Raw genomic sequence first — 72,089 nt, forward strand, 5'->3', positions numbered from 1 at the left:
TTTTTAAATTAACTATTCATATATATTGCATCAATTTTATATGTTGACAAAATTGAAGTACGTATATATCAACAATAAAAAATATTAAGCAAATATTTCAATTGAATTACGAAAACACTAATTGAATATTGCCAAATAAAAATTATTAGATTGAATGAATTTTTGTTCAAAACGAACAAAGCTTAACCGACTCTGAAATAAATGCTTTGTTAACTTTCCAAGGTTTGAAGGTCTTCGAGAGCGGAGTATCAGCGCCGTGAGTCAAATGTTTGAATCGTGCTAATATACCCGGTCAAGGTCGGATTTAAAATGGATTATTCACCTTTAATAGAATCAACTTAGGTTGCTGACAATGATCTGTCAATATTTATTAAGATTCAAATGAAAATTTATTTTGGTTTAAGTTATCTATACATACGTATAATAAAATGGTAGGAAAGTCAAAACTGTACATTGAATATTTTTTTTTAAAGAATAGTTGGGGTGTGATCTGCAGTCGATACCGAAGCCAAAAATACAGTTTTTAGAATTTTTGTCTATTTGTCTGTTTGTCTGTATGGTATAGTTCAGCTATATCAAGTCGAGAGCGAATGCGTTTACTACCTATGATTAATGCTTTAGTCTTTCCCGGGTTAACAGTAAGACCGAAACTATCAGCCCATTCAGTAATACGCCTTAGATCATCATTGATGGAGATAATAGCAGACGCGACATTATGTAACTTACAATGGCGATATATTTGCAGATCGTCGGCATATAAGTGGTATTTGGAAGATATGACCTTAATGATCGAGTCAATTATTATGTCAATAACCATGCTATAAGCTAGCTTCACACTAAAAATAAAGACATTCTGTAGTATATTTAGTAAAAGCATTGCACCCGTGCGAAGCCGGGGCGGGTCGCTAGTTAATGTCATAAAATTTGATTTTTTATTAATATTTTATAACGTAAACGTAGGCCATTCAGTCTCATTATATACTTCTTTGTATATACCTAACTGTTACAAAGCTTTCGTTTGATATTTCATTTTAATTAACGTTTTACCTTAAGGCAAACAATAAAATTGCAATTTATATTATATTGACATTAGTCACAAAACGCAATCAATGAAATAGTAAAGAAAAAAAAAATTAAAACAATTTTAATTTTCATATTGAACCTCAAATCACAATACTCATTTGCTCAAGACACTGACATGCATTGACATGCAGAAAACATTGCGTAGCCATCAGACTAACCACACAGCTGTTACCACATACAAAATGTTAATATTGTTTAATTAGCAAAACCTTATCCCAAAGACATCGATCACGAAACGCGACCCGTCGCTTGCATAATTCTAAGAATATTTTTAACTAGTAAAAGTAGTCCAAATGTTGCGAAGGAATACCGATGATTAAATAATTATTGATATCTTATTTAAATTACGACCTGAGACTGTCTAACATATAGCTACTGGTTCTTTTCCAGGCCGGGTAAAATTTAATTGCTACTAATTTTTAAAACCGGAAGTCAATGCAATCTTAAAAACTTTCTTATCAAATTTATATATCTTGTAGATCATTACGAATTTGACTTAATATATATTTTTTTAATTTAAAATTACGCAGATATAATATCCCTATTTTCATTGTGTAATCTTTTTAATTTATATTATTTAACAGAACTATCACAATTTGACCTAAAAATGTATCTATACTAATAAAGAGGAATTAATTAAGGAGGCTTAATTTTATAGAAATATGTATGTTAAAATATTTTGAATGTGAGAGTAATTATGACGTTAGTAAAATTGAGTTTATTGCGTAAAGAGTAATCAAAAATCAATCTCGATTTGCCTACAGTTACTGTAATGCAAAGGTTATGTTCGACAAGAATATACCATGAATAAAAAATAATAAGATATAAGCTAGAGATAGCTGAGTAATGCAAGGTTGTACAGAATATCTCGGCGCTAACATCAGTATAAACATCTCTCTCTGGGAAGACGAAGATAACAAAACAGTGAAGGGTGAGATTCATAAAAATAATATACATAGCTCTTATTTTTAGCTTTGCTCAATACATTTGTTTGTCCCTGATCCTGTCGATAAACAACATTTTGTCCATTTTAGTTTTGTAGTAAAATGACTATTCAAAAGTAATTTTATAGCGTGTAATTTTATTGTTTGTGTTCGTTATTGTCAGAATAAAGTTTGCGTAACATTCACGAAAAACAGTTGGTCCATAAATGTTATATCACGTAAATCAATGTGTACATTACGATAATTGTTATTAATATGCAAATGTAAGATGAGATCCTTACGATTCTGATTACACAACTCGACTGAAATACGTTCGTCATTACATTGGCAATTGTATTTCACTAATATACTTATATCAAAATTCAGTTGTAGACGACATGAGTGTTTTCCCAATTTTTATTAGCAACGTAATGTTTATTTGTTTTTAGTATCAATTGATTTAATATGTATAAATAACTATTTGACGGTTCCGTTACGTTTGCTCCGTACCAAAATGTAGAAAACTGAATGAAATGATTGTGGTAACAAATCCCTCAAAAATATTACTTAATGAATAGTAATACATATAAACAGTCATACTTGAAATCAAATTAAGGACCTATAAATGCTAATCGCTTAGCAAAGCCTTCCACTTGTTGGTGTTTTATCCGAAACGCTGCTTCATACTTACTGAAATTACAGACAATTTAGATTAACAAATTTTATTAGACATAATTATGTAGGCAGCTGGGACCAACTCCTTGTTTGATTGTTAGTTGCATAATCAGGAAACCTACAAGGATAAACTACACAAAAAATGTTTTTAAAAGTATATATACTCGTTCTGAACGGAAATCGAACCTGCGACCTAGTTAAACCGCATCGACTCTAATTTGGAGTATCAATTAATAAAATTAAATCACGTAACGTGTAATATTGTAGCATAAGCTATTAAGTTGCTTAGTACTTCTCTTAACAGAAATCTTTATTTAGAAGGGGGTGATTTACAAGCTGTTTCTTTATCAGTTGTAATAAAATAAAAAATATGAAAATTGTAAGAGAATGGAAAGATCATTGTCACCTTTAAACTTTTATATTATTATTCATTTATTACGTAGTAGTATACCTAGCCTTCTGAAATGTATTTTGTTTTGTACATATTTATTAGTATTATTTTGTAAGATTTTACTATTGTATTATATTATTTAATAAGTAGAAGTTTTCATAGCTACTACACTATGATATTGAAACAAAAAAAAAATAGAAATATTAGAATAAATTCGTTTAATAACAAAGTGATATAACTGAGTCTTAAGTACGGCGATGTCGTTGCTTTCTCTCAAGCAGTGGCGAGCAGTATCGTTTGATGCGCTCGTGATTATTTCCATTAGTGTCCATTAGCCATTTAACTAGATACGATTAGAGCATGTCACGACGCTGTGTGCCAACGCCATATATCATAACATCAGGTTTTTACCGGACAGATTCGCAAAACGGTTGCATAAGTCGCTAAAATTGCACGATTCGTAATACATTTGCTTATCTGCATTCTTTGAGTTTTACAAACAAACTAATGAAAGCTTTATTTATCATTTTTGACAAGCGATAACAGAGCCCACGCCTGAGATTAGCGTTTAGTAATATTTTAATATCTATTCAGTAGTTATTATAATATCATATAGTGACCGGTTCACTGAACCACACGTAATGCGGAATAAACAAATAATTTGGAGACAGATTATAAATAAATAAATAAATTTATAATATAATAATATAAATTATTCTTATAAATAGTAACACATTAGTCAATTAGTATCCTAAGACATAAGACGAGATAAGACATGACCAGAGCTCTTGGGGGGAATTGGAGATAGGGTATATAATATAAAAAAGGAAGATTCGTGTATACAATTTGTAAGAATTTCATGTCGTAAACTAGCTAAGCCTTAACAGATAGCTACGTCAGAAAATATTATAGGTAATCATAGATCGAAAAAAGCCTTTAAAAGCTCTTTAACACCGGAGATTCACAACAAATACAAATCAAAAACCTTATTTTCTTCTGATATTTATTAGTCCTAATCTTGATTTAATGTACTAAAAATATCATTTAAGCTATATCAAATAAATAATTAAGGATATGTCATAGTTTCAAAACAATTCATAATAAAAAATATTAAAAGTGAAACGAGTGATTAGCATGTCGACACGGCCTTATCTAGAGACATTAAATAAGTTCGCAACCATACAAAGCCGGTGTGGGTCACTTGTCTATGTCTTTTTTGGGTTATGTACAAATATCATATCTTTAAAACTTAAATATATTTCATTTCATAATAAAATTCTCAAATAAAATAATCTTATAAATTAGTACACGATCAAGATTCAGCCTGTAATATCCCTCTCCTCAAAAGCCTCTTTTTCCATGTTCCTACATAAAATATTAGAGCTTAATCTTAATATTAATAAATTTCATACAATTAGCATTTAATAATTTCATAAAATGAAGTTTTAAAATATAAATCTTAATATGTTTTTTTTTTTCAAATAATATTTTTATTTTTCAAAGACCATTGACATCTCTCCATGAGAGGGTACGACAGTAAATAGTTACTTATTGAAACAACTAAGTAAACGCCTTTATTTGAAAAGTATATCTTTATTCATAAGAACTCTTTAGCTATTTAAAAAGAATTATTTACAGTGAAATGGAACAACTCTCACTAGCAAATCTCTCATGTCCCTTGATTACAAACGGAACACATCCGTAATGTCAATGACACTAAACGGATGCGTTTACGTAACGTGCACCTTGACAGTATGCCGCTATACCAATGGCTAGTGATGTAATGTTTTACTCAAATATTTGACATCTACGTCTCATCTTTTGATGGACATCTATTGAGTATTACATTTCTTTTTGTCAATAAATCTATTGTACCAACTCAAAATTGATTGAAACACTCGAGGAAGTAAAACGTCCGTGCCGATTGAACGCCAGCGCGGCTTAGCGATGAAATAAGCGATGATATAATTGCACAATAAAACACATTGTTCGGTAAATAGTAAAGTTTGGGGATGTGAAGTATCACGTCCGGCCATCGAAAAGGGAGGATCCTCCGACCAGACGGGTGTTGTGTCTGGTGGGCTAACGCGCCCCGACGGTTGTTGTCGGGATCTTGTATATATACTTAATTACTTTGAAAACTCTGATAGCGCGATGTAGCATACGTCAGTAATTACGTCTCTAATTACGTAGTTTGTAGTCGTTCGTATTTCGCGCGATAGATGTCGCCACAAAGACGATTGATATTAATAAGCCAACACTGTTTTGATTTTATCGATATAAGTTTACTTCACATTGAAGGTAATAAACTAATGGCGAGTTGACTTTGAGAGTTGATATTGTATTATTATGTATTTTGAATGATTGTGAAAACTGCTTTATCCTTTCTAAGACTTTTATTATAATGAAACAATAATATAAATAATGACCATCACTTCCGTAATGTAATGAATTAATAATGCTAATTAGTCTAAACTGCGAAAATATTTAAATTATTTTGCTTAGTTAACCTAAATTTACTAATAATTCATTAGATAAAGTATTATAGAGTTAGCTAACATTTCATAGAAGCAAATAAATCTATAGAAGAATAAAAAAAAACTATATTAAAGAAGAGAAATGCTTAGATATCATGAATCAGGTGAGAATGAATTGTGTTTATAGTTATATCAGGTTAAGAAATATCTTAGACGATTTTATTATAACGCATAAAAGGTTTGACAAGCGAACAGGCATATTTTATAGTGATGTAAAGGCTTAGCGGTCTGGTGTAGGAAGGTGGCGCCATAGACAAGTGCGACGATAAGCATAACCGACTTCCATATACCTACTGTAACAATTTATTAGCATAATATCGACCGAGATATAAAATAATTTCATAACTTTTTTAAAAGTATAATAAGTAGATATTAATAATACAATTAGGCATTAAAATTTTAGTAATGACAATATTCATTAAATACATACAGGTCAAATACAACTAATTTGAATTTAAATCGACAAGGCTTATAACTAGGTAACTTACTGAATGAATAAATAAATATTTAAAGTCGTGTTTAAAGTGGATTATTTATGATGGTCCTTATTAAGTTGAGTATTTAAGGCAAACACTGGAATAGTCTCTTCAACGTTTCTTTTGAATTATCTCAAAAGGCTCGTGTGAGCCGACGCCTACGGACTGTAATATCTTTTACAAAGAAATAAAACCCACGCTTGGAGTAAAATGTTAACTTTTGAATTATTCTTATTTGTAGAAATACAACTAGAAATTATTATTATTTCTATTTACGTACAGTATTAAAAAAAAACTAAGTGATTGTGTTCTAAATTAATATTTATAATTTGACTTTCAAATGAGACGGTGAAAGTTTTATTTCCTTTACGAGATCAGGATCACGTACTAATTAATATTAATTGCCACATGGGCATTGAGGTGAATTTCAAGTATGTTACACCTTTACTTTCATACCTTAGAAACAGAAGCAAAGTAAGCATATTCCTTGGAACATACCTTTTTGAAATACACCAATTTATTTGACTTTTAGGTCTAGTAGTAATAGCATCAAGCATCTTTTTGACAAAAAGTTAAGTTTCCAGTGTCCACTGACCGGATACTCATATTTGTAGAAAATTAGAAATATTTTTTCATGGTCTAGATATTTGTCAGTACTAATCATGTGTCCTAATTCCTAATGTGTCCTGGAAAGCACGTAAGGCTGTCTATCAATATTGTTATCATCAAAAATTCATAACGATCACTCTTCGGAAATTGTTAGGCAAACTTCAGAGGAACAGAGTGAAATTATATGCTCTAACTCTAAAACTTGTCCTAAGAAATCTTTGTCCAACTGTTCTTTCGGTTCTGTAGCTATTAAACTACTATGAAAATAAGATATACTCGTATACAGGAAACATTATTTTGAAATGTTATTTTAGGATATATTGTGTTATTTATTATTTATTATTATTATTGTAGGTAATAGTGAGGCTAAAAGAGTTTATTATAATGTTTATATTGATAATCATATACCGATACGTCCTAGTTTCAAATTTTATTGTGTAGATATTGTATTCTGGTGATTAAAATATTATGCCAGTGGGTAATCTCTCGTAAAACAAATGATGACCTCTCAAATTACTTCGACCTAAATACCGGTAGCACGAATATTTGTTTGGGACACAAGTATTATTTTACTGTGTAATCTGCTTAAAATTCCAAAGACGATTATCACGAGATGACTTAATATGACCCAGATTTTAAGGTATTTGGTAGAACAGACTATTTTTTTAAATGATATACATAATTAACATGTGTGATTTTTTTTAACTTCCTACCCGTTTGTCCCACGGTTTGTCGTGATGACTATGCCTTACTTTTTAGGGTTCCGTACCTGGAAAGGAAAAATGGAACCCGTTGTCCGTCTGTCTGTCAAGACCCCTTTTCTCAGGAACGCGTGTAGATATCAAGCCTTAATTGATATCACATACTCAGGCCTACCGTCCGTCAGAGCTATGACAAAATTAAACTTCTAAAGCAACGCGATTAAAAGATACAGCGTTTATACTACAAATTTTCAACACTCACAAGGGAATCGAAACCTACAGGGTACTTCACTTGAACTCAGAATCTTGAAATTTGGTACTAATCAACGTAAGACGTTGTTTGGTACCAAATTTAGTACAGATTAAGGAAAAATATATAATATAATAATAAATAAGAGAACTACAATGGAAAATCTCTTTCAACCGTAACTGTTAAAATGTTAGTTGTAAATACTTGACAATTATTTCCTAAAAAGAATAGAAAAAAGAGTCTAAAAGTAAACAGTGATAAAAGCGAAAAAATGTTTGCTTGTAACGGAATTCCGGATCAAAAGTGACAGGATAGACATCGGAGTGACCGTCGCTTGATGATATAACAGCACTTAGTAACATACATTTTAATATGCGTAAAGTAAATGTCTTTGTACGTTAAATGTTTTTTGTAAGATAAATAGCTAAATGACCACTTAGTATTTGAGCGGAGATTTTTAGATTGGATTTAAAGATTTATAAAAAAAACTACGGCTTAAAAATGCATTCTATCACTTGATTAATTGAACATCAATATTCTTCTTAATTAGTTTGAATCCAGGTTGATCATCTAAATTTAACAAATAAGTTTTACCAATGCCTAAATATACTGTATATCTGTTATTTGTTTAAATAAGTTGAGTAACTAAACCAATTTAAGGTTTTTAAAACCAAGGGGTAAATTGTAACCAACAAAAACAAATAAAAGTAAGATAATAAAATAGGATATGTAACTTGTGGCATCGCATTAAGGCCTGTTTCATCAGTTGTCACTCACTCCATTCAGCCTAATACAGTGCACTGCTGGACATAGGCCTCCACAGGTTTGCTCCCACAATGGCGCGAACTCATGTGTTTTGCCCATAGTCACCATGCTGGGCAGGCGGCTTGGAGACCGCAGGGCTGGCTTTGTCGCACCGAATCCGCTGCTGCTCGTCTTCGGCCTGTGTATTTCAAAGCCAGCAGTTGGATGGTTATCTCGCCATCGGTCGGCTTCTTAAGTTCCAAGGTGGAAGTGGAAATGTGTCATCCCTTAATCGCCTCTTACGACACCCACGGGATGAGAGGGGGTGGCTATATTCTAACTACCGTAGCTACACAGCACGCTTCGGTAGTATAGTGGTCAGTATCCCCGCCTGTCATCAGTTGTGGATAACGTTATTTGACGGATGATAGTATCGGCCAGTAATTTTTTTTTAAATTCATATTCTTTTTTACCATCGAACTCTTACTATATTTATGACATCAGTAAGTTCTATTCGTATATATATAGTGGTTTATTAGTTGAGGAGAAACAGGTCCTACTGACCTATTCTACGAGTACCTCCCGCTGTATAAGTCTATTAGTATCGTCATCCGTCAACCGTAGCGTTATCCACAACTGGTGAAACAGGCCCTTGTTAGCTGTAAAGATATTATGATTGTATGTATCTATGTACTCGTAAAATCTATACAAATAAATAAAATTGGAGTGGCTGTTTGTAATATTAAAATAACCGCTTTTTACTAAATTTATAATTAAGGATGTATGGATGTATACACAGTACATATATCAAAATAACATTTTTTATAATTTTTGTCTGTCTGTCTTTCTGTCTGTCTGTCTGTTTGTTCCGGCTAATCTCTGAAGCGGCTGGACCGATGTTGACGGGACTTTCACTGGCAGGTAGCTGATGTAATAAGGAGTAACTTAGGCTATTATCATTTTAGAAATTATTTATTTTATAACTCTCGCAGAGTTGAACAATAACTTTTTCGTTAAATTCCACGCGGATGAAGACGCGGGCACATCTAGTAAATAAATAAAATAAAATGTATGTAAGTCAATGGATGTGTTAAGAATACATTGGACTGTTTGTAAAATTTTAATTATTTTAGTTGATGAAAACAAATGTATCACGAATATGTATACGAGAAGAGAGAAACTAAGTGAACGACAGACACCGCAGTATATGCCTGATTCAGAAAATTAATAGCAGCTTATGTAGTGTTGAGCCATGCAGCTAAAAAATAATAAATATATAAATTAAATAACAAACGTGGGGTGTCGTGGGACACCAGATATTAACGAAGTTCTCTATTATAAAATAATAATTTCAAGTTCTATTCGAGGTATAAGGAGATTATTATTCTGTTATACATTTTTTATTATGATTTTTTATCAATAAAAAAAACTACCTTAAAAATTATATTAACACCTTTATTTTATGTACAATGATTTATAAAAATATATAATAAATAATTATCGAATGATATAATAATAATAGCAAAATGCATTAATAATAACAGTCATCACGTAGACTATACATTTGACACTGTATAACCGTCACACATGACTATACATAAAAATCTTACGCTTTTTTTAACGTCAAGGACGTTTTTTCCGGGTAGTGTAAAATTATCTTTATCATCACATACACCATGTTCACACACACAAAGCGAGACGCAATTGAAATAGTACATGCATAATATGTTTTTTTTTTAATAAAAAAGTAATTAATCTGATGACTGATGGCCGTTGGAGCGGACGTGTCCTGGAGTGGAGACCACGTGTTGACAAACGCAGTGTGGGGCGTCTTCTAGCCCGCTGGACTGATGCACTGCGTAAGATTGCCGGTGTAGGCTGGATGAGGACTGCAATAGGTTGAACTGTTCTCAGATCTTAAACTCACTTATGTGTTGCCAAAAGCTGGATGGATAAAACTTAATTTCACCAGCTATTTCTAAACTATGTTCCAGGTCTGCTTTAAAGTCTGAAAAAATACGATTATCTTCGCCTTATTTTAAATATTTTTTATTAAGATCTTTAATATCTGCTACAGTCTACTTCACTTATTTCCTGGGAGTTTCTTCTAATTGTGCCTTTAAAATATTATAACTTCAATGTACAATTGGAAATAATAAAATGCAATACAACTAAATCCAGTTGGAACTTTTTATCGGGTTCAGTCATCGTTATACCACTGAGAAGACTCGCCGCTTGGGCTCGAGAGATACCTTATTCCTTTCTAAGTGTATCTTTCCTTTATCTTTGTGTGTTGTTTTAATATCTAATTGTGTCAAATATTGTTAAAAGTATTCGGTTTCGGAAAAGAAAGCTTAAGTTTCGGTAAGGTGATAATACCTTTTTGATTAAAACGGCTTACTCAGCTGCTTTGAATATATGCAATCGAAATGTTGCGCAGAGTTGATTTCATTTCTTTTGTTATGTAAATTTTGAAAAACAAGTGAAACTTTTGCAGGCCTCATAACACTTTCTTGATGACGCTCAATACAATCTATACAATACTTACGTTGAAGCGTTTTTCTCTGGACAATTTATTAATATGAGTAATAAGGAGTGTAGCTGAAAGAATTTATTATATCTATAAAATCTTTCACATCATCGTGGTAATACAGAATCAATAGAAAATCTGCCTATTGCGCTATAATTCTAAGATCTGAACTAGACGTGATCTTTACCCATATGCTTAATGGATAAAAATTGATTAATTATCTTCTTGAATATGGCAAAGATGTATAACGGAAGGGTTGGCTGGAAAATTACTGGCTAGGCTATTTTATATTCGGCAACCACCACTCAAACCGAACTTATACCCTTATGTCGTCCCATTCGCAATGAAACAGTGCCTATTTTGATGTGAGATTTATTTAGTAAAAATGTGGGTGAAAGTAACTAGAACAATATATCTTAATATACCTGATTAGACCTGACACCAAGGAGTTATGCCAAAAAAATAATAGACAACATAGCGTTTGCATTTTCTACAGGCTTATATCTCATATCGCCACACTGTCGGTATGTATTCAACTTATTTTTCAAATTTGTAGGTGCATTTTTAAATAAAAAATAAATTTCATCCATTAGGTCTTGCTTAAAGGGGCGAAGTTCGTCTATAGTTCGGATATCCTACTATAATTGTGACCTTCATGAAGTTCAAAGCTACATATAAATAATACGATTAATTTAGCAAGTTATAACTGGAATTCGTATATATATATATGTATATTTTTTTTTGTCGTTTGGTGTCGGCCGAGTAGAATTGCACCACTCCCTTTCTTTCCGTGGGGGTCGTAAAAGGCGACCGAGGGATAAACCTGGCTCAAAATCATCAGGGTCCTGGAGAATGAAAATTTCATTTGAAACCCGGAATGGGATCTCCGTCAAGCATTCGTGGTATAGCTATATAAAATGCGAAAGACTCTTGCAGCCAAACTGGCCACACGTATCGACTCGTCGTTTCTATGGGCTTAGTATATATATATATATATTAATCTTCATTATTTATGGAGGGTTTCGTCAGTATGACGATGCCGCCTTTATGGGTCTTACAAAAATATTCAATACTATCTACGCTTAACAGCTACTTTCACAATTTTATACAGCATTCTGGCTTCCTCAGATAGCGGGTAAGCCAGAATACAGTTACGCTTCCCAAACTCATACAAATCCACTTGCAAAACTGATCTTTCGACTTCGTTCCGAACACATTCTACCATAACGTGATATACTCTTCTTTTAAATTACATTCTGTGAAATTTGGTGAATTTGTTTTAATAATTAGATACAAAAATCCATTTAAAGGAATGTGTCCGGATCCAAGACGTAGGGCGGTTACAATGTCTGATCTGGACAATGTCTTAATAAATGTTTTATACCCGATACCCTTAGTCAAAGATCTCTGATCAAAATATACATTCCACATGCCTGAACACTCGCTTTTAACAATGTGCAAACATTCAGAATACAAAGGTATTAAAGTAAAAGGTTCGCCGTCGTTTATTGCACTCTTTGCAAATCTATTAGATTTTTATAATTTTATCACTATTACGTAGTTTATAAAGGTCTCTATCATATGCTACTGGGCTACATCGAAAAGTCGGGGTGCACAAAGCTAAATGATAAAGAGCACTTTTAGAATCTGTCTTATTTACGTATTTAATGTTTATTTTTCACGCTGTAGAAAATTGCCAACCATTTTTTATATAGTAGTACCCTGCCCACGTTGCTACCCTTTTATTTTTTTTGGTTTTTTATCGCAATTAAACAAACAGCATAAGTTCGCTAACAATGTCCGCTAGATACAACGAGATCATTAATTAACCGCTAATCCTTTAGATCACTAATCTATACAAATAAATAAAATTGGAGTGTTTGTTTGTAATATTAAAATAACCACTTTTTATTAAATGCACATGGATGTATACATGGTATATATACCAAAATAACATTGTTTACAATTTTTGTCCGTCTGTTTGTTCCGGCTAATCTCTGAAACGGCTGGACCGATTTTGACGGGACAATTACTGTATATAGCAGATAGCTGATGTAATAAGCAGTAACTTAGGCTACTTTTATTTTAGATTTTTTAAATAAGACTCAATAATAACTATTTCTTTAAAATTCCATGCGGACGAAGTCGCGGGCACAGCTAGTAAATAATGTAATATTTCGTAGTAAAGCGTAGAACACATGCACAATATCTCTTCTGTATAAATATCGACACGGCTATTCAGCAGTGACCTTAAACCTGCGCATAAATGAGTTTTGGACCTTTTGGTGGTAATAACAAATAAATTAATAGTTCAAAAATACTACCCAATAAATACAATATAGCTTTGCCTCAAAAGAAAAATGATAAATTAAAGTAAAGAGTGCAATAAAATTATTCTCGTTTAGAATTTTGATGACATAATTTGATAGTTGGCAAATGATTATGTAATATTTAATTGAAGGAAATTATGGAGTATTGGTCAAAACATAGGATAGGTTGTTAATCTTAATAGAAATAGATCGAATCAGTGGAAAACTGGGTAATTTGTCTTGTGTGTGTTGATAAATCGTTTCACTTCAAGTAACATTTAAGTGCTCTTTCTTAAATAACTAAAGGTCCACATATAAATCTGATAAAACCTCAGTTGGCCATTAATAATATCGAATTGAAAAAAAAAACTGTTCCCTATTGTGTTCAGTAGGCAACCAATCGATTAGCCGGCAAGATCAATATCTTAAGATGGTCGATAATGTTCATCGGAAGACACCTCGAAAGTAGGATAAATCGTGAGTTTGCTAATTATTATTTCTGTTACGTTAACTATTGCGAAAAGCATTTGTCTCCTTATTGCGAATCTAACAAGATTTATGGTTATTAATCAGGCTACAGTGGCTATCGTATTTGTTTTGTTACGTCACCCAGAGATAATGTGTTTATCTTGAGAAACGGTTGTGTCATTCCCTCTTAAGTGTTTTAAATGGTTTTAAATTAGCTAACTTTAATGTTATTACGGTACTGTCACTAGGTTCTGCAGAAACCCATTTATTTCTAGATGTTATATGACGTCTTAAACTAACATTTGTAAACTGTATATCACCACATTTTACTGGGGTACTAGTCGATGCGAAAAAGTTATTTCTCGTTGTAAAAGGGTCCAGTTTACTGCCGTACCGGGAACACGAGGGGAAAATAAAACATAATTGCCTCACGAGAAAGGCACGGGTGAGAAACATATAAGTTTTCATGAGAATCGATGGCATGGTTTTCTGCTGTTTAAGAATTATGAAATTATTACAAATATTTATATTATTTATAATCTTACATTACGCTGATACTTTAAAAAAGTGAGTAGTTAAAGTGTTTTGTGGTCGTAAATGTCGAGTGATAAAATTGCAATTGAATACAATTAGCATTAAATGTGATTGCAGTTGTCATAATATTAACATCAGTATCAAATAAAGTGTTTTCCACAATGACGAAAAAGTTATTGAACAATGTACACTATAACTCTAATATATTATATACATATATCTAATACCTATATTAATAAACTTGAGTGCACCTAGATTTTTTTATAACGATTCGTATTTGGACTTCGCAAATATAATCACATTTCTGAATTCCGTAAAAAACTCAAGTGGCTCTTAATTCGCTTTCGCAGGAATACGCATATTCTTAGCATACTTCACTCTATCCTATTTAATTCTTTTGCACCTCCTTATCTAAAGTAAGGATTTAAATTTTTTAACGATTCCCATGAACGTATGAATGTTCGTATATATTTGTATGTATCTTTATGTGTATTTGTAAGTATATTTACACGTTTTTATCCCGCTTTAAATGATAACATAACAAATTTGTACACCTACACCGACACGATACTATGTCCTTCTACCCCTCTTTCGCCTGGAAGAGGTCGCTTTTCAGCGATGAGGCCGCCTTTTGTACATTGTAATAACTTAAAAAATAAATTGTTATGTAATATTTCTGTTTTGGTGTACAATAAAGTTTATTGCTATTATTATGTTTTTAAATAATAAGGGTGATGTAATTGATTTTAAATTACCTACCAGAACAAAAAAATGAGTGCCTGTATTCATAGTCTTGTTGAGTTTTTTAAAAACAGTTTTTGTATTCAAAATATCTATTCATTCTGTGGTATAATTCCTTCTAATAGTGCTTCAGAATATGTCACTTATAATACTACATAAAATAGTAAATACGGAATTAAATATTAGCTTTAGTTCTTTCGAATAGTTGTAAAATACACTTTCTCTAGGTGATTTAGCGATAGGTCAAAGAGGCATGGAGAAAAACTTACCAACGCTAGAGCCTTTCATTTCCGTAAAGTCAATAAAACAATGCTATACAGATAATTCGTAGTATTGCATATTAATTATGGCATAGTCAAAGAATACCTACTATGCTACACTAGAAAAGTCATAAACAATTGACTCTGCTTTAAAGTGTTGTACTATTATACTATTCCTATAGTGCAACGGACAGCATCGAAGTCACATTGGCCTATTAGACTATATATATTATACATATACAAATTAGTTCAGTTTCTATAATTCTGACCTCTACGTCAGGTAAGTCAGGTATACTCGTACATCCAGGGTAGGTTAATATAACTATAATAACTATAATACGACAGAATAACTATTTTGAAAATAATTTTTGCAACTTATTTCTTATATGGTATTATTATTAATGAACCTATAAATGTTTGATAACGACAATATGCTTTTACGCAGCTAAGCAGTAAAGTACCTATTACTTAAAATTATAAATGAACATAAAAGTTAACTGAACATCACTTCTTTATTGGGACTTTTATACGTTAGAACCACTGATATTTCAAATAAAATATTTTTTTAAATTCGCTGGACGAACATTAGAAACACGTTAAAAAAAATCGGATACATCGTTCGAATCATTATATAGATAAATAATCATTATGAAGATAATTTTTCCTACATTCGGCAATATGTTTTTATTATTAAATACCGGTATAGCAGATAAGAATAATTAGCAAATAAAGCTGTTATAAATTTTGTCAATCCGTTACTAACGAAATTTATTTATTTAATTTACACACACACACACTTTGTAACAAAAACGTTAGCTTAATTATCGATTTTATGATTGAGGATATTTAAAAAAATATATTTATATATAGTAGTGGAGATTGGGAAATGTGCAAATATTGAACTTTATAAAAGTATTCTTCACCTACTGAACTAATACTGTGACTATAAAAATGTTAACTAATATGTCGCCCTCTTTAATTGATTACAAAATATATCGATACGTATAAAATTGAAAAGATTGTCGTTTATAATCTATTTATTTATCTTATGTAACGACTTACGTAATGAAGTGGAAATATAATTTTGATGATTGGTAGAAAATATGCTTTATATCATAAGAAGTAAAGTGTGTGCGAATACCTACCTATATTATGAAGTTTATTGCTGTTATATGAAGCTGTTCCACGGCACCTTACATCCTCTCATGCCCTATTTAAAGTATGATGCAGGTATTAATGCAGTCATCTTTAGGAAATACCTAGTCTCATCATCATCATTTCAGCCTATTGCAGTCCACTGTTAGACATATTCTAAAACATCGCGCCAAAAATGCCGTGAACTCATGTGTGTTGCCCATAGTCACCACGCTGGGCAGGCGGGTTGGTGATCTAGTTTGGTGTCTAGTCTACTGGGTGGTAAATTTTAGATCAGCGTAGTAAAAATATAACGTTTCCATTAACCATTTATTTTTAGCCTTCATCTCATATTCTATATTTAAAAGTACATTATTTATTACAAACAGTATAATTGTAGTCAATATATGGAAAATGCAATGATGTAAATGAATAAAAAAACAAAGCAAAAGATGTACTCGTATTTTTATTATTGTCGTGCTGATCATAGTTCTTAGATATAGGTTGATAAAATCCAGCGACGATAGAAGCCAGTTAATCTGCCCATCTTTTTGCTGCGTGTTTGCATTTCTTGGTCCAAGTCCACTCATTCAGTAACTTAGAACCTCAATGGTCATCGGTTCTCCATTAACGCCAGCTTCAATAGCTTTGTGTATATCTGTAACGGATCTCTTAATTTCTGATCCCATTGTAGAGATCCAATACTACACGCGTAGAGATAGAGAAACGGCAAGCTAAGTTCTTTAGTTGGTAAGGGATCCCGTGGCTTTATAATTACAACTATTCAAACTACTAAAAGTGTACTTTTTATTTAGTCAGAATTCAACATAGGAGATCACATATCTCGGTGTTTATGTTCAGCTGTATTAAATATAAAGTTATTGCTTTATTAAATTAAATGTTTTTTTTTTTAAAACCAGGTTGCTATTACAAGTTCAAAATTGAATAGCTCTTTAAGTTTTAAAAAATAATAAATATTTTATCAATTTAATCTAATCAGTTTCACATTAATTTTAATTTTTATCTAAGATGAAATGTCTGTTAAAAAAGGTTAGTAGTTTCATACCTATTACTTCAGCTATTTCTAGGAAAAAAATATCTTTAGACGTTTGCTTTCTCGAAGAAATTCTTGTGTTTCTTCTTTATTCATTTCCTATTCAGCTCTCTTGATTTTAACGCATGTCTCGTCAATAATGCCATTTAATCTAAAAATATAGTTGTAAGCATTTGCTAACTATTATATTGGGTCATTATTAAATACATTCGTTACATTAGTAAATTGTAAAGATTTACGTTAATAATTGTGTTTGCTCGGAAACAAAAAAAAAAACCGACTTCAATTATATCGACAAGTAATACAATGTAGGGACACGACAAAAATCTACTATTATTTCATTCAAAAAATAGTCATCAGATCTCAATCATATTTAAATGATACCATATAACAAACAGTACCTTTTGATTAAAGTAAAAATCATCAAAATCGGTAAACCCAGTGAAAAGTTATATGGTATAATACAACTTTGGTCGACGAAAAAATAGCCAAGTAAATACGCATAATAGATATACCTCGAAAAGTGCTTGTCCGATCTCAAATAAATTGAAATGGAACCACATCATGATACGCAAAACTTTTCGAGAAAAAAAATCATCGAATTCGGTTCACCTAGTTAAAATTAACTTGCTTATTTTTGCTTAAGAAATTTTTACAGGCACTAATTGCAAGAAGTATTAAAAATGGAAATAAGTGTACTATTACAAGCTAGATTGGAACTATCTAATATATAAAATTCTCGTGTCGCGGTGTTTGTAGTTAAACTCCTCCCACGGCTTGACCGATTCTCATGAAATTTTCTGTGCATATTGGGTAGGTCTGAGAATCGAACAACATCTATTTTTCATCCCTCAAAATGTTAATATAATAGTCCACCCCTAATTTTTTTTTCTTTTTTATTTTATTATGATTTAGTGTTGAAAAATACATACAACCCTATATTTTCACCCTTCTACCACCAACCCCTATTTTTAAATAGCGTTTAACGGCAGGACAACGTTTGCCGAGTCAGCTAGTAAATATATATATAAAAAACATTGTTATTATTACAATTATATATTATTATATTGTTACTTTTTTTTAAAAACGAGTGCCTACGAAATTCCTTTGGGCAAAAAACTGTGTTAGTAATAGTAACCATATTATACTATTGTGCTTATACGGTCTTTTAGTTTTTTTTCTCTAATGTTTTGAAGATCTCTTTTCTTTGACGTTTAAAAATAATTATGACCTTAACGATTCTTTGGTTGAAGAATTTAAACAAAAACTCTTAATTGCCAGTATTAAATTCAAAATAATTAATTTTATTTTATTAATTACTCAATAATATTTAAATTACTCCAAAAAAGGTTAAACTACATATATGTGGTAATAAAAATGAGACCGGATTTGAAGCAATATCTGCGCTTGAAAAACAATGTTTTCAACGACAGAACGGCGCCGGCGCCAACTAAACTGACATTTACACGGGACCTTGCGTTTAACAATTTGCGAACAATACATGCGCTTGTCACACGCATTCCCGGAACCCGCCGCTCGAACCCGGAGTGACCTCAACTCGTCGGCCTCCACTGCACAAACAATCTCCATCAAATAAAAGAGTAAGTAACTGAAACTGTACACCGACACCTCCAACCACATGTATTTCGCACAAATTAATCAGTGTCATGCGAAATTACTTCTTTCTTTAATAAATACGTCACTATGATACGTACATTTCGATATTATTTAAAACTTGATATGCTGATCGAAGTGTATGGCCTTTTTATTAGCTCACTCTGCGTTTATTGCAAATAATCGTGGAACTGTCAGCTAACGATTGATTGAATATTGCAATAATGAAAGTTAAAACTTGCTTTAGTCAACCGTAGTTGAAGGATTATACATAGTTCGCCGAAATTGCTTCACGCAGAGTTCTCACAAGTGCGTTACCATTAGATAACCAACCGGATCCGCTCATTAAGTAAAAATGATTGTATCGTAAACAGAAGACTACTTTATGACCGAAAGTAATAGTCTTACAGATATCAAACAAATCGATGACTTTTGCATTAGCAGCGATGTGTCTAGTCGTTCCTAAATGATTCTGTTTAAAAGTAACATTTAATAACGGGAAGAATAAAGAGAAATATGTTTTCTTAAAATAACATTATTTTAAAATCTTATTAGGATTTTGTTTTTTTTTCTTAAAAATAGTGAAAAGAAAATAACCTAATTTTATATTTTTTGGCACAAATCATATTTTTTATTAAATATTTATATACATACTCGTATATATTTATTTCTTCACTATCAAAGGTGGCACTAATTCAAAATTACAATCATTCAAATTATGAATCGTTAGTAGCAAATAGCAATGCGACTTAGTGCCAAATGTCAAGCTAATATTAGCCATAACTAATCTTTTGAGTTATATGCTGAGTTTGTCGTTTCGTATTACTTAATTTAAAACCTGGTAGCGTATTAATTTTAATTTTTGTGTATTCTACAAAAACTCAGTTATAATTCTTATTGAGATGTTTTTTATTCGATGAAAATGTTGTTTATTCTAATGATTGAAAACTTGTAGGCGATATGCCAACTAATGTAATAGCTAAAGAATTCCATATTAAAATATAAATAATTAGGTGATCGTACGGTTAAAAATTGGAAAAGTGTGTGAGTGTTTTGTTCCTGTGGTGAGTAAGGTGGCCAGAGCTCTTGGGGAAAGTTGAGGAGTGTAGGGCCACCGGCAAAACACTTGCGAGTTGTGATGCTTCTGGTGTTGCAGGTGTCTATAGGCTACGGTAACCACTTACCATAAAATGGGCCGGGCCGTAAGTTTGTTTGCTGGCCCAGTTTTATAAAAAAAAGTTGTTTTCAATTTTTTGTGTTGTTTTAGTTTATGGGTCTCCATACAATCTGAACCACTCTTGTTTAACCGATTGCAAGTTGAATTTTTAAGATTTTCCCTTGTCCTGAGTCTTCTGTTTTTCAGAGAAAAAATTTGGTATTTAAAATTAATATCGTAATTATTAGTATTAGTTTTGGCTGTATGATGATGAGTCTTTTTCATTTTATGATATTTATGTAGTGTTAATCTTGTTTTATGAAGTATGAAATTTAAGCAAACGAGATTTATTGCGTTTGTTGAGTTTGATGCTTACTTACTCTTTATTATTATTACTAATGTTCACTAACAATAAATAAAAATAATTATATGATGTTTCAATGTCCAGATTTAGTCGCAGAATACTTCTGTAGAAGGTTTTGTATTTGTAATTAATATTAATTACGAAAATAAGTGGAAGACATCTGTTGTAAGCTGTTAATGAAAATCTTGTGCATCCTATTTGCAGTTATTGTACAAAATAATATTAGGTTCATAGCCTGTCTGTCTTTAGTATCGATTCCTAAAAAAAAAACAACAACCCGATAATTTACTAAAGTCGCTTATGTTGAAATGAGGCAAATAAGCCATCAACACACATCCATCACTTACCGCAAAAACAAAAGGAAGGAATGGAAAAGCTGTAGACCGGGATGTAAATGGCAAATGGAACGCGAATGTCAAAATTGCAGCTATTTACAATACATCAAGCTGCGCTGGCGGCTGACTTGCGGTTCTTTGACAAATGAAGCTGTAGGTACTCTTCCTCACCGCGTAATGTATGGCGACATAGCTCGGTGCTACTGTGTGACCCGGAACGTCAAGTGAATGCATCATGCACTTGAGCTATTGCTTTGAAATTGGAATTTTCAATTTCGAAGTAAAGTCGTTAAGATATTTATGTATTGTAATGAGGTTTAGTTCTCTAGTTTTTGATTTGTAACAATGTTTATTTCTTTGCTCCTTGTGATAAATGATAAAATTCGAGTTATACATTTTTTGTGATTTTAACATGGGCATTATCAGAAAAATTACGATTTTTTGGTTTAATTCCTGTTCATCATAGTTACAAAAATAATTTTTGTACAAGTGGTATAGCTATTTTTATAATAATGTTTGCTTGCAAAAGAAAGAAACAACAGCAATTATTACATAGTACGCAATAAAATAAAAAAAGGAATACAACGTAGGTAGACGTAAAAATAGTCACGTAAATACACATTATTAAAGATAACCCAAAAAGTTCTTCACAGATGTACCATATGATAAGCACTACTTTTCGATTCATCATAAAAGAATCATCGAAATCGGTCCAACCCATAAACACAAAAAAAAAACTGTCGAATTGAGAACCTCCTCCTTTTTTGAAGTCAATTAAAAATTCGTCTTGATGGATATTTGTCAAGTTGAACATGTTTGTCAGTTATCAAGTAAGTATTTAACAGTATTTTTCGTGATTACCGTTGTGTCTAGAGCATAGGTTTCTAACCTTTCATGAGCTACTGTCGTGGGTTCGATTCCCGCTAGGGATAGATATTTGTACAAATATTTCTTTTCGGTTTAGATGTCTGCCCTTGAGGGTCTCTTCATCGTACCCTGGCGAGCACGTAAAGCCATCGGTCCAGACTGGTATCATAAATACCTGATAGCGATCGTTGATCCTAGTAGGAAATATATCCGCCGTAAAACACAATGTAATAAAAATACAATATTCAATAAGTAACTTAAATATCAATGAGACGTTTGAGGTTGGTAAAGTTTTAACAATTTATTAATTTCGGGTTTCAATTTAGTTATCATCAGTCGCAAATCACCATGATTAGTGATCGGCAGTTTATTCCTTTTCTTAGACAGTAAATTAGCTACTATACTAAACTATAATGCACTAAAATATAAACATTTCTCTACTATTTCTCACAATCCGGGGTGAAGAGCTGATATTGATTTTTGCAGCCAGAACTTTTGGTATCCATTTCTGAATTTTACTTTTAATTCTTCATTACTTGTGATTTTTTTGAGTTATTCTTCTAATATTGATTATTCTGCGTTGTTGCCAACCCTACCCCCTCCAGCAGAAGCTCTCGCCACATTACTTACCAAAGGAACATAACACTATTTAAGAGCAGTGTTATTTAGCTCTGATCTTCTGTACGGTTAAGGCACTTTCCCAGACCGGCTACTCAAGATTTTGAACAGGATATATCCTGCTGTATCCTATATATATATTAATACGCTAAGACTAAGATGTTTGCCTCCCTTTTAAAAGAAAAACAAAACCTCACAATTACTTCACATAAATTATATATCATTTTATAGATAATTGTTTGCTTTAACGGCATCCACAACTAAAAAATTTAAAATATTTAAAAAGGAAAGTTAGGTATGCTTTAAGAAGAAGGAAGACTATTTTTTTTCTCAAATCTACGCAGGTAAAACTGCGGAGTCTAGCTAGTCTCAATTTATCACTACTACTATATTTTTGTTGCGATTCACAAATCTCTGTGTAGTCATAATGAATTATGATAAATATTAAAACCTTTTCAGAAAACCTAAAGCTTACCACTTCTTTAATAGGTATATACAAGTCTGGAATGGTATCCGGACAAAGTTAATTTTAAAGTTTTTCTTGAATAAATTTGGTATAGCTATGTTAAGTTTTATCTCGGAAACATGATAATAAGATTCGGACCCAGTTCGAGTCGTCTTATTTCTATATTTAGAATTTAAAAGAACGAAAAAGGAGCAGTAAAGGCTCCTGGAAAGAAACTTTACCAGCTTCAAAGAAGAAGAGGTTTTTCAGTCTATTCTGCAACGTCAAAGCTTAAAAATATAGTCACTAATTATAAGATTATTTTTAAACGCATCATAAAAAAAACACATTACTATAATTTTTTAGGTGAATTTAAATATTTATTTATAAAATTATGTAAAGTTTAGGCAACATATTAATATACCTTACAATTCTTGTTATTTCTTTCGATAACATATTATATAAATAAAAATAAACTTTTTTGTTTCGAGAATCTTTAGTAATATTATATAAAACCAATTTTTAATTTCTCTTTATTCGCTATATATAACCACACGTTATATATAGTCTATAAAAAGAAACAATTTTTTAAATATTATTGTCTTTGTTGTGCTATGTTGTAGTCTTTCACGATTGTACCATTCTTAATACCATTCCACGCTTAATAACATTCAACCACATACCTACGACCAGGGATATTCCGGTATGGGTTATTTACCTTTATAAAACGGTACTTATCGAATCAAAATATCGGTAAGAGAATCATTCGGTAACCGAATCATATCGGTAATACAGTATCGAAATAAACCGGTAGTAGGCATAACGTTCGCGTCGTAAGTTTAAGCGGGCAATTCCCGTTCTTGTAGCTGCGCTGCGCTAGCTCGGATTGCGGTCCGAACGTACACCATATCTCTATCTCATTCGCTCCCGTGTGTTGCGTGATTTTACTTAAATCTTATTTATTTGTGATAGACGACAGGCCCCGGGCGTGGCGCGAGCAAGTTTTCATCTCTTTTTCGCGTTAATGTTTACATTGCATATAACGAATAATTCAAAACAAAAAACTTAATTACTTTCATAGTTAAAGAAGCCAGTCTTATGAAAAACCAAGCATTATCAATAAAAGCAAAGGAACATTACAGATTCTTCATTTTAAACGATGGCTCACAGATTTTGTCACCCTCTGTTACTCCGAATCATTTAAAACCGAAATACATAACGTTATATTTCGGTATTACAGTTTAATCGGTAACCGTTTTATTAAGGTTTTGGAACCGAAATAAAACGGTAACCTTTTCAATCGGTATCCGATTCATACGGTAACCGTTTCAAACGGTTACCTTTATGAATCGGTTTGGCGAACCCTGCCTACGACATTAAATTAAAAACTTATTTCAGCTGATTTTCGTTAGACTGTGTATTTTGATAGAGCTTATTATGTATATATTTTAAAAGGCCTGAATATTAACCTCTTAATAATGACTAATGAAAACTAAGTTCAATTTTATTTGTCAATTATTAAAGTAAAAATTGTTTCAATAAAGTTCAATATCATGTAGCCTATAAAGACTGAACAATTATATTTAGCCCTGAACTCTAAAAATAATACAATAATACCGACAGTGGCCAACAAAGACTGATAACTGATCTTCAATTCAGCCAAGTGGGCGCATTAATACAGAACATAAGCTATTTACATAGTACAGGGGCCACCGAGATGCAGCAGTCAGATATGCAAGGGATTTAAATGAAATAAATGGAACTCTTAATGTAGCTACAACACCCACCATACCCGGAAGGTTCACGCTCAGTCGGTGATATACAATCTAGGCAGGGAAATGCTAATTATTTCTGGGCTTTATTGTACCCTCATAAAAAAATCTTATCTTGTCAGGGTAAGGATTTAATTACGGAAACATATTTAAGTAGTTTTTTTTTTATTAGGTACTTATATATTAAAAATAAACGTAGGAGTCAACAATAACGATCAGATAATTATATTAAACAGGTGGAAATTAGTAAATTACTGAAATATTAAATAAAATATAAATGATAACAATGGTGTATCACACGTGGCACAATACAAATATTTAATTATATTGTGTACGTATGCGTTATAATAAGAGAATTTCAAAAGTAATTTCGATACACTTCGCTAACAAAGAGAAGCAACGTCTAAAACGGTAATATTATTAGAATGGAACACAAAAAAGTTATATTAGCGAGGTCGTTCGATACGCTGTCTGCACCGTCATAGTAGGTATAGACGGTTGCAAGGAAACCCAGGTCTCTGGGGGCATTATCTTATATCAGTTACTGTTTTAAGACAAGGGTGATCCTGCACATGCGCTCTAGTCGTCATTGATTTTTCTCACTTTGACAGTTCTGTCGATGTTTTGAGCTACCACCCGCGTATTGAAAACAAAGTAAACAAAAAATATGGCTTTAGACTTTTCTGCTACGTATAAGTTATTAGTTCTGGGTGATTCGAATGTTGGAAAAACTTGTATTGTGCACAGATATTGTGATGAAAGATATTACGATATATACATATCTACAATAGGTAAGTCAAATATTTTACAGTTATTTTTATGAGTATTTGTCATCAGCTGAGGCTGTTTTATTTATATTTCTGATTTAAAATTTTAAATTAAAGTCTTGTGTAAACAAAGGTGTGCGATTGTCTGAATAGTTTTATGTTTATTTTACCGAACAAAAGAGGAAATGAAACTTATTTACAGAACAAATATTGAACCAGTTCTAAAATTAACTGTAAAGCATTTCTTTTTATAATAAATACATACATATAATTCATACATAGTCTTTTTGTTTATATTATATATATTATATACTTATATGATATTTTATTTTATATTATTCGATAAAATATTTTTCAAATATGTGATGAGATAATTTAAATATGGTGGATAATATGATGGATAGAACGAATTATTGAAGAAATAAAACCATTATTTCAATTCTAGATCCAAACAAATTAAATGAATACAAAAAATAAATTGTATATGCTATTTGTTTTATTTATTTACCTAATATTCAATAATAATATTAAATAATATGTATACAATATTTTACAGGCATAGACTTCAAACAAAAAATAATAAATCTGGATGGAGTTCCCATCAAACTTCAAATATGGGATACAGCTGGCCAAGAAAGATTTCGAACTTTAACTACAGCTTACTATAGAGGCGCCATGGGAATTATACTCATGTATGATATTACTAATTTGGAATCATTTAACCATTTGTCATACTGGTTAAGAAACATTCAAGAAGTGAGTATAGAATTTACCATTGTCCAAAAACAATTAAATCCAAAAAAAATTTTGCAAAGATTTTACTTTTGATGTTTATAAGAAAATTACTTAATTCTTTCTTCTTGTTTCTTATATAAGCAACAGTAACACTAAAATATTCAACATTTTTTTCTTACAGTATGCTTCTCCAGATGTTATCAAAGTTCTAGTTGGCAATAAATGTGACGTGCACGAAAACCATCGCGCCGTGCCCAAGGAAAGGGGTCAAAAGGTATTTTCGTTTTAATTATTATTATTATCAAACTGCTTCTACATACTTCGTACGGGAACAATAAAAATACATAGAAAAATAAAAACAAGAGAGAAAAAGAAATGAATATAAGAACGAGAGGATTGATGTTTACTATTGGTAGTTAAAAAAATAGTAACATAAAAAGATTTATATTTTTGTTGTTAATCGAAATTTATTGTGTTTAAATTGTAATTTTAGTAATGTAAACGTTATCATATAAAATTCTGGAATTTTCAGATTGCTGATGATTTCGAAATGCCATTCTTCGAAGTATCTTGTAAAAGCAATATTAACATCGAGGAAGCATTTGTGACTTTAGCCAGAAAAATACGAGAGTACCGAGAAACTAAGGTAGGTATAATTATTACGATATATATTAAAAATACTAAGATGGCTCACGACCAGAGATGACTCTTTGGTTTTGTAAAATCTAAAAAAAAGGTTCTTTAATAGAAAATAAAATAAATCCCGATTAAATTGTTTGTCCAGATAGGATATTTTATGTGTGGTCGATTAAAATTTCTCAAGCACGATATTATGTTACCGGATGGTATTGTCCTTCGGTGGGTAGGTACATCCTAAGCGCCGCCGTTTGGGTACAAAAACGTGTAATTCGATACAGAGTAGCGGAACATGGGTACTTTTATGAAGTCTTTGTTTTTTAATTTGTCGGTAATTAAAATAATAAGTCCAAGGTTTTAAATTTTTATCGATCAAGGCGCTAATTATTCAAAACTTATAGATATTATTTAAACCTTTTTGATTCTTTGTGGTTATTTTATCCAATATTTTAGAGGAATATACCTAATACCTAGGAATAAACCGTGTCATAAGAAGTTTTAAATTAAAATTGTTATTATACATTTCTTAAAATTACATTTTTGTTAAATTACAGGCTGACGCATTCGAGCTGAAGGAAAGAGACAACGTGATAAAACCATCTGAATCCGAAACAGACGTGTCAAAATGTAGTTGTTAGCCTAATATATTTCTTACAATTTGATAAATTAATTCATATAGCAACAGACTTCAACGTTTTATACCGAAGAAAACCAGTCTGTTGCAACTTTAACTTGGATCAAAAAAAAAGTATTCATGTCGAAAATAGTTGAGAGATAGATTTTCTAGTATAAAAATTTGCTAATAACATATTATATTAACGTAAAAAGGGTTTTTATAGTGAAATATTAAAAGTAGATTAATTTCAATATTGTAGATGTGATAATTAATTGTGAGCCAGAATTTCAAAACAAATTGAGAACTTTAGTAAATGTCAATTTCTCATAAATTTTTAGTATTATAAAAACGTGAGATTGTTATAAATTTGCTTCTTGGATGCGGTGCATTTTATATAATATGTATATATTATAAGTAAATACTCAAATAATATAATTTCAAATACTTTGTGATATTTGCCTGTGTTGCTTACCGCACAAATTGTTTTCCTACTAATAAAACATGGAAACGTTAGATTTACCACATATAAGCTGGACATTAATATCGAGAAATCACTAATTAGAACTCGACATCTTCGATATAGGTACAAGAATATGTAGGATTTTTTGAAATTTCATCCGAATTGTGAAGAAAATTAGAAGATCTCAAATTTTTTATTAGTAATAGTAGGTAGTTTAGCGGTTTGCAGTTTGTAGCGGTAGTTTTTTCTAATAACATTTTTTTTTAAACTAGACCTCTTGTTGTTCTGCATTCAAGCATCTGACCGGAAAAATTATACACGTATATTACGAGCATATTTATATTAATTTTTACTATACATATTATATTGTAGGGAACTGTTTACTGTGAAGTTTGTTTGTCGTCTTTTGTAAAATATTCAGTTATGTAAATTAAGTAGGTACCCACTTCCACAAAGTTACTAACATAACGATGAAGTACATTTATTATCCTTATAAAAATACGTCAAATAAAAAATATATATATGTATACTTCAAAATGTTTCAGATATTCAATAATATTAAGTAATTAGTTTTGCAATTTTGGCTCTAAATAGACTGTTTGCACGCTTTATGCATAATATCTTTGTGCTCTTTGCGTGTATAACCTGTCGCAATTTAATACTCTTGGTTAGTAATCAATTAATATTTAGAAAGTATTATTAGTGGTAAAGATATTTGATCGACGTATATTTCTCAATTTTGAAGAAAAAAAAGACGAAAAATTTTTAACTTTCGACGATACAAAAAAAAATCTTTTCTTGACTAAATGCAGTTAAGTTGCGATTTGGAATATTAATTAAAAATACTCTTTAAATTGAAAATATAGGTAGATTATTCATATAAGTAAAAGAAAAAAAATTTTGAAAATCTCATATCGGGGAAAAAGCCTTAAATGTATGGGCTTAAATACTTATAAATATTATATAGGTACCACTCATGCAGCTTACGCGACAATGTTTACCGAATTAAGGACTCAAAAATAAGCACACTTTACGAATTTAATTATCTTACTAAAAAAGTTTTAAACTTCTAAAAGTAGAACGAAATGTTACAGTATTGTATGGGCAAAGTTATACATAATGTGATAGCATTGCGGATGAATTTGTGCATTTAGATTTATGAAAGAATAAATCATTCATTCATAAACGGATTTTGTTCATTTTCCAACCATTATGGGTTATTTCAATAAGTACAGATTATCCATAAAATTAATTTATATATAAAAAAAATTGTTTAAAAAATATATTAATTTAAGGACATCGTGTATGTAACTTTTGTAGATTTTTTTTTGTGATTCAAATTATAAACTTAATAAATACAACACATTTTGACATTCAGTTTCCTTTCAGTCTTCCATGCATTATTTTCAAAAAATAAAACTATAAAAATGTTTTTATATCAAGCCACAAATAAGAAACAAGACATTTAGTCATATTCATATCATCTTACACACCCACATATATATATATATATATATATATATATATATATATATATATATATATATATATATATATATATATATATATATATATATATACACACAATAGATAAATGTATAAGATCCTTATCGATACACCAGTTAGGGGTCGTCAATTAATCACGTGTTGTTTTTTCAACTTTTACTCCCCATCCCCCTGGTAATGTTTGGTGAGGTTCTACCAATATTCAAAAATCACGTGTGTTTTCAGCAAAGTAAATTGAAAGAATAATAATTTCAGAATATTATCTATACACTAGTTGACTCGGCAAACGTTGTCTTGCCGCTAAACGCTATTTAAAAATAGGGGTTGGTGGTAGAAGGGTGAAAATTTAGGGTTGTATGTATTTTTCAACGCCCAATCATAATAAAATAAAAAATAAATAATTTATCTAAAAATTAAAAAATATATATTTAGGTGTGGACTACCCTTAACATTTAGGGGGATGAAAAATAGATGTTGTTCGATTCTCAGACCTACTCGATATGCACACAAAATTTCATGAGAATCGGTCAAGCCGTTTCGGAGGAGTTCAACTACAAACACCGCGACACGAGAATTTTATATATTAGACTAGCGACCCGCCCTGGCCTAGCACGGGTGCAATGCTGTTACTAAATATACCCGGACTTGCGTTGAGGAAATAAAGGTTCACTTTTCGTTCCAAAAAGCCAAAAATATAGTTTTTAGAATTTTTGTCTGTTTGTCTGTATGTATGTCCGGGATAAAATCAATAAGTACTGCATGGATTTACTTCAAATTTGGCACAAATATTATTAAGAAGTCGGGTCAACATATAGGATACATATTATCACACTATCATCTACGGGGAACGAGCAATGCACCTTTATTTCTTCAACGCATTCTGTAACAACGTGTAATCTAACGACGCATATTTGAATGTTGTTGTTATTATGTTATTAACCATGCTATAAGCTAGCTTCACACTATAAATAAAGACATTCTGTAGTAGTTTTAAATACAGGTATTATTTGATTAATCTTTGAAAAATTAAGCATCGCGGTACAAATAACTGTATAATAACTAACATATAATAAATACTAGAAATCAGGCATCAATATTGTAGGATGTTTGTTAGATGTTACTTTGGTGTAGAAATCGCGCGTTCGACGAAAATAAGTACACTCTTTAATTTTTTAATTCTTTTTCTTTCCCTTTTTAAAGCCTCACACGATTAATGGATGAGCCCTTATAATTTAATCATAAGCATAATGGTATACCTTGTTCTAATTTAGGTATTATTTTATTATTAAATGGAGAGGCCTATGCCTAGAAGTGGAACGTTACAGGCTGAATACGATGCGAACTATATTAAACCCCACTAAAACGTCCGAAGAAAAATAAACAGCATTCGCATGGACGCAGTAACGCAGTAAAACATTTCGATACGTCATAATATACATATACAATTACACGTCCAAATGTATGGATATAGATATTTCTTTTCAGCGAGAGGACAGTCCTTTAATTGCTGTTCGATTCAACTAATGTTCTAGCTTTAGTGTATAATAAAATCTGCTAAATGTGTCATCTTTATCAAAAAAATAGTGGACAAAGTACTGAAAACGGCTTGATATACCTTAGTTGAGGTTTTTCTGGTAATGTTACATTATTTGTATGTAATAAAATTGTGTTTGTTACGTATAGATGAGGAGTATTTAAACATGTGAAAAAAATTGCAAGTTTTATTTACACATGAATAAACTGAGTATGTTTTTTGTTGAATTTCAATCCATTGTTTCAAAAAGAAACGAAACTCATGTACGACAAGAAAGAACAGCAAGCGAAAAATTGATACCATAAGTATTTTCCGCACCCTTTTACTTATACGAGAAATAACAAATATAGGCATAATTTAAATACAAAACTTTATATTCATTCATAGCAATTATGAAAAAAATGTTTAATTTCAGGTCTAAAATGAACCAAAAATAAAAAATGTGTAGTGGTTATGCTTCTTTGATACCCATAATTCTTTAAGGTTAAACATATAAAAAAAAAAGTAAAGCATTTACAATATCAGCGAAGTAAATCAGATTACATCATATTAGTATACATTCAAAATAATAGGTATGTTTCATTACATCTCTGAAAATACACATTATAACAAGTGTTATAATTATTTTTTTACCTATATATAACAAGAAAAGTGTTTTCTACATAAAATTAAATCAATTTATTATAAATTTCATCTTATATAAGGCTCTTAAAAATATTACGATACACTACAACATTGTTAAATTATTCCTGTTTATCGGGTAGTCATGAAAAATTCATTGCTTAAAATTAATAAACACCACTTATCAAATAAATAAAATAAACAATATAATTTGACTAATAAACCCAAATTTAAAAATTTATTTCACATTACAGCCTTCCTAATTAGCTTTCAGTTTTTTTTTTTTATAATAAAATTGTTTAATAATTTCATTTTCCATTAAAGATTCAACATTTTTTTCCTTTTAGATCGTATCGGAATTATTGATTGTGGTTCAGTTTTGATAGGTTCTTGTTTAATTTCGTTCAATCGATTTATAGTTATTTCATTAGAAATTATTTCTTGGGAAACTGGTTCTTGTTTTATAACTTTCTTACAATCAGTATTTGCTTCCCTGGAATAATTAAAATTATTTATATTATATCATCACTAGTCTAGATTGTTTACTACAATCTTATAGCTTGTTTACTCATAGAACTAGCAAGAGGCCCAAGTTGAATCGTTTCCAAAAATATTTTTTTTGGATATAAGTTTTAATATTTAATTTATTATATATATATTTAAAATTATATGCGCTATAAAAGTTCTATGGTATTATGAAATAGTAATTTAAAGCATACTTTTAAAATTAAACAAAACAAAGAAGACGTTAAAAAAAAAAACTTACAAGACATTTCTTGAAACATTTACTGTTCTTTCCAAAACACTATTTGGAATCATCATGTCACCAAAATTACTGTTATATGTTGAATGCTTTTCCATATGAATCTCATCTTTATAGGGTGGCAGAGAAGCTGTAATTATAAAACATTACATTTATTATTCTATTGATAAATAATAAGTAATCAAACTCTACTTTTAACATTGACAAGTGTGTTATTTGAAGAGTTTCAAGTTTATTCTTTCAGATATGTAAGAATAGAATGAATTATACAATAATAGTAGTTTATGCAAAAGTCATATAATGGAGGGTATTAAAACACGAGTGTGAGTTTATGAAACGAGCGCAGCGAGTTTCATAATAGTAACGAGTGTTTTAATACCCGTGTTATATGCAGTTGCATACACTACTTTATCTTCACTAATGCAATTAATCAAACAACAAGAGTAAAAGCTGACAATAGTTTATTTATAATAATTGTTCAAATTTTGGATGGTACAATTCTGAAAGTTAATGTTAATTTTCATATAATTTTCTAGATTTTTCTGGCAAAAGATTGTGAGTTAATTTTGTTGCCAATTCTAGAATATCCAGAGGCGTACAAATATCATCGTCGCTATCCATTTTTAACTTTTAATTTATTAAATTAAATTCACGCGTACGTGTATTGTCACAGTGATTTTGCCGCCATTAAAATCTAACCAATGAGAGCGCAGCTGCGCGCATGCGCGCGATGTTATAATGAGATTTTACGATATCGATGTGGATATTATACCATCATGTGAAATTGCTTAAATTGAGTGTTTTGTTGTCTGCGCTATAACAGTAGTAATTATAAGTCAAGTATTGGAAACATAAGTAGAATGTTACAACATTAGTGTAGATAAATTTATTTATTTTATTATAAACACTGTTTCTTTAGTTATAGTGGAACAAAATTTCTTTTAGATGCTTTATCAAAATTCATTAAATAGTAAAGTAATTATTTAACGAATTTTGATAAAATTATATTTTAACAAGTATATTGATTGCATCTAAAACGATTTTTGAATGATACTATGGTTGATTTTAAAAGCTAACACACCTAGTTGCAATTGTCTCAAATAAAATACATTAAAGTACAGGTTATTTATTTTAATGAATTTTTTTATTACTTTTTAAGTATTTTTTTTTATAGAACAATCAACGCTTCTATACTTACTGTAACGTATTTTGCCTCCGAGTGATTTGTATTGACCAATTTCTTTCTCTTTCTTTTTTAATACTTCACGTAACTCTTGTTCGCTGCATCTTAAATCCTTGATAGTTTTGAGAAGTTTAAGAGTAACTTCTTGGAAAAACTGTGAAACAAAAATATACAAGGAGGTAAGTTTTAAACCTTGACAAGTCAAGTTTTTTATTGTATGTATTTTTTTATTGCAAAGTTTGAAAGTAACCTTTGTTATATGGGCTATTTTTTATAATAGGAACTAACTTAAAAAAAATTGTTGAGAAAAAGATTGTAAACATATCATCTCTTTTGCCCTAAGGTAGAGATTGCTCTTAAGCAATAAGGCCGCCTTTTGTACATTTTTTTTTCTCCAAATTATTGTTAATGTTGCTTACTTATTTTATTTGTTTGGTGTACAATAAAGTGTAAAATAAATAATAAATAAATCTCAGAAGACATTTGAAAAATTTTGTTAAACAAATTTAGGAATTGTAGTCACAGTTGAAAATTATCTTATTAGAGACTGCAATCCGGAAAAAAGGATCCCATAATCGGCGGATCCGGGATTATTATACATATTCATAATTAGTTGCAAATTTGCCGGATCCAATGACTGGATCTAGTAAATCCGGAGTTTAGCATGATGCCGCATAATACGCTTTAGTGCTGTAATTGCAAAACTACCTAAGCCACAGTGACTATGGCAAGGGAAAAAAGTTGGGAAGTTAATCAATTTGACCAGCTCTGGCCGTATGAGACTGGATTGCAATCTCAAATAGCTAAATTGTAATTTATTTATATTAAAAAAAAATATACTATATATCTAAAAAAACGAATGATTAAGACGACACGACTGAAGTGAAACTTATGAAATGTAACTCTCTCTTTCTATCTTCACTAACTTATATCTCCCTCTCATTTTCCGTTCGCCTCGAATGAGCACACTTTTTGTAACGGTCTTGTCACCTATTCACCAGCTTACTCCGTAAGTCAAGTATATGTAAAGAAGTTTTAATTCAAAAAGTAAACAACTTACCAACTCCGCGGACCCTTCTTTTAGTTTTATTTGTAGATGTAATGGGTAAATATAGACTCTAATCATATGTACATTCAGAAGTGAGTCCTTGTGTGATACATGCAAAGTTTTAAGGTCATTTGGACTTAAAAGCATTTGTGTTCCCTTTTCGATGAGCTCATTGGCATTTATTTCTAAGCCAAAATTACTTTCCTGAAATGGTATAAAATTTTATATTAGCGATTTTATTGCAGACCAGATGCTAGGTTTGTGTAAAATATGTTAACTTAACTGAGTATATTTCTTAAAATTTTAATTTTTGTACATTTTTATTTTTGCAATATGAAAAATAAAATTTTATGTTTTTATAATACAAATAACAACATTTAATAGGGAAGAATTGAACATTAATATAAATGTAGCTTCAATTGTTTCTTATGTTGTTGTAATTATTTACTGTAGTTAATTGCTTCTGTTAGAACACATATAACAAGAAAGCGTTTTTATACATATCGACACCTGATATGGAGAACATTGTAACAAATGAAACAAATGTTTTCTAACTATACCTTCAAAATACTGACTGGAAAAAAGGATGTCTTTAAATCTGGGAACCATATTTATACTACTACTGTAATGATTTTTAAATACAAAAAAACTTTGTACTTCAAGATAATACAGATTTCTGGTAAAAAATTTTTTGTATCACTAGGTCGGCAAACAAGCGTATGGCTCACCTGATGGTAAGAGATTACCGTAGCCTATAGACGCCTGCAACACCAGAAGCATCGCAAGCGCGTTGCCAACCCAATCCCCAATCCAGAAGAAGCTCTGGTCACCTTACTCACCAACAGAAACACAATACTGCTTGAAAGCAGTATTATTTAGCTGTGATCTTCTGTAAGGTCGAGGTACGAAATAAGGACGCTCCGAGAAGCCTGTGAACGCCCCAGGAGGCTTCTGAGCTTCTGGAAGGAGCTGGGCTGGCTGAATTAGCCAGCCCTCTTTTCACGCATAACAGACCACCTTTGTGTCTAAATGCAGAAAACCGAGCCCACAACAATACAATACAATACAAGGTCGAGGTACTACCCCAGTCGGGCTCCTCCGTATTTTGAGCAGGAAATTCCTGCTGTGCCCTACCTCAATTAAGTAATTGTTCTTCATTTCAGGTGTCGATATGTTTATTCAAACTAGAAATATAGCCAAAATATTAAAAATATTAAGTAAGTAGTTATTGAAAATTATATATCTTATGTCTTGACTATTATTGATATTCATGGCATGAGTGTTATTGTGTATTAAAACTGTTCTCTTAAAAGCCTTTATCCAGTTTTTTAATTGAGAGCAACTCTCAATACTTTAAAAATAAATGTTAGAAACAGGCAGATGTTAACATTAAATGTTTTGTTATAGCCACGGTTTGATAGAAGTGGGTTGGTTAATTAGACATATAATTACCTTAAGACAATTAAGAAACTCGTCTTCACCATAAGAAGCTTCCCATATTTTTATGAAGTCGGTGATTAGAATACGATAACTACATTTTTTAGAAAATTGTAGGACATATGATGGCAAATTAGGTAATTCTTTCCACATTAGTTTATCTGCCAATTGTTTCCTTATAAAAAATACAAAAGCATGTGTTGTATTCTGTATAAGTTAATATTTTTAGTTTAATAATTTCATTAATTACTTCATAATATACATTTAAAAAAAATAATTACTATTGGTCTATTGCACAGAGTATTAATACTATTACAATGTATTCTGTTGTATTAATGTAAACAAGATGTAACTAGTAACAAAATAATAATGTTATTTTTTCCACAGATACATAATTTACATCAAATGAGACAAATGACAATTGACAATAACCACTAGGAATGTCAAAAATAATCGTTATTTTTTTTATAGAAGCTTTTTTTTTTTTTGGCGCGAATTGATGGTTGACACACGTATTAGAGAGATTGTTGTCGCTTAATTTATTTTTATTAGGATTTATTGTAAATTTTTTAGTTAAAATAGTGGGTAATTAGTTGTATTAGTTTCTAGTAACATTTGTAAGTCCTGGTAAGTGCTTTTTTTTTGTATTTTAACTAGAATAATCAAATTATTTTTTTCTAACTAATTTTTTTTTTCTTTCTTTTAATTATAATGGACCTAGACAGACCTCCGGATCCACCGGACCCTGGTGATCCTCAGAGTTCTCGAAAACGTCTAGCAGCCAATGATCTGTCCACTAATCCCTCTCCAAAAATAACTATAAGCGATCCTACAGCCGCTATTCCCTCTATACAGACCGTTTATGTTCACCCCTCTTTTTCCGAAGCTCCTAAGAGCTACGCAGAGGACGACAAAGGTCCTTTCATAGTCCATGTCTCACGAGAAGTCTCAGACCCAGCCTCAGGAACTACGATCCGAGCCATTAAATTTGGTCAGTTCTTACATACAAATAAAATTAAATCCGTTGTTAATGACGGCGTTAAGAACGTTGGACGAAATAAAATTTCTGTACAATTTACTTCTGCAGAAGCAGCCAACTCTTTTTTATCTAATCCGGTTCTCGACTTGTGTAAATATAAAACTACTGTACCGACATACAACATCACTAGAATCGGCTTGGTTAAAGGCGTACCAGTAGACTGGTCTATGCAGGAACTAGTTGAGTCCTTGGAGCTTCCCTCCGGTTGTGGACATGTCATGAAGGCCCGACGTCTAAATAGAAAAACAATAAGCGAAGGTACTGTTACTTGGGTACCTACTCAATCTGTTGTCCTGACTTTCAGGGGGCAAATGCTCCCAGAAAAAATATATTCCTACCATACATCCCTCCCCGTGGAAATTTATAAGTTCCCGACAATCCAATGTCTCAGCTGCTGTCGTTATGGTCACATAAAAACTCAGTGTAGGTCAAAGCCTAGATGCTATAAATGTGCGCAGCCTCATACTGGTGAGTCATGTGAGGTTTCTGAAGATAATGCGACATGTTTACACTGTTCAGGCAAACATTTTACTATCAATAAGTCCTGTCCAGAGTTTTCTCGTCAGCAATCCATCAAGGTCATCATGGCACAGGAGAGCATTTCATACTTGGAAGCATCCTCCCGTATCCCCCCTTCCACTAGATCCTATGCAGAAGTAGCCAAAGAAATGTTTTCTCAAATCAAATACTCCCCCTCTATCCCCCAAAGGACCAGTCCTACTCCACCTATTGTACCTACCTCTTCACCTTACCATTCATATAAAAAAACAGATTCCCGAACTCCTCGTCCCCGACCTGCTTTGGGAAAAGGGTTCAACAAACAGGCTCATGATTCTATTATTTCTAATTGCCCCACTTCCCAACCCAACGGCTGCGCCCTTATCTCAAATAAGGATCCCTCCTCTCCTACTCTTAATCTCAATCTTTTACAAAGTCTCACCCAAATTTTCATTTCCATTGCCACTAAGTATACTGACTCGACAATACCGACCAACGTTGCCTCTCATTTATCCTATATTTTAGATTCCCTTACCAATGGCTCAAATCAACTTTCTTCAATGGAATAGCCAAAGCCTACGTCCTAAACTACATGAACTCCTTTTATTAATTAATCTTCATAAACCCATCATTATTGCCATCGCTGAAACATGGTTGGTTCCAGGTTCCCGGTTCCGGGTTCCAGGTTTCACCTGTTTGAGGGATGACAGAAATGATGGGTATGCGGGTAGTGCCATTCTTGTCCGGCACTCCACTCCCTTCTTCCAAATCCCTCTTCCCTCCCTCAGTCCTAATTTAAATGCCGTTGCCATTAGAGCCTTCAACATTTCTTTCCTATCTCTGTATATCCCTCATCCTCGCTGTTCTCTTGGCCCGGAATTACGATCCATATTCTCTTCCCTCCCTAGTCCTATCATTATCATGGGAGATTTCAACACTCACCACACTTTGTGGGGTTGCCATTCTTGTGATGGGTTTGCCCAGGTGTTACTGGACATTGTTGACGATGTAAACCTTTGCATACTCAATGATGGATCGCCGACACGCAGGGTTTGCCCTAATCAGAATGCCATGTCTGCTGTTGATCTGTCCCTATCCTCTAATGCTCTTTCTTCCCGAATTTCCTGGAAGACTCTATCATCTACCTACGGCAGCGATCATTATCCTATCCTTCTCTCTCTCATTCTAAGTTCCCCACCACTTTCCACTACAGTCCCTTCCCTTAAAAAGTATAAACTCCACAATCCAGACTGGCATTCTTATGCCGCATCTGTTGATAGCATGTTAGATTGTCTTCCGGATTTTGTAGATGATAAAAATATCTTTTTTTATTACAACCATTTCTATAATGCTCTCATTTCTTCAGCTGACAAATATTTTAACAAAATTAATTTTAATAAAAAAATTTACTACCCTTCCACTCCCTGGTGGGATGAGGAATGTAGCTTTTTGATAAGGGAAAGAACAGAAGCAGAACAAGCGTACACACTATCTATGACTGTTGAAAATTTCATCAAATATCGTCATATCGAGGCAAAGTGTAAAAAGCTTTTCCGTAAGAAGAAAAAAAGTAGCTGGATTAAGTTCTGTGAGTCCCTTTCCCCCAGATCTCCCGCACATATAGTTTGGTTGAATCTTAAGAAATTTCGTCGATCCATTAATTGCGCTAATCCCACATCCAATGATCCAGTGGCATGGCTTAACGATTTCACAGACAAACTCGCCCCTCCTTATGTTCCTTTCAAGGACAGCTTTCCAACTCCCATAATTCCGTCTGTTTCTAATACTATGGACGCACCATTTTCTTTCGCTGAATTAGAATGCGCATTGAACGGCCTTAAAGACTCTACTCCCGGGGAAGATGGTGTTCCCTATTCATTCGTATTAAATTTAAATGATAAAGCTAAACAAAATTTTCTGAATATCATTAATGCTTGTTTCACGACAGGAATCGTCCCGCAACCTTGGAAGTCACAAATAATTATTCCAATTCTGAAACCAGGCAAAGACCCACTAAATTCTAATTCATATAGACCCATTGCTTTATCATCCACTTTGTGCAAAATTACTGAACATCTTATCAAAAATCGACTGGAATGGATAGTGGAAAGCAGAAAAATTCTCTCGCCCTTTCAATTTGGCTTTAGAAAGGGTTTGAGTACCATAGATAGTTTGAGTATTCTATCAACAGACATTCGAACTGCTTTTGCAAAAGGTGAGTTCCTGGTAGGTATTTTTCTTGACATCACTTCTGCATATGACAATGTACTTCTTCCGGTGCTCAGGCAGAAAATGCTACAACTGAGTATTCCTCCGAGGATAGTGCATTTCATTTACAACCTGTTGTCTTGCAGAACCATAGTGGTTAAACACCAAAACCACTCTTTTCTCCCCAGACTTGTCTGGAAAGGTCTACCCCAGGGCTCAGTCCTTAGTCCTCTGCTGTACAGCATTTACACTCACGATCTTGAACTGTCTGTTAATAGCTTTTGTAATATCCTTCAATACGCGGACGATATTGTCCTGTATCGTAGATCAAATTCCCAGGATGATACTACTTTTCGGCTTAATTCTGCTTTGCACTATCTTGACCAGTGGCTTTCAAACCATGGCTTATCCCTTTCCGTCCCTAAAAGCCACGGAGTTGTGTTCACAAAAAAGAGGAATATCCCGTCCTTTAATTTGTATATTAGGGGTCAAAGCATTCACTTCACGGATAAGGTCAAATTCTTAGGCATTGTTCTCGATTTCAGACTGAGCGGATTTTCTCATGTAGACTACATTATTAAAAAATGCGAAAGAAATATTAATACCCTTAGAGCAGTATCAGGTGTTTGGTGGGGTGCCCACCCTTACACTTTAAAATTAATTTACAATGCAATAGTACGAAGTCATCTAGATTATGGAACATTTATCTTAGACCCCTTTAACAAGAGTGACTCAGAAAAGTTAAATAGAATTCAATATAAATGTCTAAGAATTATTGTTGGTGCAATGAAATCTACACCAACACATGCCTTACAAGTAGAGTGCGTTGACCCTCCTTTACATCTCAGAAGGAAATATCTGTGCGATCGTTATGTCATTAAAACTCTCCAAATTTCTTCCCATCCCTTATGGTCTCGACTAAACGAGCTTTCCCTTCTTTGCTCCAATAGTATGAGAATCCTCCCATCTTGCCTATTAGACAGCTTTCTTAAATTCACCAGATTACCCCATCCTCTAGCATCATATCCCTCTAACCCTATTTTTAATACTCCCTATCAAGCTTTAGTATATCCCCCTCCCGTCATCACAGATCTTGGTCTAGTTAAAGGTGCATCCGATACAAAAACAAAGTTTCAAGAAAAGACTTATCAAAATTGGTCAGACTATCTTCACATCTATACAGATGCATCCAAGCTCTCCCCAGATAGTTGTGTTGGTGCTGCCTGCTGGATTCCTAAATATAAAATTGTCCTACAATTCAAATGTCCTCCTCATTCGTCAGTATTCACAGGAGAAGCTGTGGCACTGTTGGAGGCAATTTTATTTACACTTTCTCATAATATTCCAAAATCTGTAATTTTTAGTGACTCACTAAGTTGCCTGTTAGCGATTAAAGCTAACCCGTTTCGTAGTAAATTAAGAATTTCTATCGTTTTAAAGATAAGGGAGGCTTTACTCTCATGCTATCATAAAGGCTTAGAAGTTTTACTGGTATGGATCCCTGGCCATTCTGGTATTCCAGGTAATGAGACTGCAGACTCTTGTGCCAAGTCAGCGGTTCAACTTGGCTCATTAGAACATTTTTGTAACTCAAGTCAAGACCTGCGATCGTTGGCGAAAACTCATCTGGACAAATCCTGGACTTCATCATGGGTTGAGTCAACATCGGTTAAGGGAAAACACTACTCTGTCATTCAGCCTAATATTCCAAGGCGCCCTTGGTTTTTTCTTCATAGACATGCCGACCGCTGGGTAACATCAACAATTTGTCGCTTGCGCCTTGGTCACTCATGTACTCCAGTGCATTTAGCAAAAATTAGGGTGCGTGATCACTCACTGTGCGAATGTGGCCTCGACGAAGGTTCAGCATCCCATATCCTTTTCAACTGTCCCAAACTCCTTTACCCTATTTATGATGTCCTTCCCCCTGAAATCCCCCGTCCTGTAAATATTGTTTGCTTATTGATGCTTGTATTTAGTCCCCATTGTACATTCTTGTGTAGATATATCAAACGTAATAGAATTAAATTGTAAATAAATTAGGTGATTGTTCTATTATTTAATTGTTTATAGTGTAGATGTAAATAAATTATTAATAATATTCTTGTTTATGTATATAGTATATTTAGTGCTTGTGTTGTTTTAGGTTCATAGTTTGATATATAATACCTACTATTTTGGCAGTCTTCAAAATTCTACTGAGGTTGCTACCTCTAATTCACCGACCAATCTCCGTCGTGTCTTCTCCATCTTACGTGACATTGGCGAAATCATCTGTGCTATTCGGCACTAGTGAAAGCCATTAATTCTAAATTCATTCATTTTTTTATAGAATCTGGAATCGATTTTTAATAATCAGTTATCGAAATCTTAAGAATCGACTTCGAACATCTCGTTTATATTAAATACCGTTTATTTTCAACCGTAAATTGTAATTCTTTTATGGAGAGCAGAGGTAAGGAGAATTATCTCATATGGGGAAATAGTTGAAAAAATTTTCAGCTGTATGGCTCAAAAATCTTCCACAATCGCGCTGGTACAAAGGGTATGTATGATATGAATGTAGCAATTATAGTTCAAAATTGGACCGAAGCAGCCCTTATATCACCAAAAGTGAAAAATACCTATGAAGTGAGGAATTATAGAGGACGTGAAGTATGCCGAGTTCGAAAAATATTTGATATATACATACATAATTTGGTATATCCATAATATAGTTACTGTGAGATAACTTTGAAAGTCAATAAAATTATAAAAAGCTTTTGCCAGTGAATACGAAGTGACAATTGTAATAAAAGTTGTAAACGCAAAAGTATTAACCATATGTATCTACCTCTCCTTATTCTTTAATTTTAGCGGTTTATTTGAAAATTACCCTCGTGCTACAGTGGCGTCTCCTAAATAAAGCAATTGGACGAACAGTTTCTGATATACAAAGACGGTGCTTTCTTCTACACTCCATAAATTAATTTTTAAGTAGAAATTATTTTGCCAATGTCACATCGCATGGAAAAGACATGAAGGAGATTTATTAACAGACTTCAAAAAAAAAAAAAAAAAAAACAATTTTCTCAATTCAATTGTATTTTTTTTTGTGTATGTTACCTCAGAACTTTTGACTGGATGTACATATTTTGATAATTTTTGTTTTAATCGAATGTTAGCGTGTGTCATGTAGTTTTATTTAAATTTGATTGGAATCAAACAAGTAATTTTCAAGTTATATCTAACATATTATTTACTTGACTATTTTTTCATCGACCTACGTTGTATTATATCGCATAATTTTTCAATGGATATTCCGATTTTGATGATTCTTGTTTTGATCGAAAGCTGATGCTTGTTTCGTAGTTCGATTTAAATTTGTTTGAGATCTGATGACTAGTTTTTGAGTAATCTTTGATAACACGCATTTACTTGACCATTTTCTCGTCTACTTACCTTGTATTATTTGTCGATGTAACTGAAATCGGTTTTTTTATTGTTTGTGAGCAAACACAATAACTGTAAAAAAGATAAAATAGATACTCGATGCTTTTGACATTTATTTGAATTCGCAAACAGTGCCATCTGTGTAACAAATAAAAAGACCAATTTAACTAAAAAATAAATAAATTTCTCATTGTTAAAAAAAAGTCATATTGAAAATTGCGAAAAATTTTCCTTTACACATTGTTTCACATTTTAAAAACTTTTAACACGTTTGAAGGCGTATTAACTTTTATATTTGCATTGAAATCATACATCACAGATGACGGAAAACAGAACAGACACACATTTTCTTACTGCTTACGTTATCACTCTCACATTTTTTCAACATGGACTTGATTTGATCCTTTTCAGTTGTGACAGTGTTTATCCTATATATATGAAAATAGCGCGGACGAAGAAGTATGAAATTTCATACACTTATAGTTTATATAGAGAAGCAGTGCAGAATACAAATATTTTTTAAAATGATGCTTAAAAATATATTAAATAGATAATAATAATAATAAAAAAACATTACACATACTACCGTGTATTTGACACACTCACGTATTTTATTTTTCTTTTGATTGCCAGTATGTAGTCAAATTGAAAATTAAAAAAAGGGTTCTTGATTTTCATTTTTTTAATTAATTTTTTTAATTATGGTCGAATTTCGACCACTGGGCTATTTTATATATCACTAATTTAATATAAATACAACAAGGAATAAATGACCACTCTTTGTGCACTGTTTTTATTGTCAGCGACCACGAGCTGTATATTTTTATTTCATATATGTATTTGTTTCTAGGTATAGGTATTTTTCTACCAAATATAATATTATAACGGTCACCGATATCATTATATATAATTATTATTATATGTGATGATAATCGTTATACAGAATCATAAATTATTAGAATTCAAAACCTTCTCAATGTTTTAATATCAAACGGCTATATAAAATTTAAGGAATTTATAAACATTTTTCTAGACGACCGCTAAAAATTATAGAATGTTGGAAGATGAAATATATTAGGTACATCATTCACCAAGTCCTATTTACCGGCGGTAGGCAACAAACTGCTTCGATGTAGACTTGTACAAAAGTGGGTTGAATTTTGTTAAAAATTTCCCAAGGATTTTGAGCAAGTGTTATTATAGCTGTGCTTTCTACAACATTACACAGAGTATTTTATGAAAAACTATCGACCTATGTTTTTTTATATATAAATATATCTATACATTATACATACCTATACAAAATTATTGTATAGCGATTATTAAAAATTGATCTAAATTTAGATCTAAATGAAGTTTTTTATTTCACTGTAATATAAAATTTTGACAAAAAGAAAAAAAAAATATGTTTAGGAATAGTGACAGGCTTTTATATATTTAATTTATACGAGTTACGTTAACTCTTCCCTAGACTTCTCTCATCCATATGTACGGGAGTTTGTACAATGATAGCTTCTGTGACTGGTTATAATTTTGAATACGAAATATAAAAAAAAAATCTACGAATCATACAAGTAGAAGAGGATCACAAAAACACATTTTAGGTAGGTAGTTAGTTAGTGCTTAAAATCAATTGTAACTATTTCATTCCTTACCTTATCTAATTTTTTGTCTTAACAATTTTATTTATGATTTCCTCATCATGCTAGTGTTCAGTGATGCCCAAAGATCAGTGATGCCTCGCTAATAAAACCTTTACGCTTTAACGGATTGTTTAGTCACAAGAGAATCACAATCTTTTATTGATAAAACATTGCATATGATAAAAAAATAATGTAATTTCACATCAGATTTTTGAGTACAATCTAGAAAGTTTTAACGGGACTTTTCTCTGGTTGTAAAACTAGTTAAACGTTATATTAACTACAATAAAACACAATAGATAAATCAAATGCCATTTGTTACTTATAAAACTTCTATCAGTTATTGTTTCGGACTTTGAATATATATTTTTTTTGTAGTTAATAATAGACGTAGGGGAGAGCAGGTAGGATTCGTACAGTGGGAGCATTCATACAGTAGCCATATCTATATTACCCTAAATTTTGGACCAATTTTGTTTGTGTCTGTGTAAGAGCTAATTATGCTTCTACGCTAACAGCTAACAGCGGCGGTAGTGTAATGGCAGTCTTGGAACGACTCAATATGTGTTTTTACATCTTTTAAGGAATTTTTTGACTCATTTTTAAAGCATTCGTCCAAGATTTTGTTCAAATTGCTTACGTTATTTATAATAAGCGTTAAATAAGTTCCAAGTTTTATTTTTATTTTTAACTGAGACTGCACAACAAGGACCAAATTTGGAATGTAAAAATTATCATTACAATTAGTACACCTTTTTTTTTAAATTGGTTACAAATAAGGACACCTTTTATGTAGTTTTAGTGATAAGCTCTCATTGGTAGATCATACTGACAGAAGTTTGAGCGGGAAATTTAAACAACCAGCAGTTTTAAAGGCACCATACGGTTTCCCGGTATATGGTTTTGTACGGGCCTCCTCATACTATTTATATATATGTTGTTACCTATATATATAATTATGTTCTGTTACTATATGTTGTATCCTATTTATATATATGCTATTTAATATTTGTGTGTTGCCCCCGGTGTTTTATACACCATATATAGTCTCCTATCTCAAAATCACAGTACGAGGAATACTCTATGTATCACGACTGACATCGCAATGCAGAGCTTCACAATTTCTTCACCTTTACGAGCGCAATGCGACATGAATACTGGGTTCAGTAATCGACAGTGATCGGAATTAGCCATAGAGTCTTGTCTCTCAATATCAATTCCCTAATAAATCGCTAGAGTGAAGTTAGTATAAAATTTATAGATTCTGTTCTTAGATTATTATGGTCACCGTTCGATAAAGTAATTATTAAAGATAGAAATAGTCCGAAAATATAAATCTATTTAGTAGTTTAAATAAGAAAAATCTCTTTCTTGTTTATAAACATTATTATAAAAATATACGACTAAAATTTTGCTCCATTTCTTTATTTTTTAACATTAAATTACACTCGTCTATATGCTCGTCTAAAAGAAAAACTGAACTGTTACTGTCACAACACCCATTAGAGTACCCTAATAGGAAACCTAGAATAATAATTTTCAGGGATTTTCAACTAAATTAATATAAAGTCAATACGACAAATAGAATGGCGTTTACAAGGACACTTCAATAATAAAACCGTGTGCCAATTAGTTACATATTCTATATAACTGTTGTAATTTAGAATCAGATATTTATATTTACTAAAGTATAAATAATGATAAAGTTGTATTGATTGTTGGTTATTATATATATTTGTAGTTTCTGTAGCGCCCTAGATAGACTTAAATTTTTTAAGTAAATATAATTAACAAAAGTACAAAGCAATGTTCATCTCAATGAGAAATTATTAAATGTAAATTGACATTAATTGATCAAAGTTATTCAAATTGTAAATTCGTCGCTTCAGTCTGTAATATCCCACTATTGGGCATAGGCCTCTTTCTCCATGTAGGAGAAGGATCAAAGCTCAATCCATCACGCTGCTCCAATGTGTGTTGGCGGATATATTCCCTACTACGAGTAACGATCGCTGTCAGGTGTACATAATAACAACCGGGACCGACGGCTTAACGTGCTCTCCGAGGCACGGTGGGAAGACCCACAAGGACTGCACAAACACCTAGACCACTGCAAACACCTGTATGGCCAATACAAATGTTTGTCATGTGCGGGGATCAAACCCACAACCGCCAGCGCAACAGGTACAATCCATGGCTGTGACCGTTGCACCAACGCGGCGTCACTACCTGGAACTTTGTTATTCTTTAACTGTTTGAGAATCAAACTAATTTCTCAGAAACATCCATGGATGTATGACTGGGATATTTTCGGGTGTAAGTTGGGTGTTAGTTAGTTTAGATTAGTTCTGAAATCATTAGTATCTTGTATCTCTAAGTAAAGATGTTCTCAAACCTAGTTCTTTGCTGTTTCCTGGTTTGTCAATTATCTTAGAATCTTCCAATTCGATTACAAAATAATATTGTATTACCTATTTGTTTATGAAATACAATATATTAATAATAAGATATTGTGCTACGAATCGTAGAAGAAAAGCAGAAACTATATTTATTGCTTAGCCAGTTGACGTAATTTGCAGTGATCCTTTCTGCTCCGGGAGTTGTAGTTTCGATGTCCATACCGGGTCTGGGTATAATATAAATATGTATTATTTATATGTATATTCACTGAAAAAATAAAAAACTATATCAGTCCGCTGTTATAATAATAATCAAGCTGCTAATATCATAGGCATTAAGTTGCAAGAAATAGGAACATTCGACCATGTGTGTGCGAAACTGTGTGTTGTTTCTTCTAGCTATGTATAAAATACGTGAGATACAAAATGACCGTGCATCGCATGCTTAAGATGAAAATAAAATAAAAAGTTTATTATATTTTTTTTAATATAATCTGTATTAAACATTATACATATTTACAATTCACAACTTTAGAACTAAATATTTACAGATAGTTTTGGTATAAATCATGTCCGCGTGGAATTGTGCCAAGAATGCTGGCAGCATTTCCCCGTTGAATCGGTATGCCGATTCTCTAGGCAATAAATGCTCCAGCCCTCTTGTCACAAGTGGAGGCAATAAGGCGAGGAGTTATCTCATTTTAAATTTTTTTAGCACTGCTACTCCAAGGTCCAGTTTTTTAGTTTCGGGGTTTATGTTGTTATGTATTTAATGCGGTGTCAGTAACTGTAAGTATTTAGCATGTGCGCCATTAACGTAAAATATTACCAGTGTTGTTTAGATTGACAGGTACTTAAGTCAAAGTGACCACCGAAGCGACAAGGGAATGGGACGACACGAATTCCAATGCCATTATTGCGGTGTCCTTACTTTGACGAAGGTAGCGTCCCGGTTAGCTATATCAAAGCTGATTATACCTCTAAATCGTCTCACTGTTTATTCAAATATGACATTTCCGACAAATGACATTTTCGCAAAATTTCCAGTGTCGCTTTACCAGCCTTCCTATCTTCTGTCCATAGTTCAGCAAAACTCAGAAGTAAAATTTTAAGGGCATCCCCTTCAAACTTTTAGATTGCTGGTTTGGAAGAAGCTAGAAACACTTTTTTAATTGCATACCTAGGTCAAAATTTTCCAGTTTCTCCAAATTCACAGAGGAGCTGGGACGACATAAAATGCAAATTGACTTATGACAATCTTTTGAGCTGTAGTACAGGTTCAGCGCGTGCTAGGCTTTTGGCCGTGGCTACGCATGAGGCCGGCTACTTGCTTCACGCGTACCCTTCGTCAAATACAGGAACGTTTCTTAAGCCTGAAACGCTCCGAATCACATCCTGTCTACGGCTTGGGGTTCCGGTCGGCGCTCCTCATAAATGTCCCTGTGGCAGTGATGTCGACAAGCTAGGACGTCACGGTCTGTCATGTCAAAAAAGTGCAGGCCGCTTCTCGAGACATGCTGCACTTAACGATATCATACACCGGTCCCTTGCCACCGTCAACGTGCCAAGTCTACTTGAGCCGACTGGTATTGCAAGAGACGATGGTAAGAGACCGGACGGTATGAGTTTGATTCCATGGAAGATGGGTCGGCTGTTGGTATGGGATGCAACCTGTTCAGACACGCTGGCCCCTTCCCATCTACATGGACCCAACAACAGAGCTGTTGCGGCTTGTGAAGCGGCATACAGATACAGGGGTCTAGGCTCCGAATATGATTTTGTCCCATTCAGTGTCGAGACCCTTGGTCCGTCGGGTCCTAGCGCTATAAGACTTTTTAAGGAAATAGAAAAATGGTTATTCGACGTCACAGGAGACTGAAGAGCTGGAAGCTACCTCGGACAAAAAATTAGTCTAGCTATTCAAAGGGGGAACGCTGCCATTATCTTCGGAACCTTGCCTAAAGGGACTCCTTTTAATAATATTTTTTAGTTATTGTATTATATTTAAGGTTTTTAGCTTTAGGTTCATTGTTATAACTCTGATAATAAATAAATAAATTTATTATTAAACAATAAAATTATTAACATAAAAAAATGACATGTATATATAAAACTGATTTACATAATTCGCGTTAAAAATGTTTCAAAAGGAAATTATTATTCTACGTATATGTCACATGTGAAGGCGAACTTTAATTCTTTCATTAAGGTGAAGAGTATATAGATTAATCTTTAGCGCTATTAAAAACGTAAAATAAAATTGTGAACTTTCGAACCCGAAAGGACGAATTACACGTACGAAGTATTTTTGTAAAATTATACCAGCAAGGTTTGCTCAAATAATATGTGGTAAACGACTACATCGTTGAAAAAGTATTTTACTTCAATTCAATTTGGATAAAAGCCAAGCGCTCATTTCGTAAAGAATATTTACTTTTAATATTGACACATTTCTTTGTCTAAGCTGGAAAAAGAACAAAACGATTTTTCGAATGTAATATAGAAAAGTGAATTATGGAATGGGAATTTATTCTTTGGCTATTAAAATGTTGTAAGATATTTTCTCAGCAATAATGGTAATACTAAATTTGTTTTGTATATTATAACAAATTTACTCTAGTAGTTTATAACGATAAAGCATTAGTACAGATAATCTTAATATACATTCTATCAATTAATAACTTGATTCGTTACAGATGTAGCTGACCGAATATCTGAACCACGTTGTAACCCATAATGCTATAGATTTTAATGATAACATATATCTCTTTTTTTTTAGAAACAACTTTACCGCCAAAAATATTGCATTCTGAACATAGACTTGAAATGCATTCAACCCTCCTGAATTTTAATAGTAGACATCAACTATGATAAATGTAGGCAAATGTTAAATGTTGAGAAATGTCAATCTTTTTCTGCTTTCAACACGAAATTAACTTTAATCTAATCCATCTCGCCGATTTCCAGTAGTGAGCTGGATTCCCTATCAAGAATAAAATTAAATATTCATACAAAAATAAATATCTACTTAATGCGAATAACGAACCTGTGCTGAACCTGAACATCGTCAATGTTGATAGTACTCTACTATATTATTACGCCAGAACAACTTGTCTACCTATATATATATAAAAATATGAAGATATACCTTGGTATAAATATTTATAAAAAAAACTATAGCAGCTAATTGGCATACTTACTAAATTATCCTTACAGAAGATGAACTAAACAGCACCTAAATTAAATTTTCGTCTTAATAATGGTCTGATCGATGTGATGACATTAGTAATTTAAAATAAATAAACAAGTGTGTATTGAAACCTAAAACTGATTTTTGAAAATTCCTTTGGGCCTTACATCAAGCAAAGTTTGAATCCATTTGTCTTGTCAACGGAATGACTGATGAGTTACTGACGAGACCACGGTATTTTGAGGTAAAATCGAAGCACACATCTGTTTGTGTATGTGCGATACCAGCACAAACTCACTATCATATTATATATTTAGATTTTGTAGACACACATATTTTTCATCTATAAAAACAAAGATTTAAACAGCGCATTTCTTTGATTTCTCTCTCTCCCTTCTATCTACGGTTCCAACCATATCATAAGCCTAATGTTCCCGCAAAATATTAATTGAAAAAATTATACGGATTGTACGTTTTGATTTTAAAATTATTGTGCAATACTTTATAGTCTAATAATGAGTACCTGTACTCTGTTTTTGTAAAAATGGAGTACGGAAACGATTTTTTTTCTAGAACCTATGACAGCGAATACCGTCTTCACCATAAGCGCACGTGGCCCGTGCCCAGGACCCCAATTCTCAGAGGGCCCCGAAGGACCGACAATTACTATCACACATTTATTCTCAAAACATTTTGTCGGCTACATTACAAATCAGTAATCTTATCAGAAGGTGTTTAAAAGGAAAATACTACGCCATTATATCGATGACTGCGCCTATTCCTACTGTACTAATTAATAATATTTCCGAACGCATCCTACCTAATTTATTAAGTACACCATCTAGCGATCAGTCATGCAATCACTCTGATTCCAAAGTCAAGCTGCACCGTATAAACAAGGCCTTACATAAATGTCGACATTGTCTATGGTTGGAGGAATCCCCGAATGATATATTAAACTTTTAGTCTGATAGGAGTGAGTGGCGTTATTGTGTTTCGTTTGATATTTAAAATTGAGTAAGATAAACAGAAGTTTTGATTTAGGTATGTCGAAGACGCGGGTTCGAATCCCGCTGGAGCGGTCAATTTTTGATATGATATTCAAAAAATGTTTAGAATTCCTAATTGTGGGTAACACAAAAATAAAAATCGTACATATTAAAAATAGCATGGTGTCGTCTCCTGTCAAAGATTTTCATTGTAATATGAAACTTTGAATAGTTACGAGTCTCTGTAAAGAACTCACTATAGACGGCGCCACGGTTCGCTTAAACCGAAAGTAAAAATCATCATATCAAAAGTTTCGCTCTAGCGGGTATATCGTTCCATAGCTTAATTGGCTAGAGCGTCGACACGGTATGTCGAAGACGCGGGTTCGAATCCCGCTGGAGCGGTCAATTTTTGATATGATATTCAAAAAAGTTTTGATTTGTTCGTTCTAACATTATTTCGTTATGTAGAAAATAACATATTTTAGTGGTTCACACAAAAGAAAAAAGTCATAGCTCAAAAAGAAATAACGGAAAAACTTCCAAAGCTCACTTCGTTTTTTTTTTCGGTTAAAGAAACAAATAAGCCGAGGGATTATTCATTCTCATCACCGTAAGACAAAACTACCTCAAAATGTCACCAGAAAAAAGAAGTTTACGTGTGACGGAAATGACAAAAACACATTAGATGTTGAACCATCGACTTCAAGCTACTGTGAATTAATAACTGCAAGCTTAGAGAATGTATCTGTGTCTCCTGACCCTGGTGCTTACTGTGACGAAATTTTACCGGAAGAAGTCCGTGATAGTTAGATTCGAAAAGGACCAGAGTTTTTCTAAAATATAAATATTGACTTCTCCGAAACTTCCACAAGTTTTCCAGATTCAAATGGTAAAATAAAAACTAGATACTTGACTAAAAATATTTTTATTCGCAATATGACGAATGAATAAAGAAACCATTTTCTTTCTAAAAACTCATCTTTAGAAATAAAATGGCTCCTTTATTCACCAGGCAAAGAAATTTTTATACTGTTATTGCTGCCATCTATTTAATACCACTACTGGTACTGGACATAATTTAAGTTCTCCTAATGGATATAATGATTGGAAGCATATAAGTAACTTATTAATAGAGCATGAGAACAGCTTACAGCACAGAGAATTTATGATGAATTATGTTGCAAGAATGAAAACTACTGGACGAATTGATATTGAGTTGCTGTCGCAATATAATACAGAAATTAACTATTGGAAGAATGTGCTTAGGAGGATTGTTGCAGTAGTGAAATTTTTGCCTTCAAGAGGTCTTGCTTTTCGTGGTGATAATGAGACTTGGATTGATAATGAGAATGGATTGAAAAATAATGGGAATTATTTGGGTTGCTTAGAACTGATTATTGAATTTGATTCTTTTTATTCCTATAAAAGATTGTTGTGGGCAGAACTACGACAATGCATCAAATATGTCTGCAAAGTACTCTGGTGCTCAGTCAAGAATAAAAGACATACACATTTCGCTGAATTTAGTGTTCAGGCTGTTGATTGTGTTACTGAAGCAGTAAGAGTCTTACAATTAATACAAAAATTGTTAAATTTTTTCTTGGCTTCGACAAAACGATGGAAAATTTTGACAGAGCATTTAGGTGCAAATAGAGTCCTAAAGTCTCCTTCGGAAACTAGATGGTCTGCACACGCCAATGCTATTAATTCTTTGCAACATCGTAATTTAAATATGCTTAAGAGAATAAAAAATAAATTGCGAACAATAATTTTCCAAGAACGACTGAAATAATTTGTCAATTATGTCCACAGAATAGAACAGATCCTTCGTAAATTGGCTTTAAGGATATAATAGAAGATTTTGCTCAACAAAACTCCCGAAACAACAGAAATCACGAAAAAAAAACTAACCAAAAAACCAGCAGCTTTCTAATATCATTAATGACATTATATCATACTGTATTTGATTACCTATAATAAGTGGTCATACTTCGTAAAAAAATGTTATTATAATTCTATTCTTTTACTTTCTAAAAGGGCCCCAAATTCTTGTGTACCCAAGGGCCCCAGCCTAGCTTAAGACAGCCCTGATGACAGCTGATATTTATTATTCACGTCAATAGATGGAGTCTGGTAAATCACTGACGGCTAAGCTCTTTACTGCGTGGGATAAAAAATTTTCGTGAAAATACAATACCTAGTTGCGTCTATTTTCGCCTTTTTAAATATTTGAATTGTAATTTTCAAGGAAAATTGTTAGAGCGGTTTTCGACGACAACAGTTAAATACGTATACTTAAATTAACCAACCTACTCAGTAGTGTAAATTAACTGAACTTATTTACACACAATAACACGTTCAGTTATCGTTTATGTTATTCAAATCTTATTACGTTATCTTTCGAATGTAAAGCCTAAAAGTTCCGAAGGCGAGCGATGAATGTATCCGGCTTGTTGTAAAAATCTTGATATTGAATTTCTACGCCTGATATCGAATTTATTGCGATGCAGTTATAGCTTTTGTAGTACGTAGATCAAAGTTTGTATTCCAGTAGAATGTAACATGTTCACAATTTTTTATTACTGTACTATTCTTTTAATAAATATAATATTCACCCAAAATAGGTTTTTATTAATATTTATTAGATAGAAATCTAAAAAATAAAATAAAATAAATACCTAAAACATACACACACGGTCGTTTGATCGTACGGTAGCAAGTTAATGCTTGTGTTATAGATAACAGCCCACTGATATAGGTACATTTTTTTTTTCGATAAATATATAGAAATAATACTTATATATAAATAAATATATATATCACTCCCAGACTCGATGCGTAAATGAAACCACTGCAAACTGCGTCAGCGGGCTAGTCTACTAAACTACCTAATTAAAAATATGAAAAGCTAATTCTAATAATATTATATCCGCCACCCAAGCAACGTGATGGATTAAGCTCCAATCCTTCTCCTACGTGGAAAAATAGCCCTATGCCCAGCAGTGCGATGATACAGGCTGAATGCAAGAAATAATAAATAAATTTCGTTATAATATAACATTAAAAATTTAGATTAGTTTCCCCTTTTGATAAACATCAAATAAAATTCAATAAAAATCATTTTATTTTCGTATTGCGGTCTGAGCTGTAAAGATAGGTTCAAGCCTTAATGACCAAAATTAAATTTCTAATGATAAATTTATTTTTAAAATTACTAAATCATCTTGTCGGGCTCAGCAGTTTAGAAAAACTTTGTGAAGCAGTTTTATCTGCTAATCCACAGTTAAGCGATTCGATACCATGATTCATGATTCGATTCGATGTCATCATAAATTAATAAAACGACTGAAAACATCGGTGCCAGAGCCAACCTTTTTTTTTACGTGGGGAATATCCATCATGGCGTTCATCCATCATCCAGCGCGGGGGCGCCAGAGGGTTATGTCAGACTCCTACTGACTAAAAACCACCACGTGTGAGCAGTCATCCGCCTGGGTGGGGTGAGATGGGGTCGCGCTAGCATTCGCCACCTCGCCTCAGCGGTAGGCCCGGACAAAGCCTCCGAGCCAGCATTTGGCGCTCGGACCACCCACGTTTGGCAGCAGCCTTCCCAGTGAGGCGGCGGCTTTCAAGACTCTTGGGGCTAAATTGGCAAAATAAACCCCAAAAGCCCACCTCCCGTCTAGGGTGAGACCCGGGTACCTCATCTGGGTCCCCACCCGGACCGAAATCCCATCCAAAGTCACCCGCGTACCTGGACGGGGTCCCCCCGAGGCCCATGGAACAGTGGGGCCTCGGTCTTCGTCAGGGCGACTTCCAGCCCCAGAGCTCGTATACGGCTGACCACAAGTGTTGTGCCGGCCGTGCGCAAGAGACAACCTAACCTAACCTTATTCAAAAAGTACCTCTGAGAGATGAGAGAGCAGCGAGCTCTTGTCAATAATGTTATCAGCAATTACCTATTACTAAAACGAAATGTATGCCAAGGGACTATACTGGGCTAGCTATATTCCTCATATGTATTGATTATTTATAGACCAGTGCTTTTAGATTTTGAAACCTAAAAAAAATATAATAGGATGAAACCTATTGGAAAAGGAAGAAATACAACGAAAATGTAAGGAAAAATAAATTACGGGCGAAATGAGTTCGTGGAGTGGTATCCGATCAGATCTCCGTTTAAGGGTAAAAACGGTTTATCTCGATGTCCGGCTAAACTATAAGTCCTATGAAAATAAAGTTCAATGGCAAAGTTGTAGGTACTAAAAATATCCACAACTTTGTATTTAATTAATTTAATTTTTTTCCTAATACGCACCGCAAAAATTTGTAACGCCCTTCCGGCTTCCGTTTTTCCAACGAACTATAACTTGGGTATCTTGAAATCAAGAGTAAATAGGCATCTTCTAGGCAAGCGCGCTCCACCTCAAGCTGCATCTTCACTTGCCATCAGGTGGGATCGTAGTCAAGCGCTAGTCTATATTAAAAAAAAATAAAAAAAAATATTACACTTTTTTCACATAACCTCAAAACTGATGTGAAAAACTCAAAAACCAAGTTTTTGGTTTTTTATTTTTATCTTTTACAAGAAAAAAGTTTTTTACGAAATTTGGCGAAAACTTACCTTTTATGTCCCAAACACACTGTAATTTTATTTTTTTCAAAAGGTCGGTTGTCTGGAAGAGATCGCTCTTTAGCGATAAGACCGCCTTTTGTATATTTCTTTTTTTGTCATTTTTTCTTGCATATTTTATGCAAGAAAAAATCTTCTTATATATTTTTTTTGGTTGTACAATAAAATATATTTGAATTTGTATTTTTTTTTATGTAAAATATTTATTATTTCACCTTATTTTGACCTCAATATCGACAAAAGCACCCTTATTTTTAATCGAAAATTCTCACGTCAAAATATTAGCTTTTTTAAAAAAGACGGCGGGCTTTTTGTTTGTTGAAATCTCAACTTTCTGATGGTGTAAAAAAATATACATTACTATGGTAAATGTTTTCAGAAAATGCAAAGTAGTACTCAGAAAATGAAAAGAATATTTAATAAGACATCTACAATATTTTGTGAAAGTTGTAGAATCTTCTTTAAATTATATACGCAGACGCTTACTGATTGCTATTTTAAGAAATCACCTGAGTGACCTGCGAAAAATTTTAGCCCTTCAAAAGCTATTTCACAGAGACGTAGGGAAGGGGCTAGGAGGGTCTTGGCCTTACTACCTCTTATTTCTTTGCATCACAATTATTTTGATTACACACATTTCACTATACACATGTAAAGAGTTTCTTAGTGTGAATTTTGACTCAGTACATAAAACATATATGATATATGAGTTTAAATATCACTTAGGATTCGTTAGTATTAAGTACTAATAGATTACACCTATTTATTTATTTTAATTATCTATTTTACACTTTATTGTACACCAACCAAATAAAAGAAACAAGCAACATTAACAATAATTAGTAGAAAAAAAATGTACAAAAGGCGCCCTTATTGCTAAAAAGCAATCAAAATTAGGGCAAAGGAGATGATATATTGACGGTGTAGGTGTACAGTTGAATTTTATAAAAAACCAGCTGTGCCCGCGGCTACGCCCGCGTTGAAATCGGTGTGTCACAAAGTTTTCCCAGCAAACTTCTAATGAAACTCTCATCAAAATCGGCGTAGCCTTTTCGTAAACCTTCCTCTTGAAGCCCCTTCTCTATTGGTGAGTCGATTTTGAGGGAATCGATCATATACATTTTTGGGGACTTTGTTTTATAATACACTACCTGTTGCCCCTGACTACGTCCGCGTGAAGCATGCGTCGCGTCGAACAAAATGGTTCGTTGAATTCGTCAGAATTGTGGTATGAAATAATGTAGTAATAATATAGTATTGTAGTGTAAATATTTTTAAAATATACTGCATGCAATTTACTTTTTAATATGGTTCTACGTAAATATATGCCACGGAATAGTGTAACGCACGCTCCTCCGTGACTCCGTGACGTCAGGGGTAAATAAAATATCCTAGTAACGTAAAAATTAGATATTGTATAAAATATATATTTTTTTGTAGTACTTATAAGTGATCAATATAAATGTTTCTTGAACACAGGGTTGCAAATGTGGTTATTTTCCTTTAAACCGACCCTGCTGTATATGTTTCATACTAACTATCAACCCCAATTATACCCTCTTAGGCATAGAATATCGCAAAATCCGTTCTTAGCGGACGTCTACTAACTATAATCTACCTCCCTGCCAAATTTCATCTTTTTCCATCCTGGATGGATGGACCATCCAGCGGTTTTTGAGTTCTCGTGATGAGTGAGTCAGTGACCTTTCTCTTTTATATATATAGATTACGATGCACTATTTGGATACCTTCTCACCATCTATAGAGCATACATTTTATATTTCAAGTCTCTTACTTCAAAAACATAGGACTTTCATACAAACTTCCAACCCCCGTTTACCCCCGTAAGGATCGAGTTTCGTAAAATCCTTTCTTAGCGGATGTCTACGTTCTATAAGGAACCTACCTGCCAAATTCAAAGTTTGTAGGTGTTATAGTTTCGGAGATTTCGTGATGAGTGGGTCAACCTACAATCCCCCGTTTTAACCCAAAAAAGAAGTTGATTTCTAAATATACATTATTTGAACACGTTCTCATCATTTATAGAGCATACATTTTAAATATCAAGCATCTTAATTCAAAAACCTAGAACTATCATACAAACTTCCAACCCCCTTTTTACCCCCTTAGGGGTCGAGTTTCATAAAATCCGTTCTTAGCGGATGTTTACGCTCTATAAGGAACCTATCTGCCTAATTTCAAGCTTGTAGGTGTTATAGTTTTGGAGATTTCGTGATGAATGAGTCAAACTACCATCCCCCGTTTAAACCCCAAAAGGGAGTTGATTTCTAAATATACATTATTAAGACACCTTCTCACCATCTATAGAGCATACATTTTATATTTCAAGTCTCTTATTTCAAAAACCTAGAACTATCATACAAACTTCGAACCCCCGTTTTACCCCTTTAAGGATCGAGTTTCGTAAAATGCTTTCTTAGCGGATGTCTACGTTCTATAAGGAACCTACCTGCCAAATTCAAAGTTTGTAGGTGTTATAGTTTCGGAGATTTCGTGATGAGTGAGTCAACCTACCATCCCCCGTTTTAACCCAAAAAGGGAGTTGATTTCTAAATATACATTATTTGAACACCTTTTCATCATTTATAGAGCATACATTTTAAATATCAAGTATCTTACTTCAAAAACATAGAACTTTCATACAAACTTCCAACCCTCGTTTTACCCCCTTAGGGGTCGAGTTTCGTAAAATCCGTTCTTAGCGGATGTCTACGCTCTATAAGAAAACTACCTGCCAAATTTCAAGTTTCTGGGTGTTATAGTTTCGGAGATTTCGTGATGAGTGGGTCAACCTACCATCCCCCATTTTAACCCAAAAAAGAAGTTGATTTTTAAATATACATTATTTGAACACGTTCTCATCATTTATAGAGCATACATTTTAAATATCAAGCATCTTACTTCAAAAACATAGAACTATCATACAAACTTCCAACCCCCTTTTTACCCCCTTAGGGGTCGAGTTTCATAAAATCCGTTCTTAGCGGATGTTTACGCTCTATAAGGAACCTATCTGCCCAATTTCAAGTTTATAGGTGTTATAGTTTCGGAGATTTCGTGATGAATGACCTTTCGGTTTTATATATATTATAGATAAAGTGAAACAACTCAATAAATAGACATACATACATACCTACATAGAAAGATTATTTACATACATACATACACACATACATACACATATACATACATACAAACACATACACACGTAAGTTCATCACTATCATCACTACATAGTATAAATCAAAGTCGCTTTTTCTGTCCCTATATCCCTATGTATGCTTAAATCTTTAATACTACGCAACGGATTTTGATGTGGTTTTTTTTTTAATAGATAGAGTGATTAAAGAGGAAGGTTTATATGTATAATAACATCCAATAAATAGTGGAGAAATACTGTTATTTTTGAGGTTTCTAATGTGATGTCGTAAATAATTACATTTTTTTCCGCTTACATTGCAAACGCAGGCTGAATCCTACGAGATTTATCAAAATAATGTACTAAATAATGTATATTTAAATTATTGAAAAGGTCTACAGAAAACTCCACTATGGTATATGTCTATCTCTTATGGACATCCCACAATAATTTTTTTTTGTAATTTACTTTTTACGACAAATAATGGTTAATTTTCGAAGCGATTTTAACCAATACAGCATTAATCCTTATCTAATTAAATACCTTAAATTCGTTGTTGATTTAATATAAATCTATATGGCCTTTTACAGTATGTGATTTAAATGAATATTTTCGAAAATATTACAGATTTAAAAATTGCGGCGGTGTACTGTGTGGCTACGGTACTAAAGAATATAGCCACCCCCTCTCTTCCAGTGGGTGTCGTAAGAGGCGACTAAGGGATAACACAGTTCCGCTACCACCTTGGAACTTAAAAAGCCGACCGGTGGCGGGATAACCATCCAACTGCTGGCTTTGAAATACACAGGCCGAAGACGGGCAGCAGCGTCTTCGGTGCGACAAAGCCAGCCCTGCGGTCACCAACCCGCCTGCCCAGCGTGGTGACTATGGGCAAAACACATGAGTTCGCGCTATTTTTGGCTTGAACTTGTGGAGGCCTATGTCCAGCAGTGGACTGTATAGGCTGTAATGATGAATGATGAAAAATTGCGGGACGTAGCGTTTGCGGCGGTTCCGGCCGGCCGGCCGGGGCGGCAGGAGCGTGCCTATAAATAGCGCGTTTGAGGCCGCGGTTCTCTCTTTAGCACTTTGAATTTAGCAGCGATCGGACGATGTTGATGATTGTTGATTATCCATAGGCTATGTATTTTATACCCGTGCGAAGCAGGAGTGGGCCGCTAGTACTATATAAATAAGAAGTTTTTAAACAATATTAATAGTGACAGAAGAAGATAAAATCATAAGATTGGAAATGAACCATCAGGTTGGTAAAATGCCTTGTGTTTCCAATCTTTCTCTATGGAGCCGAAACTTGATCTCTAAGACTGCAGGATCGCCGTTAAATCGACGTATTAGAGTTGTGCTGGAGACGCCTCCTAAAGATCCCGTGGACGGCGTTTCGCACCAACGTATTCACGCAAGAGAGCACGCGGTCGAAAACCAACCCGCTGGATAGACGTCATCACAAGGGCTACTGAGTCCACCATGGTCCAGTGTAATCGCGAAGCCTCAAACAGAGGGAAATGGAAGTAAATCGCCAGGAGAGCTACCCTCGGAAATACTATCGACCCACCAAACACTCCACTATGTATCTCGTCAGCGCAGCCACGACCACTTTGATAAGAGTGTGCAAATAAGAAGAAGATATAGGAAAATGCCTCAAGTGGCATTTGACCGTATTTAGTAACATGGTCATTTGAAGAAACAATAATTAAGTCTAATAGTGAAGGAGAACAATTAGGAAAAATATGAGTAGCAGAAAAAGGTAAAATATGCAAAATCCACTGCTTTGACAATATAATTAAGACACCTACTTAATTACTTATTTCATCAAATATATATCCTAATAGTTATAGTGTCTCCTAGTTCGGCTGCAGACGTGATCTAATGTTGGATTATTCTGCTTATGAAAATGTATGTAATGTGTGTATGAAAGAAAAAAAAATAGTAACAACAGGTTTGTTCTATTTAAAAATAAAACAATATATAACAAAATATTTAACATATTTATACCAAAGAATATACATGAATACACAATATTTGAAGTTTCCATAAAAATTAATATAAATGATTGAAAGATAACTTATACCTGACCAAAAAGTAACAATGTTACGAATAACTAATATTTTGTAATTTTTCTGTGTCAGTTACAGCTTCTGTTTTCTCTATACTGTTTCAGTTAAGACTTTCAATATAATTATACTGATAACTAAACGAAGATTATATTATTGGTGCTTATTATTTAACTCGAGGTCAGAGTTGTATCATACTTTACTAACGTGACGTAGTTTACATATCTGCGCTACTACTATAAAGGTGGAAAGTGAGTTTGTTTGTTTGAATAAGGTAGACCATCTTCAGATTTACATTTATTGACTGGCACCAAAGTCGTGCCGTTAGGTACTCCGATCATTTTCATAAATTTTGTCTACGGTGACCTTAGATGCCCTAAATTTTAATTGGTTCATTTTGACCAAATTATTTAAAAGATACAGTAAATAATTAAAAATTTTAACAGAGAAAAAGTCAAAAGTACCCATATTTGTATATATCTTGCGACAAATTAACAGCTTGCGAACCCCTTTGGTTTAGTCTGTTTTTAGTTTTTAGTATAAATTAGTGTTGCCCAAATTCAGTCTTGGTCTTGCAGTCTTGGTCTTGTTCTTGCGTTTTTGCAAGACCAAGACCAAGAACAAGACCGCGTATTTTTAGCAAGACCAAGACCAAGACTGACCGTGCAAGACTTGAGCAAGAACAAGACATAGCCTGCAAGACTCTTGCGTCTTGCAGCTAGGACTTAGCGCTATTTCACTGAGTAGTTAGGTCTAACAGTTCGGTGTATAGGTAGGTACGCTTAGGAATTCTATGAGACGCAAAAAACTGTATCAAAGAATATGAAAAACTGGACCTATGCGCATTACGACTAATACCATAAACATAGCGAATAAAAAAATATCTATTAAAATCAAACTGAGTGCATGCATAGTTATGTTTTAACCATCGGCACTTTGATAATGCGGCATCAAAGGTTTTGTACTTACTTATCAAAGAAATTTGCCGCTTTTCGGAAGTACATGGTTATGATACACGCGCCGGCGGCTTCTTTTGAAATCTAAAACAATCGTTGCCGCCACGCCGAAATCATAACATTTGACACTATTTGATTGCCGCCATAGGGCGTAGGTATACTCATGCAAAATAATTTCGAATTTTAAGAGTACCTACAGGTGTTCCAAAGAATAAATAAGTTTCAGAGTGCTTAGAATGAAAATGAATACATTATACTGATCACGCAAGTAGTATTATGATTAGGATAAAATGGTAAGGATAGGTAGTAGATGTCATATTAATTCATTCTAGTAAGTATATATTATAATATTGATTACTTATATGGTTTTAAACTAATTACTTAGGTACTATTATTGTACATTTAGTCATTATATTTCTTAAGTTTTTACAAGAAAAAATAGCAAAAAGTGTTCAAATATCACCCGTTTAAAAAATATTGTAGCCACTTTTAAATATACTTGAAACGTGTAAAAAAATTCTACAAAACTAATAAAAGAATATAAAAAGCGTAGGTACTTACCTACTAATAAAATAAAAAGCCTGCGATAAGAGTTTTGTATTACTTACCAGCCCGAATATCTCTGAGAGAGATGATGAGAGTAAGTATTTACTAGCTGTGCCCGCGACTTCGTCCACGAGGAATAGTAACTTTGGAGGTATAGTGACGTTCAGGACTTATTTATTTATTTTAAAACTTCTGTCATCAAACATACAAACGAACTCTTCAGCTTTATAATATTAGTATAGATGTACGCCAAAACATTCACTTATATGTAAAGAATAGTGATTGGCACTAATTCTTTACATATATTTTATTCACGCGTCGCGTCTGTACAAGTAGGTAATATTTAGTGTGTGTTTGTACGCCGCACGCGGCATTGTTTGATTTGCGGCGGCATCCTTTTCATAGAGCCGGCACGTGGCGAGGCGGCGCGGTAGAAAGCAAGGAAACGTACTATAAATAAAGGAATTATTTTAATTCCAGTCATTTCCAATTGAGCTGTGCTTCGAGTCTAACTTAATAATTGTTTTTACTAATTCTCGTTGTTTTCTAAAAACGTATCACGTGTACAATTTAATATGAGTGACGAAGATTCAAATTATTCTAGTCCGAGTAACGAGAGTTTGAGTCACAGATCTAAAAGACCCAAAAGCAAATTTGAGGAGTTTTTCGAAATAATTCATGCATCCCAAACTGCCTTCTGTAAATTGTGCCAACATAAAAAGATTGAAATAAAAATGAAAAACAGAAACACTTCAGGCTTAAGAAAACATCTAATATCTTTCCACAAAAAGGAATCAGAAATATTTCTTCCTGTTAAACCAAAATTAAGTGGAGATATCACAAGCTTTTTAGTAACCGCTGGAAGAAGTGGATAGGTAAGAATATTTTTTTAACAGTTAAAAGAATTTTAACTCTGCGTAGCTATTCATGCGATACTTTCAAAAACGCCATTAACTTACGTAAGTATTTTTGAGTTAGTGGTGTTTTCATCTAGGGGTGCGACATATTAAGTATGTAATTATCGTCTTAAATATTTTTTATAAACACCCATATTTTCATTTAATCGGCCAGTAACAACTAAGTACTTTATTTTGGTAAATTACAGTACAGTGCAACCTTAATATAACAAATATCAATTTAACGATTTTCTCGATTTAACAACAACAAACCTCCTCCTCTTATACGCTCAAACCTAGTATGTTTTAAATAATAACACAAGATTTATTGTTTTGTTTCAGTCGGAAAACAGCAGTGACAACATCACGACAGCTACAGTTGATTGGGTGGTGAAAAAATATCTTCCCTTCTCATTTTTCGATGACGAAGCTACACAAGTATATTTTCGATGTATTTGCCCTAATATGGTGTTTCCTAAAAGGTCTACACTTAGAAGGAAAGTCAAAGAGCGATTTGAAGAGCTCCAATTGAATCTCAAGGAACGACTTCAACAATTATCATCTAAAATGTCTTTTACCATTGATGGGTGGACGTCAATTGCTGGTAGGAGTTACTACGGGGTTACTATTCATTATATAGACAACGAATGGAAGTATCAATCTGTAGTTCTTGATTTTATACCATCACGCGGTCGACATACTGGGGAAGATATTGCAACGATTTTCCATGAATGTTTATTGGAATATGGCATAATTGATAAAATACAAGGTATCACGGTCGACAACGCAACTGCAAATACCAAATTTATGTATGAACTGGGCAAACAGCTGCCGCCACACTTTGATTCAGACAATCAACATTTCCGGTGCTTTGCTCACATTTTAAACCTTGGTGTACAAGATTTATTAAAGACCTTAGCATTACACTGTGAGTCTGACACTAACGCGCAAGATCAGCAGTACGAAGACTATGCAGACGAAACTGAGGATGAGGAAGATGAAGAATCTGCACCAAATATTGCTGACTCGCGTACATCTGTAACAAAGTTACGCAGTATTTCCAGTAAAATAAAAAGAAGTGAGATAGTGAAGAAGAAGTTTCAGTCTACTTGTGAAGCAGCTGGCGTGCCATCAAATCTAAATGCCATTCTTGACTGTCCAACGAGATGGAATTCCACACATGATATGATTGGATTTGGTTTAAAAGTGAGAGCGGGCATTGACATATTGTGCAGTTCTGTCACCGAATTAAATGATTTTCAAATCACAGCTAATGAATGGCAGGTACTCGAAAAATTACATAAATTTCTAATTAACTTTAAACTTTTAAGTACAAAACTTGGTGGAGACAAATATGTTACATTACCGCTAGTCATTGTATCATTCAATCTCTTGCTAGATAAAATTGAATCCATGGTAAAACAGTTAGATGAGAAACCTAATCGATCTGAAGTGGATGAAAGGCTCATTCTAGCTTTCCAAGCAGCTCGAGACAAAATGCTTAAACATTACAAGAAGAGCAACTGGATTTATTGTACTTCTTTAATTTTAGACCCAAGGCATAAGGCTCAGACTTTTGACCTGACAATGTGGGGGAAGCAACTTAAAACAGAAAGTCTGCGCAAGTTCAATGAACTTTATGAAGAATATAAAAGTCTACACTCACTGAACAAATCTCTGGAATTACCAGAAAAGAAAATAAAGTATGTGATGAAGATGAAGACGTAATAGACTTTGATAAACTCTATGAATGTCCCTCGACGTCATCTGGATCTTGTCTTCAAGGCTTAGTGATAGACGAGTTGGAGGAGTACCTGAGAAAACCAAGAACTGCCAGCTCGGAAGACATTTTAGATTGGTGGAGGACGCATGAGACAGAGTATCCGATTTTATCGAAAATGGCCCGTGATTTTCTCTCAATACCTGCAACTTCAGTACCTGCTGAGAGGTTATTTTCTAAAGCATCATTAGTAATTAGAAAACATAGAAATAGGTTAAGTGATGAGTCAGCCAGATGGTTACTTTGTATTAATTCTTGGTCAAAAAAATTGATATAAAGTATCATAACCTAATGATAAAGCTGTTGATTTGTGTTGTATTTTATTTTTTATTCAAATAAATGATAAATCGTAAAACTCTTTTATTAAATTTCTTATAAGTTGAGGGTTCAATCTCTTTCTAGACAGATAAGTATTGTTCTTTAAAATACAGTCAAGTTATTGTAATTAATTTGTTTTTTTTACATGTTTTAGCAAATGTAAGCTTATAAATCATAAATGTTTATTAAGAAACAGTTACTTCCATGGAAAACGACATATAGGTCAGTTGATTTTTCGAATTTCTTATCAAATCTTCAGTTATTTATTAATCTGCTTGATCTTTACTATGGCTATGTTAATTCAAGCTCACAATGTTCCAATTCTAATACGTTTTTCTAAGATTTAAAGTAAACTTTAATAAATAGTAATAGACTAATAGGTAATTGCAAGACTTGCAAGACTCTTGCTGCAAGACCAAGACCAAGACCAAGACTGGGAGCGCAAGACCAAGACCAAGACCAAGACCTGGTGTATTGGCGCAAGACCAAGACCAAGACTGGCTAAGTCTCGTCTTGTTCTTGCATTTGGGCAACACTAGTATAAATATAGTAATATTTTCAAAATAATACTAGTCATGTCACCTCCATTTACTATGACATAAAAAATAACATATGAGAATGATCTCAGAAACTTTGAATAAATATGAACGTACATAAATGTTATTAATAAAGTTTTGATTAAATATTTGGTGCATATGTCATAATACAAAAGAATGCGCTTATTCAAAGAAGAAAATGTAAAATTTTCAATAAGAAGTAAATAAAATTATTGTACTAAATATTTACGCACGATAGATTGACAAAACTTAATTTGCTTTTTAATTAATTTAACATTTCAAATGTCAGGAAATTTTATTATAGGTGGTTATTTCTGTGTTGAATAATAAAAAGACTCAATCTATAAGTATATATAAAAGCGAAAGGTCACTCACTCATCACGAAATCTCCGAAAATATAAAACCTAAAAACTTGAAATTTGGCAGGTAGGTTCCTTATAGGACGTAGACATCCGCTAAGAACGGATTTTACGAAACTCGACCCCATAGGGGGTAAAACGAGGGTTGCAATTTTGTATGAAAGTCCTATGTTTTTGAAGTAAGAGACTTGAAATTTAAAATGTATGCTCTATAGATGGTGAGGAGGTGTCCAAATAATGAATCGTAATCTATATATATAAAAGATAAAGGTCACTAACTCACTCATCACGAGAACTCAAAAACCGCTGAATGGTCTATCCATCCAGGTTGGACAAAGATAAAATTTGGCAGGGAGGTAGATTATCGTTAGCAGACGTCCGCTAAGAACGGATTTTACGATATTCCACCGCTAAGGGGGTTTAATTGGGGTTGATAGTTTGTATGAAACATATACAGTCTGAAAATAAAACTATAAATGTGGTGTATAGAGAGGTTTTATAAAAATAACTATTAAATTATACTAAATTGTGCCTTTTAAAAAGTTATTCAGTTTGATAAGCATTTCAAGTGACTGAAATAAAAGTAATGCATATCTTCATAACCCCGCGGACGTAGTCGCGGGCCACAGTTAGTGTATTATAAAACAAAGTCCCCAAAAGTGTATGTGATCGATTCGCTCAAAATCTACTGAACGGATTTTCATGCGGTTTCACCATTGAAGAGAGGGCTCCACCATTGGCAAGAGGAAGGTATACGGAACGGCTAAGACGATTTTGATTTTGAGTTTCACCGGAAATTTGCCGGAAAAACTTTGTGACACACTAATTTCAACGTGGGCGAAGCCGCGGGCACAGCTAGTACTAGTATATTTATTGAATACCTATTATGAACGCATTTGCTGATAACATATATAACCTTTGAAATATAAACAACGTACCATATAGCAAACAACAACACTTCACAATTGCTTTATACTTTCATCGGTTAAACGCCAATCACTTAACTGTGAGTAAGCATTTTAATTTTAAAAAATCATACATAATAGATGTTTAAATTAATAATATATGTAAAACAGTTTCTTAAACTTTACGTATAAAGTTATTACAAAGAACTTTTCTGCTTTAGTGGTGGCTAAAGCTACCTAAAACGAGGTCGATGGCAGGATCAATTCTCGGTCCGAGCTTATAATTATACTGTATTATTTTCAATATTGGTTGGGTACAAATATTAATTTCTGGCCTATGTATGTATATTCTTGTGGGTTTCCTGACTGTACCTCGGGAGGATGTAATGTTTTCCATCCCTGAAAACCTGATATTACGTACGTCACTTGCTAGAGAAGTTAACCGCTTATGCGCTGTGGAGGAACGTTTTGGCTTCAATCCTTTTCCAACATTAAAAAAGAGACCTTTGCCTACCAATGGGCATTTCATTCCCATGCAGGCTGAAACAATTATTCCACCTTAACAAAAAAAAAAAAAAATGATAGACGGCTACAAAGTTAGTCTTTGTATTTGATTCTTTTAACTATTCAATGTGATATCTCTAAATTATTGATTAAATTACTGATTAAAATTAATAAATTAGACTGTTGTTTTGTGAGATATACATATGTTGCTTCCTTTCGTTTACTTATAAATGTTATGTTTTTTATTTTTATTTATAACTAGCTGACCCGGCGAACTTCGTATCGCCTAACACAAACTTTATCGTATGGTATTAAAGTTCAAATGACTTTTAAGTATTATCACAAATCTTTTGTATGGGAGTATATATATAAAAGTGGTGTTTTTAGGCTTTTTCAGGAAATTTAAATTTTTTTTGAATTTTTCTCTCCGTAAGAACCTTCCTCGTACTTCAAGGAATATTTTAAAAAAAGATTTAGCGAAATCGGTCCAACCGTTCTCGAGTTTTGCGCTTAGCAACACATTCAGCGACTCATTTTTATATTATGTATACTCATTTTTAGCATGTATGTGTTTATATGGATGTAGCTATTTTTTATCGTTGGTACAAGTTGTTTGAATTTTATTACTTTGCTCAAAGATTGTCTAATGTATGTCACTCTTTGAGCAGTAAGGCCACTTTTTGTACATTTTTTATATTTTAATAATAAAAATAAAATAAAAATATATGTATAAAATAAAATATATTAAAATTTATATTGTTCTTAATTTTTCATATTATTGTTTTTTCAGATGAAAATACTCGGGCTATTTGTACTTTTTGCATATTCTGTTGTGGCGAGAGTTATTGACGAGACATGTGATGAAGTCATCGTTCACAATATACACCACAATAAAGAAATAATAAAAGAAGGCATAAACAGTGCATATCAATTAGCTATCGACTATGACAGAAATATGTTATTTTTCAGTTATTCCAAAGATGACGCTGGATCAATGTTTAGTTCGGCATATATTAACCTCAAAACTAATGAATACAAAGAGATTGAGGGTATTAATGGCGGATTTGCTAATGCAGTTGATGGCCAGACAAAAACAGTTTACTTAGGTGGAAATGATGGTATATATAAATTTGATTACGAAACCGGTAAAGCAACACATATCGATGGTGTAAATGATAACACTTGGCAAATATTTATAAAAAAGGATATTTATTATACAACTTATCCAGATGAGTATGTGTATGTCTATAAAAATGGTCAGTCACAAAGAGTGCCTGAAATGCTTGAAACAAAAGCCATGTTGGTCGCTTTAGATAACAATGACAATATATACTTTTCGAATTCATCTGGTCTCTTTGTACATAAAAAGGTTAAAAATTATGTAGTTTTCCTGGGCGAGTACAATCTAAACAGCATAACAAATGACATAAATGGTAATTTATTCTTCTCCACTCCAAAAGGTGTATATTTTATCGACGACGAAAGTAAACAAGTCAAGAAACTAGTTTCAATTGACAATATTTATGGTGTCGTGGTTGAAAAAGACGGAAATATAATTTACGCTTCACAAGATAGCATTGTCAGACTAAAACCATCCAAAACAAATTGCGTTGTTAATGAAAAACGTAGCGTTGATGTGATTTAAGAATTATTGTAAACCTATAATTACGTGATAATTTTCTTTGAACTTTTAAAACTATGTGTTATGAGATAGAGGCTGATTTATTCTCTTGTTTTTATTGAAATTATTCAATTAATAAAGTAGTATTTATTAATTACCATTTAAAAATAGATAATGAATTATTAATGTGGCAAAAACAAAAAATACGTTTTTTAAATATAATTATATATTATATTGATATTTATGATATATATTATGATTGTTAAAAAAATAATTATAAAAAAAATAGTTTAGTTAAAAACAAAAATGTGTTTTAATTGTAAACTTCATAAGTAAGTAGAATGGTACTTTTTCTTATTATTAAGTTATTTTCTTCATTATAATGCAAATTAATGTAAAAATTATATAGGTATTAAAATTTTAACATGTTGGTGTATACAAATTTGAATTATTAAGTTTTGTAAGATTCGCTTGTTAATCGGCTACTATTAAACAAGAAGCTCCCCAGAGGAATGATCATATTTAAGTAACTAATAGGTCTTATAATCACGTAGTGACGTTTTAATATATCGTTCGAGACCCAAGCTTATAACTTGTAAAACTTCGCCATTTTACTAAATGGAATAAAGCTCCTTATGCTGAAGTTAATTTCTTCTAAACTATTTTCTTTAATGTCTTAATTCACCTATATATTTCTTTGTTCAAAATTATGCAATTATAATTTTGTATAATTCTTATAAAACAGTTAACACTATAAATTTGTTATTTCACATTTCTTAGATAATGGAACATTGTAAGAGACAAAAAGGTCACATTTAAGGGTTATTCATATAGCGTTTAATAAAAAAAATCCGGAATCACGATAGTAAAAAAGCTAAATCGTTTTTTTTACTTTCAAGAAACTACTCCACAATGACACTTATAATTTCTCATGTAAATGAATTGTATTCTTTTGAGAAATAAACGATCTTTAACGTTAAATTTATAATTACATCTCGTAAGATTTGCTTGATTATTCGTTATCATTGAACAAGAAAGCTCTCAGAAGATTGAGTAGCAAGCTTATAAGACATAAAGATTCATCCTTTTACTAAATGGAATAAAGTTAGCTTAGGCAAGAATTAATTTCATCGATACTATTTTCTTTAATATTTTAATGCAAGTGTATTTCTTTTTTTTGTTTCAATACTAAGCAGTTACAATTTTAAATAAATGGTAATATGAGTAATGAATTTATATCTATATATATCTAATCAGATTTTTAGTTAAACGAATAATGTAGGGAATATATAATTTAGAAAATACTTTATTTGTATTCGGTACTGCAAGGACGAGGTTTGTATAAAAGAAAATTCAAAAAAATCGATACAAACTTTTTTGTTAAGTTTAGATTTATAAATAATAGTATTAAAAGTTTATAAAAAAAATAGTAATTTAAAGGTTGTACAGTATATTCTGAAGACAATGTAATTGTATTTAAGATGATATATTTTTAGCATTTAAAATATTTTTGGTATACAAAGACGTTATATCTTGTTTGGTTGTTGGTTGTAGGTACTATTTTTAATTCTATTAGAAGCTGATTATGATTGACATTTTGACATAATATGACATTTATATAGCTAGCATTATTTTCATAAAATAAGCTCTTTATTAACACAAAACAACACAGGGAGTCCGTAAAGAGCTAGTAATAGTCTGTTACTCGAACCTATAAAAGTAGTTTTACTATCAGAAATTTTCTTTCCGACTCACGTACAGAATTTACTATTTTCTATCGGACTTCTTGAGTTTAACTCCGTTATAGAAACCTTTTGTCCAGTTGTTTAAAATTTATAATACATACCTTTGCAGGTGTATTTTGTTGATTAAATTGAGGAGAGTTAACTTAAATAGAGTCGTACGTATATACTATTTAATATTATATGAATTACGTCGAAGTTTCTATAAGATTTTAACAGAGTATACATACATACGTACATAAATACATTATTATTACATAAATTAATTTAACATTTACATATTTCCTAAAAAAAAATGATGGTAATTACATAATTGAAGAAATATTTTTATCTTTTGAGTACTTTTTATGTTGAAAAAGAGACACCGACGTATGTACATTTTGTGATCTTGAAAGGTTAAACAAAGGTTAATGGTCAGCACATGTCATTTTCATTGCTGTTGAATACAATTCACGGTCATTAGTTACTTCGACTCCTGTCCCGCCCATACTTGCCGCAGTCACTGATGAACGCAACTCTATTTGCTCTGTCTTAACTTTTAAACTTTCGTACAAACCCTGCGTCTAAGTCACCGTTTGTAATTAAAGATATGTGATATAAATGGATTATGTAAATAAGTAGTAGATATATTGCTAACATTTTCTTTAACTTACAACTAAGTCAGTGACATATCACTCTAAACCGGGTATTTAATACAAGGCGCGTAATCGATATCATGTATTTAATAGAATAGGACCTATCTG

General features: G+C 32.5%; 3 protein-coding genes across 4 annotated transcripts; 2 read left to right on the top strand and 1 right to left on the bottom strand.

Annotated features, from left to right (window-relative positions):
• Positions 1-24,961: 24,961 nt before the first annotated feature.
• Positions 24,962-27,414, top strand: LOC123655334 (ras-related protein Rab-8A). The gene is made up of 5 exons (XM_045591145.1): positions 24,962-25,381; positions 25,914-26,113; positions 26,274-26,366; positions 26,625-26,738; positions 27,283-27,414. The coding sequence occupies exons 1-5, from the start codon at positions 25,258-25,260 to the stop codon at positions 27,364-27,366; spliced, it is 615 nt and encodes a 204-aa protein (XP_045447101.1). The 5' UTR covers positions 24,962-25,257; the 3' UTR covers positions 27,367-27,414.
• A 3,736-nt stretch (positions 27,415-31,150) lies between these two features.
• Positions 31,151-36,305, bottom strand: LOC123655335. 2 transcript variants are annotated; one of them, XM_045591147.1, is made up of 6 exons: positions 36,178-36,305; positions 35,912-36,071; positions 34,472-34,663; positions 33,427-33,565; positions 32,232-32,358; positions 31,151-31,958 (listed from the first exon to the last, which is right to left on the bottom strand). In XM_045591147.1, the coding sequence occupies exons 2-6, from the start codon at positions 36,047-36,049 to the stop codon at positions 31,784-31,786; spliced, it is 771 nt and encodes a 256-aa protein (XP_045447103.1). In that variant the 5' UTR covers positions 36,050-36,071; positions 36,178-36,305; the 3' UTR covers positions 31,151-31,783. The 2 variants fall into 2 exon arrangements, with proteins under 2 accessions (XP_045447103.1, XP_045447102.1); XM_045591146.1 differs by having other exon boundaries at positions 35,912-36,305.
• A 31,228-nt stretch (positions 36,306-67,533) lies between these two features.
• LOC123654998 (ommochrome-binding protein-like) lies at positions 67,534-69,776 on the top strand. The gene is made up of 2 exons (XM_045590847.1): positions 67,534-67,580; positions 68,774-69,776. Exon 2 carries the CDS (start codon positions 68,774-68,776, stop codon positions 69,626-69,628), a length of 855 nt encoding a protein of 284 aa, XP_045446803.1. The 5' UTR covers positions 67,534-67,580; the 3' UTR covers positions 69,629-69,776.
• The last annotated feature ends 2,313 nt before the right edge of the window (positions 69,777-72,089 follow it).

The sequence above is a fragment of the Melitaea cinxia genome, chromosome 7 (assembly GCF_905220565.1).
Source record: "Melitaea cinxia chromosome 7, ilMelCinx1.1, whole genome shotgun sequence".
In the NCBI taxonomy this organism is placed as follows: Eukaryota; Metazoa; Arthropoda; class Insecta; order Lepidoptera; family Nymphalidae; genus Melitaea; species Melitaea cinxia.

Excerpts from the sequence above, each read along its gene's own strand:
- LOC123655334 (XM_045591145.1), top strand. The coding sequence starts at position 25,258 with ATGGCTTTAGACTTTTCTGCTACGTATAAGTTATTAGTTCTGGGTGAT. Across the intron at positions 26,114-26,273 it reads GGTTAAGAAACATTCAAGAA|TATGCTTCTCCAGATGTTAT; the intron begins GTGAGTATAGAA and ends TTTTTCTTACAG. Across the intron at positions 26,367-26,624 it reads CCAAGGAAAGGGGTCAAAAG|ATTGCTGATGATTTCGAAAT; the intron begins GTATTTTCGTTT and ends TGGAATTTTCAG.
- LOC123655335 (XM_045591147.1), bottom strand. The coding sequence starts at position 36,049 with ATGTGGAAAGAATTACCTAATTTGCCATCATATGTCCTACAATTTTCT. Across the intron at positions 34,664-35,911 it reads AGTTTCTTAATTGTCTTAAG|GAAAGTAATTTTGGCTTAGA; the intron begins GTAATTATATGT and ends ATACCATTTCAG. Across the intron at positions 33,566-34,471 it reads AAGAAGGGTCCGCGGAGTTG|TTTTTCCAAGAAGTTACTCT; the intron begins GTAAGTTGTTTA and ends TTTGTTTCACAG.
- LOC123654998 (XM_045590847.1), top strand. The coding sequence starts at position 68,774 with ATGAAAATACTCGGGCTATTTGTACTTTTTGCATATTCTGTTGTGGCG.